Genomic DNA, 72,089 nt, shown 5'->3' with positions numbered 1-72,089 from the left:
AAATTAAATTTAGATTGCACTTTCTAATTTTTTAAATTCTATTTATCCATTTTAAAATAATATTGAATAAAAATCATATAAGTTAGATAATTGGAACAAAAAATATTACAATAAAAAGATAGAAAATAGGTACTAATTTAATTTTAAATTAATTACTCATTCTATTAATTAAATAAAAATTATTATATATATATATATAATTTATTCACACGTATAGAGAGTGAATCAATTTGATAATTGTAAGGACCGAGAAAATATTCTTAGAGTATAAATGATACAATTAAAATGACACCGAAATATTTTATTATTAAAGTGAAAAAACTATATAAATAAAAAATTAGTTATTCAGGTCTCATTTTAAAAGAACCACCATCTCTCTAGAAGTTTCCTTTTTCCTTTCCTCTCCCTTCTCTCTAAGATTTTGACCTCCTCGCTCATCTGTTTGACGATCGGAGTCCACCATTAGACTCCTGGCAGCGAGATCTACAAGACTGCCCGATTAGAATCTTGCATAGAGTAAGTTCATTTTTGTTCCTTTTTCCTTTCTTCTCCCTTCTCTTTATGATTCTGACCTGCTCGTTCACCAGTTTGATGATCAGATTCTGCCATTGGACTCCTGGCAGTGAACTCTACGAGATTGCCCGATCAGAATCTTAGATAGAGTAAGTTCATTCTTGGCTCATTTTCTTTGGAGTTAGTTTTGATTTGGTTAGGGTTTTCTTTTAGTTAAGTTTGCATGTGAGGTTTTTATCTTCAGAATTAGTCTATGTTAGATTAGGGTCATAGTGATATAGTTAGATTTGTGATCAGGACTTTGTGGTGCAGGTTGGGTTATCTTAAGCTTTTGGTGGGTTAGAGCTCTTAGTGAGCATCTGCTCAAGTCCAAGTAAGGGAAGCTAGTCTTATTCTTTTCAATAGAACCCTAGGTTAAAAGATCGTGATATGAGGATGACGTGGTCACCAATTCCAATATTTACTTATAGGATTGTCTCTTTTGAAATGTAAAATAATATATTGACTAGAATGGTTGATTTTGAATCTTTTATATTGATTTTAAGGTGAATAAATTGTTGAAAGTGTTTGTGATTAAGAATTGAAAGTGTTTGAATGATAATATAAATGAGTTGAACTGTTCTTTTTTGAATATTTTATTGAATTACTTAAGTGAGATGTTTGAATGTTTGATGAGAAGTGGTTGTTTGATTTTAGATGATGATTGATTTAAAGAGCATATATTTGGAATCAATTATGTGTTTAAGTAAAGTTTGAGATATATTTGGATTGTTTAGAAAGTTTAAATAATGATGTGATTGAGTAGTGCATTGATATGTTAAATGATGTATGTAATGAGGTTAAAGTGTGATCAAGACATAGTATTTTCAGGAAAGGAAATACTGTGTTGAGATTGTTATTAGGGTGTATTGATTTGTGAGTGTCCTGTGAATGAGACGATCCTGACTCTACTGATATAATGGAATAACATAGATGAAGTTATTCAGTTGGTGAGAGTCGAAGGAGGTCCATTTGGCTGAGTCTGAGGTTTGAAAGAATTGATCAGAGCAGATCAAATGGATTTATCCTGTCATATGAAGATGATGAAATGATGAGATATTGAGATAATTATGCTCATGGCTGTGTGGGTTTCACAACAGTAGTATGACAGGTGCAGGTCTCTGGATGCTAATGTCAATACACGAGTCTTCTGGAAGTAGAGTCAAGTGTCTGAGTATGTGAGTCAGTAGAAATCTGAAAGGAGTAATGTGGATGATGAACGTGATACACACTTGATGATTATGTGAAATGTTTGAGAAATTGTATGAAAATTTATGAATTTTGTGTATCAATTTGAAATTTAAATTATATAGAAAATTTTGTTATAGCTAGCTTACGCTGTTATTTGTTTGTGTTTGTTTCTTTATTTGTGATGATCGTGTTGTACACGGGAGCAGATGAGATTGTAGGTAATAAAAGGATATTTTTTTTTAGATACAATTATGAGATAGTCATATATATTCATATGTTAAGTAGATAGTGTTTGTTTTACTTTTATTTTATCATATATGGGTAAAATTAGGGATGTTACAACAATTAATTCTCATTTAACATTATATATCAAAATTTTCAATTTCCAATAAAATTGAATATATAATTCGTAAATAATAATAATTAAAAAACAAATTAAACTTAAAAGACGTAATTTGTAAATAACAAATTGTTTGTTTGTTAAATTCTTGAAACAAATCTGACAATTTTTCGTAACTTAATAAATTATTATTTTAATATTGTATAAGAAACTTTAGTTTTTAATAAAACCGAACATATAATTCCTAAATATGTAATGATAACCACTTTTCTGTACTTGGGTTTGTCGGTAGGAGGGTGCCATAAGAGAAGGGCGTTTTGGGATGGAGTGATTGTTAGAATGAAGAAAAGATTAAGTAGGTGGAAAGGCAGATTCTTGTCTTTGACAGGTAGGATTTGTTTAATAAAGTTAGTATTGTCTACCATTCTATTGTTTTACCTATCTTTATTTAAAATGCCGGTGGTGGTGGCAAACGAGCTCGTGAAAATCAAAAGGGATTTCTTATGGGGGTTGGGATCGGATGGAAGAAAGGTCGTTTGGGCCTCCTGGGAAAAGGTGTGTGCAGCTCGCGAGGACGGAGGTCTTGGGATTATTGACTTAAGGACTTTCAATTTGGTGTTACTTGGTAAATGGGTATGGCGGTTGGGGTCAGATAAGGGTGGTTTGTGGAAGGAGATTACTGTTTCCAAGTATGGGGGGTGGAGAAGTTTGAGAGAGGGAGGGAAAGATAGTAAAGACTCTCATTGGTGGAAAGACTTGAAGGAGGTCTAGAGCTTGGAGGGTTGGGGCCGAAATTTCGAAGAAGCCTTAATATGGAAGGTGGGAACTGGGAAGGAAGTTTTGTTTTGGGAAGATAATTGGGTAGGAGAAGGCCTTTGAAGACGGTTTTCCCGAGGTTGTATTCCCTGAGTGTGACAAAAGCTTCTGCGATGACTGTTTTTTGGGATTGATCAACGAAAATTGGGTCTGGAATTTTGTTTGGAGAAGGAATCTATTTGAATGGGAGAAGCAATTAGCATAACGACTTTTTCAGGAAGTCCAAGGTGTGAATTTCGACTTGGATAAGGAGGACAGGTGGGTCTGAAAGGAAGGAGAGGAGTTTGGGTACACAGTTAAATCGGCATACCTCCGTCTAAGGGAGGATGGAGTAGGGGAGAATGCGACGATGTTTAAAAAGTTTTGGAAGAGTAAAGTTGCACCTATTGCTTTGGTTACGACTTAGAGGGTGTTGGAAAACAAGTTAGCCACTAAGACTAACCTGGAAAGGCGCGAGATCATTGTTGCAAGCTCCACGTGTAGCCTTTGTGGGTTGAGGAGGAGACTAGCACCCATTTGTTCTTTTATTGGAGATTTGCTTGGTTATTGTGGAACCATTGTTGTGCATGGTTGGGCGTGCTGAGCGTGTTTCACAACGCTCCATTATTAAATTTTTCCCAGTTTAGGTTGAACAATGCGTCTGGTTCGGTGAATGAGGTTCGGGTGTTGTTTGGATCGCAATAGTCAACAAGGTTTGGAAGCTTAGAAAAAGGGTTATTTTTAACGGGGGAGTAGTGGATGTTCTGGAAGCTTTTGATTTGGTTCAATTAAAGGCTTGGTCATGGGTTACATCCAAGTCACAGTTTGCGAATTTTTCCTTTTCTGATTGGTGTGTAGATCCGTTGGTTTGTATGAGGATGATCTCATGACGTATTCATTCAAGCTGTTTGACAGTTTCCCCTAGAGGTCTTCCTCTAGGTTAGCTAGGAGAGTTCTGTCTTGGCAGACTTTGAACTAAGTCTTGTGATGAAGAATATGGGTGAGTTCTTCTATAAGGGTTGAATCACCCCTAAAATTATTCATATATTATTTATTGTTTATTGCCGATAAAAAAAAATCTTGTATTGTTAATTTAATGACAAATGGTTGGAAGTTTTACCTTTATCTTTTTATTGCCATTGTTCCCTAGTGTTTTTTCTTTTTCTAGTTCTTTAAACATGTCAAGAAAATTAAACTTAAGTATTTATGTTTTCCTTTTTCTCAGGAAATTATAGAACATCGAATAAATGGGAAAGATTATTATTATATAAACCAAAACAATTGAGAAAAAAAGGATTGATTAGATATTGTTGCAAAAGATATTACTAAGAAAAAAGATAAAAAAAAAACAGAGTTCTAGCAAAATTGAATTTAAGAGCTTTTTACTATCTAGAACCATTCTACTAAAATCATATGATTATTATTTTATTATTATATAATATTTTATTAAAAGATTAGTTGTTAAGTAGATATATATATATATGTAATGAAGTGTGGTGTTAAAGAGGTATTGTTTTTCTATTTTGAAATCATTCACGTAATCTCTAAATATCTTGTAACGGAAACTACATACGTCTGTATTTGAAAACAAAAATCTAAGAAACGTATACAAAAATACACCTAGCTTACAAATACTGATGACTTCCAACGCTTATAAATGCCTCATTCTGCATTGTTAATTAATTATACAGCAAATTAAAGATAACACACAACACAAACTTATATTATTTCAGGGAGGTTGTAAAATTGGAACAAGTATTTAAGTATTATACCAAACAATAATTCAAGTTGATAAAAAATATTTATTATAAATTAAGTTATTTTATTGTCATTAAAAAATACTTTAAATAAATAAATAAATAAATATAATTAATTTTGATTAATATATATATATATATATATATATTTAAATGATAAACAAAACACATAACACATGAATGCATGATTATAGTTGTGAAACTTATGATATTTTATGAAGATTTTAAAATAATGTGATATTTTACAGAAATTTTTAAATATATATTATTTTACTAAGGCCGTGAAAATTGGAACAAACACGAAACAATAATTTAAGTTGATAAAAAAATATTTTTTTATAACTTAAAACATTTTACTGTCATTAAGAAACAATAATTTAAGTTGATAAAAAATTATTTTTTTATAACTTAAAACATTTTACTGTCATTAAGAAAGTACTTTATGAAAAATAAATAAAAACAATAAATATAATTAATTTTGGTTAAAAAAGCACTTGAATGCTTAAATGATAAATAAGTAAAAAAACACATGAAGCACATGAATGTTTATAGTTGTGAAGCCTATGCTATTTTACGGAGGTTCTGAAACTTATATTAGCTTAGAGGTTGTGAAAATTGGAACAAGTATTGCACGAAACAATAATTAATTTTGGTTAAAAAAGTACGTGAATTCTTAAATGATAAATGATTCAAAAAATACATATGAATATTTATAGTTGTGAAACCTATGATATTTTATGGAGGTTTTAAAACCCATGATATTTTACGGAGGTTTTGAAACTTATACTATTTTACGAAGGTTTTAAAACCCATAGTATTTTATGAAGGTTGTGAAACCCATGTGTTTTCTGAGGAGGAAGTAAGGGACGCAGTGTGGTAGTGTGAGGGATCTAAGAGGCCGGGTCCAGATGGTTTTTATTTCAACTTCATAAAAAGCAATTTGGAGACTTTAAAGAAGGATATTATGGAAGCGGTGCATTCTTTTCATGAATCAGGGAGCTTTCCGAAGGGGTGCAATGCGTCTTTTATTACTTTTGTTCCGAAGGTAAAAGACCCTATTGTGATTGACCAGTTCAGACCCATTTCTCTTATGGGAGCCCTGTATAAGATCATTACTAAGGCGATGTTGTGTCGTATTAAGGTTGTTCTACTTCTGGTTATTGATGAAAATCAATCAGCTTTTCTGAAAGATAGGGGAATGTTGGAAAGTGTATTGATGACCAATGAGGTGATCGAGGAGGTACAAAGAAGTCAGAAAAGTGAAGTGTTTTTTAAGGTGGACTTTGAAAAGGCGTATGATTCGGTCAGGTGGAGTTTTCTGTTGGATATGTTGCATAGGATGAGGTTTCACATGAAATGGATTAAGTGGGTACAAGGCTGTTTGAAGTCGACAACAATGTCTGTCTTGGTTAACGGTAGTCCGATGGAGGAATTTAGGTCATCCAGGGGTCTGAGGTAAGGCGATCCTATGGCTCCTTTTCTTTTCCTTGTTGTTGTTGAAGGTCTAGCTGGTCTGGTACGTAGCGCTTTAAAGGAGAACCTATTAAGAGGAGTGAAAGTGGGGAGAGCTGAGATTGAATGTTGTATGTTACAGTTTGTTGATGACACCCTGTTTATGTGTGAAGACTCTTACTCCAACATCTTAACAATTAAGGCGATTCTCAGGGTTTTTGAGTTGGCTTCAGGTCTCAAAGTTAACTTCCATAAGTCAAAGCTGTCAGGTATTAAGGTTGGAAGGAATTTGTTAGGAACTTATGCAAGAGCTCTTAATTGTAGCGCAATGCAGATTCCTTTTAAATACCTGGGGTTACAAGTAGGCGGCAACCCAAGGAGGATGCAGTTTTGGGATCCAGTAGTGGATAAAGTTAAAGCTAGACTTAGTGCTTGGAAGGGGAAATGCTTGTCACTAGCAGGTAGAGTATGTTTGGTTAAATCGGTCTTAACTTCCATACCCCTGTTTTATTTGTCCTTCTTTAAAGCCTCGATATCAGTGTTTAATAAAATTTCTAGCATTCAGAGGATGTTCCTTTGGGCATGGGGTAATGATCACAAACATATATCTTGGATTCGGTGGGAAAATGTGTGTAAATCAAAGGAGGAAGGGGGTTTAAAGGTCAAGGATATTAAAATGTTTAACTGTGCCTTGCTAGCAAAATGGAAATGGAGGATGTTGAGTGAGGAAAAAGGGAAATGGAAAGAGATTCTAGCATCTAAGTATTGTACGAGTGGAGTAAGAAGTCAAGATTCTGGTAACTATCTTTCTTGGTGGTGGAGAGATCTATCTAGGGCATGTGATAAGGGAGAAGGCGATGGATGGTTCCATAAATCCTTTGGATGGAAGGTCGGAGTCAGTGACAAAGTCAAATTTTGGGAAGACGTTTGGTTGGAGAATAACAAGCTTATAACTCTGTTCCCTAGGCTGTTTTCCGTTTCTTTGGACCAAGGAAAGACGGTGGCTGAAGTAGGCACTTGGGAGGATTTAGGATGGAACTGCCGTTTAAGGTGGAGAAGGCCTAGATTCAATTGGGAAAGCTCTATGGAGGGAGAATTGCTCAATCTCATTACAGGGAAGAGTTTGTGTAAGGAAATCAAGGATGCTTTAGTATGGAATGGGGACCATAATGGTGTGTTCTCTATGAAATCTGCATATTTGACTTTGTGTAGTCAACTTAATAACTCCTCGCATGACATTTTCTCCCTTTGGTGGCAAGCTAAAGCGACACCCAAAAGCGTTATTTACTGCATGGAGGATTTTGCTTGGCAGACTTCCAACTTATGATAATCTTATTCGGAGGGGTTTGGTTGTAAACTCTTCTCTATGTGCGCTCTGTAAGGTAGCACAAGAAACAACCCAACATCTTTTTCTGGATTGTATTTATGCACAACGTGTTTGGTCCCTATGCTTAAGATGGATAGGCATCTTGTTTGTCCAACATAAGGACATTTTTGACCATTTTGAGAGTTTTTATCTGCCTCATTTTAATGCTAAACAGAATCAGGTATGGAAGGGAATTTGGGTCGCTATAGTCCGGTGTATATGGGATCAGAGAAATTTGGCTATCTTTAAGAAAGGGATAGCCGATGCTGAAGAAATTTTCCACCTAGCCCAACTCTCAGTGTGGCTGAAGCTGAAGTATGGGGCAATCCTCCTTTAGTTATGCTTTCTCGGATTGGATTCTCAATCCTGGCAAGTGCTTGCAAAGCTGCTGAAGTTGAGGGTGTTGTAATATATTCTCTTTTTCTGGTATGCTGAAGGAACATGTGCTGGATGGGAATTGGCTGGTGGGTGGAACTATGGAGTTTGGAAAAGTAAGAACGTAAAGCAGGCTTGTTGGTTACTGGAGCATCTATGCTGGTTCGGTGGCCAAGTCTGGGAGGCCTTGATGGTTCAGGAACATCTGGGATGCTGGTTTGGTGCAGGGAAAGGCTGGACAGGGTGAGAGTGCCTATTTTCAAAGGCATACACAAAAACAGGGTAAGGTACATGCTGGGAGAATATGTGTGTAATACAGGTTGAAGAGTAGCAGGTGTGATGTGAATCCAAGAACATGATAGGGATATGATATGAACATGTTATGGATTCAATAAGAGTTGGAATATGATTAGGTACATGCTGGGAGAATATGTGTGTAATACAGGTTGAAGAGTAGCAGGTGTGATGTGAACCCAAGAACATGATAGGGATATGATATGAACATGTTATGGATTCAATAAGAGTTGGAATATGATTAGGCACTTTTTAAGAATTGGATCAATCTTCTTAATCATTCAAGAACTCACCAAATCACAAGAACCAAGCCAAACTCACATAGAAACCCGTTTTTGGACATATGAACCGAATGTAACAAAGAAGAACACAAATGCACCGATTAAAACTTCAAGAAACACAATTAAAACCATAAGAACAGCAAACTAAGACAATTTACCAAACATGAACACAAACTAAACAAGTTCTACCGATTGAATCAACAAGAAACAACAAATAAATGTTTTAGAGTTTGGTTTTTGAATGAAAATGGAAGAAGAAGATGAAAAGGACAAAGAAAACTTATGTGGTTGGAGCTCTTGGAATTGTGCACACCACTTGAAGGATGGTTGGCTTCAAGATGAGTGTTGTTGTCGCCACTTGAGAGCCCAAGAATTCACTCAAGATAATTGAAGAGAAGAAGACACAAGTCTCTCTTAATCACTTACCAATTTGGTAGAGGTTCTTTACTAACTTCTTATTTCAAAAGACCCAAGCACCCCTTTTATAATAGAGAGGGCTGGTCACAAATGTACAAAAGAGAAGGAAGCTTGAAAGGTCACCTTCTAATTCCTTCTAAGACAATCTAGCGCCTAAAGAGAGAAGGAGTGTGAAAAGGCACTCTTCTAGTCTCTTTCTACCAAAACTAGCGCCTAAAGTGCTATACAAAAGAGGTGTCTTTTGGTTTCCCTCTTAGCACCTTCCTAAACACTACTCCTATATGTTTTACAATTTTATACAAAAGAAAATTACAAAGAGAGATATTTATTGGAGCCCATTTTTGAATGCTTGTAGTCTTCTTTTAGGCTTGGTCCTCTCTTTATTTAATTTCTTATTTATTTTTGAGAAGACTAGAAGTGGGTGGATGGCCTCTTCCTCCATTAGTGAAATCCTCTTCTACTTGATCTCCATCATACTCCCCGAGTTGGAGAGAATTCGTCCACGAATTCTGAATCCCTGCATATAACAAAGTCAGTTTACTATAAAAATTAACAGTTGAATAAGAGAAAGGCAAACATGACTTAGAATTTGTAAACGGTGGGAGTTCAAAAAAGGAGGTCCTATAGACAAACAAAGTTGGAAAAAATTGTTTGGGAATGATGATATTTTTTGGAAAAAGTCCTCTTAAATGGTGAAAACCATTAGGAGGTATGAAAAAATCATTCCTAACATTCTTTAACCAAGATGGTGGTGAAGTTAGAACCTTTGGTAATAAAAAAGATAAGGAAGGAAAACACCTTGGAGGTGAAAGGATAAGACCTATGTCAACTTGGCCCTTTCTGTCTTTTTCATTTTCACTTTTGGTAGGTGGTTGAGTTAGGTCTTGTTTTACCTTGTTTATCATTAAGGTTCGTTTTTGTGGACAGTGAAGAGCTATGTGCCCAAAACCTAAACATTTAAAACATTTTATTTTTGAAGTTTGATAGGTGACTTAGGAGATGTAGAAGAATTCTTTGTAGAAACTTGTTGGTTAGAAAAGGTAGCGTTTGAAAAATTTGAAGGAGAAGGTTTAGGCAAAAGTATGTTTTCATCCTTCTTTGAAGATTTGTAGAAACCATCATCATGAGTATGTTTGAAAGTTGTTTTTAAAAGGTATGATTCCACCTTGATGGCTAGGCGAACCACTTTCTTTAAAGAAGATTACTCATTTAATTCTACAAATTCTCTAATATCTCTTTTCAAACCACTTACAAACCATTTTATCTTTGACTCTTCATTAGCATGCATATTCATTTTAGTCAAAGTTGTTTCAAAAGATTTAAAGTATTCATCTACCGTCCTATGTCCTTGAGGAAGCCTTTGGAACTTCAACAAGTGTTCCTTCCTAGAAGGAGGAACAAACCTCGCGCGCATACACTTTTTCAAATCATTCCAAGAGACCACGAGAGGCCTCTTGTTATAACCAATGTCCCTAAGAGTTTGATGCCACCATTCTTTGGCATAGTCCAAAAAGTGTAAAGAAACTGTCCTAAGTTTTTGGTCATCTTGGACCTTATACACATGAAAAATATGGTCAACCTTAGCTTCCCAATCTAAATACACATTAGGATCACTATTACCACTAAAGCTAGGTATTTTTACAAAAGATAAATGAGACTTCTTCATGGTGATGTCCTTCTTCACGGTGATGTCTATCTCCATGAGAATGATGGTGATGTCTCCTCCTTCTATGTTCTTCTTCATGGTCGTGAGCATTGAAAGAACCTCTTGAAGAATGTCTATGAGAATGGTGGCTTCCATGGATGGAAGCAGATGACCTATCTTGCTTCAATCCAACTTTTTGTAATTTTTCCTCCAACTTTTTCATAGCTTCGTCCTTTAGAGCAAGGACACATTTTGCCTCTTTTAATTCATTAAGAATATAAGCTCTATGAGGAGAGTGTGGTTTGGAAGAGTCACCACTTGAATATGCAATCATTAGAAAAAGAAAACAGCAAACACAAGAACAAACAATTTCAAGAAAAACAAGGTTAGAAAAAGGAACAGTTATGGTACTGTAATGAAAATTAAAAGACACTGAAATTACTCCAAGAAAGAATACTTCCCTCAACCAATCTGTTGTTGAAGTTTTGGTACTCTCAAATGAAAAATGTCAAAGCAAAGTACTCTCTCTTAAGGCCAATACACCACAAAACTTAAAGAACAATAAAAGACAATCAAGAAAAGGTGTAAACAAGAAAAGGCTATAGCAAAAGGAATACAAGATATATGACAAACTCAAAGAATAGTGAAGAAAAGACAATAAAAAAAAGATACTCAATTAAAAGATGGCACTCAAAAGAAACCTAAAGAAAAGCACTAGAATAGATGAAGAAAACAAAAAAAAAACAGAACTACTGGAATTTTATGTAAACTGTGCGTGACTTTACAGATTTAACTGGAGCTGAAAATTTAAACCAATGAAAGTTGAAGATCTTATCTCAACAATGGCACTGGAATCACACAAAATATTGCGCCAATTAATTGTGATAAATTTTGCAAAATTACTGCCACTTTACCGTATTTTTTTGTGCCAGAATTACACACTGGACATATTTGATTTATCATTTTTTTGTACTTGGAATTTTGACTGACTTCTTTTTTCTACTATTTTATAACACTCTCAAAAACTCAAATCCAGAATTTCAGAATTTTCTAGTAATCACAGAAATTGTAATAAATCGAAACAGTCAGCACATTTTCAAGAAAACAGAGGAAACCTAATTGGAATGAAAAACAGAATTGAGAACTTCAAAAGACATAATAGAATTGATGTTTCAAGAACTTGTATAGATCTAAAATACAAGTAAGAACTCAAATATAAAAAGAAAAGGCACCAAAGGATCAAGAAAAAAACACATAAAACTGCACTCAATAAAAAATCAAGAAACCAAAATTATCAACAAAAGGACTACATAGAATTGATAACATTTTTGGAGAAACATGACTTTGACAAAACTTATAGAGACTCAAAAATCAAAATGACACAAACACAATGTATTAAGAACAAGAAAACAACAAGAAATACCAAAGAAACAGTAAAAACAGAATGCTAATGTAAATTTCTTGAATTAAAAGTGTCAAAAAACAACTCTAACACACAAGAACACACCTAAGACTCATGATACCACATGATGTGATACCACATGATGTGAACCAAAGAACATGATTGGGATATGATATGAACATGTTATGGATTCAATAAGAGTTGGAATATGATTAGGCACTTTTTAAGAATTGGATCAATCTTCTTAATCATTCAAGAACTCACCAAATCACAAGAACCAAGCCAAACTCACATAGAAACCCGTTTTTGGACATATGAACCGAATGTAACAAAGAAGAACACAAATGCACCGATTAAAACTTCAAGAAACACACTTAAAACCATAAGAACAGCAAACTAAGACAATCTACAGAACATGAACACAAACTAAACAAGTTCTACCGATTGAATCAACAAGAAACAACAAAGACATGTTTTAGAGTTTGTTTTTTGAATGGAAATGGAAGAAGAAGATGAAAAGGACAAGGAAACTTATGTGGTTGGAGCTCTTGGAATTGTGCACGCCACTTGAAAAATGGTTGGCTTCAAGATGAGTGTTGTTGCCGTCACTTGAGAGCCCAAGAATTCACTCAAGATAAGACTAGAAGAGAAGAAGACACAAGTCTCTCTCAATCACTCACCAATTTGGTAGAGGTTCTTTACTCTCAAAAATCAATCTTAACTTCTTATTTCAAAGACCCAAGCACCCCTTTTATAATAGAGAGGGCTAGTCACAAATTTACAAAAGAGAAGGAAGCTTGAAAGGTCACCTTCTAATTCCTTCTAGGACAATCTAGCGCCTAAAGAGAGAAGGAGTGTGAAAAGGCACTCTTCTAGTCTCTTTCTACCAAAACTAGGTCTAAAGTGTTATACAAAGGAGGTGTCTTTTGGTTTCCCTCTTAGCACCTTCCTAAACACTACTCCTATATGTTTTACAATTTTATACAAAAGAAAATTACAAAGAGAGATATTAATTGGAGCCCATTTTTGAATGCTTGTAGTCTTCTTTTAAGTTTGGTCCTCTCTTTATTTAATTTCTTCTTTATTTTTGAGAAAACTAGAAGGAAGAACTTTAAATGCTTGGGTGGAAGGCCTTCCTCCATTAGTGAAATCCTCTTCTACTTGATCTCCATCAAGGTATGTCCAAAGCCGTGAAGGAGCAATGAAGATACCGTGTTGTGTTATATCAGGTTATTTGGCTCTTCTAAGATTTTTCTGGTGAGCACTTGGTATGCACTTTATGCTAGACTAAGCATCTGTAAGTGGATGGGTAACGTGACCTGAAATAGGAGTTGTGTGCAAGGAGTTGGTTGAGGTGGCAATTACTGGTTTGACTTTGCAAACTTGCTACTTCGTGTTCTTGTTTAGGACCGTGCAAACAACAATTAGAATCCATAATTTAGCATGATTTTTTGTCTTAAGGGGGTGCTTTTAAGCTGCTGTGTTGATGCCTGGGTCCCTGTTTTGTGCTACGTCTAGAAACTTAGATATTGTTAGTTGTTCACAGGGGCTTCTATGCACCTGAACCTGATTTGTTCGTGGTATATGTTTATTAAGCATCTAAGCTAGATGCTTAATGGATTTGTAAAAGGGTTGGAACATCCTTAAAGTGTCCCACTAAATTTATTTTAAAAAAAATTTAATAAAACTTGTATTGTTAATTTAATGGCAAATGGTTGGAAGTTTTACCTTTATCTTTTTATTGCCATTGTTCCTAGTGTTTTTTCTTTTTCTAGTTCTTTAAACATGTCAAGAAAATTAAACTTAAGTATTTATGTTTTACTTTTTCTCAGGAAATTATAGAACATCGAATAAATGGGAAAGATTATGATTATATAAACCAAAACAATTGAGAAAAAAGGATTGATTAGATATTGTTGCAAAAGATATTATTAAGAAAAAAGATAAAAAAAAAACAGAGTTCTAGCAAAATTGAATTTAAGAGCTTTTTACTATCTAGAACCATTCTACTAAAATCATATGATTATTATTTTATTATTATATAATATTTTATTAAAAGATTAGTTGTTAAGTAGATATATATATATATGTAATGAAGTGTGGTGTTAAAGAGGTATTGTTTTTCTATTTTGAAATCATTCACGTAATCTCTAAATATCTTGTAACGGAAACTACATACGTCTGTATTTGAAAACAAAAATCTAAGAAACGTATACAAAAATACACCTAGCTTACAAATACTGATGACTTCCAACGCTTATAAATGCCTCATTCTGCATTGTTAATTAATTATACAGCAAATTAAAGATAACACACAACACAAACTTATATTATTTTAGGAAGGTTGTGAAAATTGGAAAAAGTATTTAAGTATTGTACCAAACAATAATTCAAGTTGATAAGAAAATATTTATTATAAATTAAGATATTTTATTGTCATTAAAAAAGTACTTTAAAAAGATAAATAAATAAATATAATTAATTTTGATTATATATATATAAATATATATATATATATATAAATATATATATATATATATATATATATTTATAAACAAAACACATAAGCACATGAATGATTATAGTTGGAACAAATTTAAAATATATTATGAAAATTTTAAAATAATGTGATATTTTACAGAGATTTTTAACTATATATTATTTTACTAAGGTCGTGAAAATTGGAACAAATACGAAACAATAATTTAAGTTGATAAAAAAATATTTTTTTATAACTTAAAGCATTTTACTGTCATTAAGAAAGTACTTTATAAAAGATAAATAAATACAGTAAATATAATTAATTTTGGTTAAAAAAGCTCTTGAATACTTAAATGATAAATAAGTAAAAAAACACATGAAGCACATGAATGTCTATAGTTGTGAAACTTATGCTATTTTACGGAGGTTCTGAAACTTGTATTAGCTTAGAGGTTGTGAAAATTGGAACAAGTATTTCAAGAAACAATAATTATTTTTGGTTAAAAAAGCACGTGAATGCTTAAATAATAAATGATTCAAAAAAATACATAAAGCACATGAATGTTTATAGTTGTGAAACCAATGATATTTTACGCAGGTTTTGAAACTTATACTATTTTACGAAGGTTTTAAAACTCATAGTATTTTACGAAGGTTTTAAAACCCATAGTATTTTAAAAAGGTTGTGAAACCCATTACTAAGATCTCACGGAAAGTACCATCCAGATTTGGAATTTACATGGAAGAGGACAATGAAGAAGAGAAGGAAGACATTCAGTGAAGGAAAGAAGTAGAAAACGACCGACCAACCAAAGAGAAAGGTAATAATTCTTTTAATCAAAACCTGTTCGAGAACAAAATTTCAATTAAATTTAGTCGATGAGTTTAAAAGTCATCTTTTCTATTAAACATGTGAAAAATTATAAATAAAATTTGATTATAATATCTTTATAAACAATTTTTCATTTTTAAGTTTAAAAGTCAGTGAAATAATTTATTTTGGGAAAAAAAAAATGGCTCGTTGACATTTATAATATCAAATCAGATCACTATCATAAGATGATCTTAGGCTGAATAGCTGAAAGTTCATGCATAGCATAGTCAAAGCTCAAAAACCATACAAAATGATAAAGTGGAGGTTTGCAAGAAGTAACACGTATCTTATTATGTGGTCAAATGGGTCGTACATATGTTTTCCATTCTCGAGATAAAATTTACTATCATTGTGATTTTAGTAAACTTTGCAATTATAGAAAAGTCTTGGTTCCAATATTTAGGGCTTTTGAAACAAACGAAACAACTTGTATATATTATTAAAGAAACTTGTATTGTTAATTTAGTGGCAAATGGTTGGAAGTTTTACCTTTATCTATTTATTGCCATTGTTCCCAAATTCTTTTTCTTTTTCTAGTTCTTCAAACATGTCAAGAAAATTAAACTTAATAAGTATTTATGTTTTACTTTCTGTTCAGGAAATTATAGAACATCGACTAAATGAAAAAGATTATGACACCAAAACAATTGACAAAAACAAAAAGGATTGAATAGATATTGTTGCAAAAGATATTACTAAGAAAAAAAGAATAAAAAACAGAGTTCTAGCAAAATTGAATTTAAGAGCTTTTAACTATCTAGAACCATTCTACTACATTCATATATGATTATTATTTTTTTATTATATAATATTTTATTAAAAAATTAGTTGTTAGTTAGATATATATTTAATGAACTGTGGTGTTAAGAGGTATCATTTTCCTACTTTCAAATCATTCACGTAATCTCTAAATATATCTTGGAACGGAAACTACATACGTACTGTATTTGAAAAAAAAAAAATCTAAGAAACGTATACAAATACACCTAGCTTACAAACATTATAAATACCTCGTTCTGCATTGCTAATTAATTATACAGCAAATTAAAGAAAACACACGACACAATGTTCACTTCTCTGCATGAAAACTCTTCATGCTGGTTTTTCCTCCCAATCGCTACCTTAATCATCTTCTTTTTACCTACTCTCATCAATCTTTTATCCAAATGTAATCACAATTTCAATTCTGCAAGGAGCAAAAAAATCTCACCACCATCTCCTCCAAAGCTTCCAATAATAGGAAATCTCCACCAACTTGGCGCCCTCACTCATCGCAATCTCCAATCCTTTGCTCAAACCTATGGCCCTTTAATGTTACTTCACTTTGGAAGGGTGCCAGTTCTTGTGGTTTCCACAGCTGAGGCAGCTCGTGAGGTTATGAAAACACACGACCTTGTTTTTTCAAACAGACCACATCGTAAGATGTTTGATATCTTCTTGTATGATTACAAAGATGTGGCATCTGCTCCATATGGCAACTACTGGAGACAGATAAGGAGTATTTCTGTCTTGCATCTTCTCAGTGCAAAAAAGGTTCAGTCCTTTGGTGTAGTGAGAGAAGAGGAAATCTCCACAATGATGGATAAGATTAAGCAGTGTTGTTCTTCTTCGATGCCTGTGAATTTAACTGATTTATTTACTACAGTCGCAAATGACATAGTGTGTAGAGCTGCTCTCGGAAGGAGATACAGTGGAGAAGGAGGGAGTAAGCTTCGGGAGCCAATGGATGAGATGATGGAGCTGTTGGGTGCTTCAGTTATAGGGGACTACATACCTTGGCTTGATTGGTTGGGAAGCGTTAATGGAATGTATGGTAGGGCAAAGAGAGTGGCTAAACAGCTTGATGAATTTTTTGATCAAGTTCTTGATGAGCATGTTAGTAGGAGAGGCCATGATGTGCATGGTGCTGATAATGAAGAGAAGAATGATTTGGTGGACATTTTGTTGAGGATCCAAGAGACAAACTCCTTGGGATTCCAGATTGATAAAAGAACCATAAAGGCTTTAATCCTGGTACGTAAGATTTATACAATGTGCTATCCTGCATAAGTTCTTAATATTCTCCAATGGACAATTACTCTACTTTCTAACTTCATAAAATCTTTACTTTTCTGAAACATCATTAAGCTCATTCTTAATGTGAAAGATGATGTGAGAAAAGACTAAAATTCTTAATGTCAAAGATGATAGGAGAAAAGACCAAAAGAAAAGAGATCTCACAAATTAAATAAGGGCTAAAGCAAGCTTTGGTGAAAGTTTTAAGATAAGTTGGCATATTTACATATTTTAAAAATCAAAGCAGAGGTTTACTCGTTTACTCATTAATTTTGTACCTCTAGCATTAGTACAATATTATAAATAATCTCTTTAATTGTAAAATATTTGTTAAATGATATTGGGTTTTGTTGAATATATCTATTTTATTATTAAAAAAGATCAAGTTTCTGCTTCTTAATAAACTTCAGTAATTTTAATTTTTATTAAATTTCGTTGTCTATTACTAAAAAATTCTTTTCAAAAGTTAAATTTTTCTTTTAACTGATTAATGTGATTGTTATTTTATTATGTTATTATTTTCTTTCCTAAAACCTAAACTCTAAAACAATAACAATAAAATAAAGGTTAGGGTAAATTATAAACAGGTTAGTTGTATGTCTTTTTTATCCTTCACGATATTCACGCACAACTCTAATCCTATCCTTATTCTATAGTCTCTCAACACTGTATTAGATTTTGTTATTTCTTTTCAACGTTCAAGACATATACACTATTTTCCCAATAAAAAGTTAAGTCACATTAGTTGCACAGAATCATAATACATGTTGAGTTTATTTTCGTTCATGGTAATTCAAGGTAGACAATGAAATTGACAATTGATGGGTATTTCTTTCAGGATATGTTTTCTGCAGGCACTGAGACTAGCTCCACAATCCTAGGATGGATAATGACAGAACTCCTAAGGCACCCAACTGTGATGCAGAAGCTAAAAGGTGAGATAAGGAATGTGGTTAGTGGCAGAAGTCGCATAACTGAGGAAGATTTAACTAGTATGCATTATATGAAGGCAGTGATTAAAGAAACTTTTCGATTATATCCCCCAGCTCCCTTGTTGCTTCCAAGGGAATCCATGGAAGATGCCAAAGTGATGGACTATGACATTTCAACTGGCACACAAGTAATAGTTAATGCTTGGGCAATTGCAAGAGATCCTTCTTACTGGGATAAACCTGAACAATTTGAGCCAGAGAGATTCTTAAATAGTTCAATAGATGTGAAAGGACATGATTTTGAAGTGATACCATTTGGAGCAGGGAGGAGGGGTTGTCCAGGAATAATGTTTGCCATGAATGTGATTGAGCTGGTCCTAGCAAACCTTGTTCTCCAATTTAATTGGGAAGTTCCAAGCGGAGAAGTGGGGCAACAGACATTGAACATGACTGAAACTAATGGCTTGACCAGTCATAGAAAATTTCCTCTCATAGCAATTGCATCCTATGATGCCTAAGAAGTTACTGTTAAAGATAAACATAATAACTTAGAAGAAAAAATAAGGGATTATATTCTCAGCCCATATACAATCTATTGTTATAGTAGATTTGGTTTATCATGTTCTTGTTATTTTGCTATTGTAACTATAAGTTGTCCTCAATTTATGTGTAATATTTGATAAGTGATCTTTATGATTCTATTTTCTAAAATTTGGTCAACTCTCTCTCTCTCTTTCTCTCTTTATGGGAAGGTTTTCTTTTATCTACCAATAATGACTTAAGTGCTTCCTTCATTTCAATAGCTAGCACACCATATATCTAAGACATGTTTCTCTTATTCACATTGGTGTTTCAAGTGACTCTATTACCTTAAATCTTCTTTCATAGGAATTGTGACAAAGGATGTAAAATGGGAAGGAACACCATTATTATAGACCAAAGACATAAAATTTGTCTCAGAATTTTTAGCAGTGTTTTTGCTATAGAATTTTCCTGGAAAGTGTATCTATTGTAAATGGTAAGTTAATCATGTCTTATATCTAAAATAGATAAATCAAGAAAGGAAGAGGAATAGTTAATACAAAGGATTGTGTTATTCGAAATGAGTTAGAAAAAGTATTTGGTGGAACCTCGGATAAAATGGAAATGATTATAATTATATAAACAAAAAAATTGAGAGAAAAAAAGGATTGAATAGATATTGTTGCATAAAAGATTATAAAGAAAAAAGAAAAAAAAAAGAGTTATAGTAAAATTGAATGTAAGAGCTTTTTACCACCAAGAACCATCAAGAATTTTCTAATAATTAAAATGTCTTGGAAACGAAGCTACATGCGTGCTGTATTTGAAAACAAAATCAAGAACAGTCATACGCACTTCCATAAGCACTTCATGTTTCTTCGGATTGAAAATAATGGGAACGCGTGTTAAGAAATAAGTGAACAAATAAGTAACTTTCTTTCAGTCTTAATTTTTTGACAAAATTGATACCTTACGAAAATTATCGAGCCCAACGTAAAGATTCTGCACGGGGTTCCACAATAAGTGGATAATGTGGATGCGAGGATGTATGAAATCGTCTACCATCTTTGTGCTAGTGAATGGGAGTCCAATAGAGGAGTTCAAGCCAACAAGAGGATTAAGGCAAGGTGACCCATTGGCACCTTTCCTCTTTATTGTGGTTGTAGAAGGGCTAGCTAGGCTAGTAAGGCAAGCAACTAAGGCCAGTCTGTTGTCAGGGGTTAAGATTGGTAGAGAGGAGGTAGAACTGTGTATCCTGCAATTTGCAGATGATACTCTTTTTCTATGTGAGGAGTCACATAGTAATGTGGTAACCTTGAAGGCAATTCTAAGGGGGTTCGAGATAGCTTCAAGCCTTAAGGTAAACTTTCATAAGTCTAAGATTGCTGGAGTAAACATTGGTGGAAATGTTGTGGCAAGTTATGCAAAGATGCTGAATTATGCTCAGATGAGAGTTCCCTTCAAGTATCTAGGCTTAGAAGTGGGAGGAAATCCAAGGACGGTTAAGTTCTGGGAGCCTGTTCTAACCAAACTGAAAGCTAGACTCAATGGTTGGAGAGGAAGATTCTTGTCTCTGGCAAGGAGAATATCTCTTGTCAAAACAGTTATCTCCTCGGTCCCGCTATACTACCTATCCATTTTTAAAGCACCAGAGTCAATATATAAGAACATTACCAGTATCCAACGGAGGTTCCTATGGGGGTGGGGGAAGGAGAAGAGACTGATACAATGGGTTAGCTGGGAAGATGTATGTAAGTCGAAAGAGGATGGTGGCTTGGGGATCAGAGATATTCGCAAATTCAACCTTGCCCTCTTGGCCAAATGGAGATGGAGGTTAGTGTCAAATGAGGAAGGTAGGTGGAAGGACTTGTTGGCTACAAAATATGGAATGGTCACAGAAGGATTGCGTACCCCAGTGAAAACACAGTCTTGGTGGTGGAGAGACCTCCAAAAAGTATGTAAAGAGGGAGGAGGTGAAGGATGGTTCCAGCAACATATTGCATGGAAACTTGGAGGCGGCGATAAAGTGAAATTCTGGGAGGATGTGTGGATAGGAAACAACAGCCTTCAGTCCCTCTACCCTAGGCTGTTCACTCTGTCCTTGAACCAGGGTCTAAAGGTGAATGAGGTAGGAGAATGGGTAGATGCAGAATGGCAGTGGAACTTGAGATGGAGGAGGGATAGATTTGAATGGGAATCCTTGTTGGAAACTAATCTCTTACACTACATATCCCAGGTAAGGCTTTCAAGGGAACAGAGAGATGTACTGACGTGGGGGGGCAAAGAAGCAGGGTCCTATACTGTTAGTTTAGCATATGAATTTCTAGCGAAGAGGGCCAGCAACCCCCATCAGGAAGTGTTCAAGCCCCTTTGGAAAATAAAAGCGTTTCCTAATATTATTATAACAGCTTGGAGGGTTCTCCTTGGTAGAGTGCCAACTAGAACGTGTCTGAGAAGGAGAGGGGTAATGCTTAACACAGTTTTGTGTGTTTTCTGCCAAACGAAGGAGGAATCTTGCCAACATATCTTCATTGAATGCCCTTTCGCCCAGAGGGTGTGGACGTTATGCTTTAAGTGGATAGGAATTACGTTTGTACAACACAATGAGCTATCAAAACACTTTGAAAGCTTCTTTTTGCCACATCTGAATAGCAAGCAAAATCTTTTGTAGAAAGGAGTATGGGCTACCATAGTGAGGTGTATTTGGGACCATAGAAACTTGATAGTTTTCAAACAAGGTGTTGTAGATGGGGAAGAGATTTTCATGATGGTCCAGCTCAAGTCTTGGCAATGGTTGAAGCACAAAAGTCACTCTTTTAATTACACTCTTGCTGACTGGATTCTCAATCCAATTATCTGTATTAGAAGTTCAAAGTGAGTGGTTGCTGGTAGGCGGTTTTAGAGGTTCAGTTATCAGAATCAGCTAGTGGAGTGTTGGACGATAGCTGAGCTCTTGAAGGCGAGCTCTCTGTCTGATATATTGGAATCCCTCCTGTTAAAAGGGGTGTTGTGGTGAGGATGTAAAGGTTTTTTCCAACATATTTCTCTTGTGAGAAGGTTGTGATGAAGCTGGAGTAGTTGGGCACGAACAGAACATGCCCCTGAGGCTTTGGAGGGATTGACTCTAGTTGTACAGTGGAGGGCCACTTTCAAATTTTCAACCCTGGTTTTGTGCAGGTAGTTGGTGTTGTTGAATCACTTTTCTAAGCACTTATCTTTTTGGTGCCACGGAGGAGTAGTTTTTGTAGGGTTGTTGTGTGCCTTGCCAAAGGCTACTGAGGGGAAGGTGTTTGATCTGAGTCATGGCTGTTGGAGGTCAACTACACTCATACCAGTTTCATTGGTCTCTAAGGACTGGATTCTAAATCCACTAATTAGTTGTAGAAGCTTCAAGTAATAGAATGTTGGCGGGTGATTAAATGTGAATTCAGAACTGGAAGGATACATTATCAATATGAGGGGGAGCTCTCTGCTGATGTACTTTTAAGGGGTGAAAGGCGTGGCTAGTAATATGGTGTTGCCACGCAGACCAACTAAAAGGATTTGAAGGTAATGGAAAAGGTGGGGTGCAGGTGGTTTTTCAATTGGGAATGTATTGTTTTGGCTGGAGTATGGACAGACTTTATATTGAAGAGGGGAGTTTTTTGGTAATGAATATTTGGAATCTGTAGTGGATTGTTTAGGAATTGAGCTCAACTATGTAGAGGCTGGAAGGTTTTTGTTTATGACTGTAATAGAGGAAGGTGAAGTGGTTTTGCGGAAGATTATCAGATACTGCCCTGTGTTTCTAAATGAAAAAGGGATTCTCTCTGAGGGACTCGCTTATGTATCTATCCTAAATTTTGTCACTGGCAAAGGACTGGCACGTTTGACTTGAAGTCATTTTGGAATTGAGAAAAGAATAGTTTAAGGTGTTGGCAACGTTGGAGTGAGCTTCTGTTTATGTTAAGGTGTCTGATATAAAGTTGGCTAGGGGCTTATATATTCTATGGTAAGGTCTGATTCGTGCTACCAATGATTGTGCTAATTGGCAAGTTTTCTGCATAACTTGGAAGGTTATATATCTTTAATATGGTTGCTGCCACAGTCATTTTAATTTGTTAGGTGATGCTGGTGTGCCCCTCGATGCAATCCTTAGTGGCTGCAGCTACATGATGTACTCCTCCTTTTTTCAAGTCTACATTGCAGGAAGGGGTGCTGGTTTTTTTGTGATTTTTTTTAAGTTCTGGTGTAGAATCTGTACCCAAATTGTTGTTATAGTGCAGATTATACCACATAATGGTTGTTTCTTGTTCTAGACCACAAGGGGGAGTACCTTGTGGGTTTGTATATGGGTTGGGATACCCCTTAAGTATCTCTGTTATTTAATTTATTCATTGCTGATAAAAAAAATACTCAAAAAAATTTAAATAATTTAAAATAATATGATAATAAATAATTAACTAGTAAAACTCTCTTCCATGTATCTAAGAAGGTTCATTAATGTTTAACATTATTGCTTCATACATATCTTTAACGCTGAAATCATCTCACGTATACATATTTTGAACAAATACACCTAGCATATAAATATAGATGACTTTTACCGCTCACAAATATCTGATTAAAATTTATTATTATAGGCTTTCAACAAGATAATAATAACTACTACTTCAATACTTATTGTTCTGGAAAATTCTGAAGAATAAAATTGTGATTGAAGTAAATTTGGTGAATAAAGGGGAAGTAACACGTGTTGTATGTGTGGGAAGAAGAGGAAACAACTTCCCACCTTTTTTGCATCTGTAGGGTAGCTTGGCTGGTTTGATCAAAGTGTTATGAGTGGGTTGGCTTCGCATCAGTGGTTCACCAGGACCCTAAAATCCATTTTTCACAGTTTCGGATGGTTATGGAAAGTGAAACCCGTTGAAGATGAAGCTTTGATGATTTCAAATCCAAGAAGGATGCTTAAAGCTGGGTTGTTGCTTGTGGGGCTTTTGTTCAGTGTATTTAGAATTTGTTAAATCACTCTTAGTCCAATCCAAAGTTGAAACAATCAAGATCTTTTAAAGAAAATTGTTTCAAAGTAAGTGAAAAACAACCTGTTGTTTCTACGTTTCAATCGGTTGTTTTACACTTGGTGTTTTGAAATGGATTTTTGAAAAGCTAAAATTGGCTGAATTTACGAGTCAAAGCCATATCAATCTATTGAATCGAGGTTTCAATCGATTGTTTTTTTGAAAAACATAACAGATTATGTTTTAACTGTCAAAACTATTTTGGCTTGATATGCATCTGTTTTGGGCTTTGTCTAACTGAATCAAACAACTATTTTTATGGGCTTATAACTGGGTTTTGAATCTCAATTAACAACACATAAATCAAATTACAGAAAATAGCTTGAGAATTTTTTTCAAAGAGATTGCAAGATTGATATATGCTTTGCCTTGGTCAAAGGAGTGAAATAGGAGTTGTGTTTTTCTTCTTGTATCAAGTGTAATCTTTCCTATTCATTCTTGTATTTCTGTTTACTTTTGAATACTGTAAAGTGTGTTGTATTTCAAGTCAGAGGGTGTTCTAACTGTGTGTGGTGGTGGTACATCAAAGAGGGTGTGCAGTCTTGAAGGTATCAAGATAGGCTCTTTGATGTGTTTGTTTTTGTAATTTGTTGTTGATTACATAGTGAATTATCCAAAGGTTGTTCTGGGACTGGATGTAGCTCAGGTTATGAGCGAACCATTATAAAAACATTGTGTGTAAATCTCTCTCTCCCTCTCTATTTTTAAATCTATTTTAAATATGTTCTTGTTGAAGTGCTGGTAAGAATAATCGATTGATTCGCAGAAATAACCGATTGTTTTTCTGGAACCAGTTTAAATATATTTTGTTTCTTGGCTGATCTGATTGTTTTATCTGTAATTATGTATTTAATTTCATTCTTATCCATAAATGCTTCAAAAAAATTCACTCCCCCCACCCCGCTCTCTTGTTTAGCCCTACATTTCTAACAAAACCATCAACCAAGTTTGGTCCTGTGTGTGGATAGCAGTTTTGGAAGATTTTTGGAAATAAAGGAATAAGAAGATCTTTAAAAATGGACGTATTGACCATCTTGAAATTTTCACCATGTCTCAACTGAAGGTCTGGTCATGGGTAACTGCGAAGGTACGTTTAACATGTTTTTCCTACTCTAACTGGTGTCTTGAACCTCTAGTATGTATGAGATTTATTAAAAATTATAAAAGGTAGAGGTTTGCCAGCTGAGAGGGGGGTTGAGAGGACTACGAACCTTTAGGTATAGGAGGTGTTGTCGTCCGTTATGTTTTTAGGGTGAGAAGGTAGATGTTACGCTTGAGAGCTTAGTGTTTAAAAGCTTAGTGCAGGTGTTTGGTTCCATGTATACGGGTTGATGTATCCCTGAAATACCTCCATTATATATATTGTTTTTGCTGATAAAAAAAAACTTCTCGTTCTTCCTCCTTCGTTCTCTAATATACTTCAGTGATCTCTTCTTCACAATCTCTCGATTTCTTTTGACAAGTGGGTCTTGGTTCTCTCGAACAGGTGGATGTTGGTTCTCTCAAGCAGATTCGTCTCGGTTCTCTCGAACAGGTTGGTCTCAGTTCTCTCAGACATGTGGGTGTATTTGCAAGGTGTTTCGATGATAAAGTAGGAATCAATTTGATTAAGTGATAATCTCTCTAAAAATACTTTACTTAACTATTAATCAAGTCACCTATTTATACTACTTTTTATTGGACTTTATCAACCTTATTGGACTTTTACTTTTTGTACTTTATATTTATTGAGTTTATTCTTAATATTTTGGACTTAATCTTTGGACTTTGATATAGTATTAAGGCTGGTCATTATTTTACATTTTCCTATTTTATAATAAAGTCTTTTGATCCTTATTAATCACATGATATTTGGTAGAGTGAGAGTTTCTTATAGTTGCGGCCTCTCAACCTCTCAACCTCTCGATCATATTATTAACTAGACAATACACTAACCCCCAGACATAAGGAGTTTTGTATCAACGAAATGCCGAAAAGACTCTTGGTTTAATTAAAATCGTTATATATATATATGTGTGTGTGTGTGTGTGTGTGTTTCATTGCTTTAGTCCCCCAAATTAAGAGATCCTTCATCGCTTGATCAACTTAGACCAATATCCCTTGTAGGAGCTCTATATAAGATTATCACTAAGGTGTTATCGTGTCGCATGAAAAATGCTCTACCTCTGGTCATAGAGGATTGTCAGTCCGCCTTTCTGAGTGGCTGAGGTGTGTTAGATAGTGTTCTTATGGCTAATGAAGTGGTTGAGGAGGTAAGGAGATATCAGAGGTTTGGGCTTTGTTTGAAGGTGGACTTCGAAAAGACATATGATTCGGTTAGGTGGAACTTCTTGCGTGATATGCTTCATAGGTTGGGTTTCCATAGCAAATGGATTTCGTGGGTTAGAGGATACCTGGTTTCTTCGTCTGTGTCGATTTTGGTAAATGGTAGTCCACGGAGGAATTCAAACCTTTTAGGGGGCTGAGACAGGGTGATCCCTTGGCCCCATTCCTGTTTCTTATGGTGACCGAAGGCTTGGCCGGGCTTGTGAGATAAGCTTTAAAACAGAATGTGCTCAAAGGAGTGAAGGTGGGAAGAAATGTGTTGATTGTTGTATGTTACAATTTGCTGATGACACTTTATTCTTGTGTGACGAGTCTTTCTCCAATATCCTCACTATCAAGGCGATACTTAGGTGCCACGAACTCGTTTCTGGTTTGAAAGTCAACTTCCATAAATCTAAGTTGGCAGGTATTTGTGTTGACAGGTATTCCCTTAATACCTATGCAAAATCTTTAAATTGCAATACCATGCGGTTACCTTTTAAATACTTGGGGATAGAAGTTGGAGGTAATCCTAGGAAGAAACAGTTTTGGGAGCTTGTTGTCAACAAAATAAATGCTAGACTCATCTCTTGGAAAGGGAGATTTTTATCTATGGCAGGAAGAATATGCCTACTTAAATCGGTCTTTACCGCCATACCTATTTTCTATTTGTCTTTCTTTAAAGCTCCAGCTTCAGTGTGCAGTAGTATAATTAGTATACATAGGAAATTCCTTTGGGCCTGGGGCAGAGATAACAAGGCTATCCCTTGGGTAAGTTGGAAGAAAGTTTGTAAGCCCCTTCAAGAAGGTGGGTTGAGGATTGAAGATATAAGAAAGCTCAATTGCGCTCTCTTGACGAAATGGAAATGACGGTTAATGAGTGATTAAAAAGGGAAATGGAAATACATCCTTATATCTAAATATGGCTCGAAAAGAGGTAGAAGTTTGGCTCAGTCGAAATATCAATCATGGTGGTGGAGGGATTTAACTGAAGTCTGTGAGGAGGGAGAGGAAGAATGATGGTTCAAAAACGTTGTTGTTTGGAAAGTAGGTAATGGGGATAAAGTTGGATTTTGGGAGGACGTGTGGGAACACAACATTAAACTTAAATTTTTGTTTCCTAGACTTTATTTTTTTTCAATGGATCAAGATATAAAGGTGGGTGAGGTAAATTCTTGGGAGGATTTTGGGTGGCAATGGTGTATATAATAAATTTCCGTAAATTTACTTGCCTTCGCAACCTCTAGTATTTTTTCTGAATTTTAAGAAGTTTTTTACTATTCTTAAATGAATATTATTATTTATTGATTGAATTTCTCTTGTGTTGGATTTTATTTGGTTAAAATATTTAAGAGGTGTTTATGGAAAACTAGAAGAAATGTTATGTTGCTCATATAGTGTCTATGAATTTTCTTAAATGTTACAATATCATTCAATAGCTTTCCATTAATATAATTGATATACACGGCGAACTTTTTAAGATTTCAAAATTGATGAAAAGTAAAACCATAGAAGTATATGAAAATGTTTACAAGTTTTTAAATATGTTTTTATTATTGTTATTTAGGTAAATTTCTTTTACTATAAAATTATCTTTTATGTTGTATATACATTAGAAAACTTATTATGATCTTTTTCTGAATATTATTTTATTTTATAACAGATTTAAAAATAAATAAATAAAATTAAAAATTAATGTTTTGGTTATTTACCTATACAACTTACTCATTCATCACTACCTTTTTAATTTTAAAGCTTTTAAGATTATGTCACATTTTGTTATAAAAAATAGCTATATTACAATGACGTTTTTGTTAAGAAAGAGTATAGAAGTAAGTGAAAGAGTGAAAAATAATGATGAAGGTTCAAATTTATATCAAGTTTATTTATTCTAATAATTCTTATCTTAAGTGAGAATACATATACTATTAATTCACTTTATTTTGGCATACCAAAATTAATGGGTTGGCACGTTGCACTAATGGGTCATAAGATTTTGCACTAAGGATGAATTATGTTGTTTCATTATTAAATATATTTTGATCAACAAAAGATAATAATGAATCTCATAAATTTTGGAAACTCATTTGATAGAAAGTTTATTAAATTAAAATGTTGAAATTCAAGATTTAAAGATAGCAATTAACAAAAAATATAGAATGTTAATGTGTTTTGAACATTTTCTCTTACCATGGCCATTCCGTTGAAGAGTATTCATTTAGTTGTTTCTAAATTATTGGATAGGAGACTTATACTAAGAATATGGAACGTGGGTAATCTATGTTTTTATTACAACTAATTAAGTATTTGTAAAAAATTTGCGGATTTGTCTACTTTGTGTTTGGTACAATATGATTTATTTGAAATTTATCTTGATTGAAAATAAGATTGTTTATTCAATATACTACATGTTGTACAAGTTTGCAATTTGTAAGGGATCAACTTTGGTTAATTCATCTGAAGGAAAAATCATGGACTGGTGTTCACCTAACATGGTGTCGAGCTAGATGTTCAATCCAATAAAACCATGAAGGTGATGGTGCCGAGCTAGATGTTTGGTCCAATAAAACCATGAAGGTAATGGTGTCGAGCTAGATGCTCGGTCGAGTAAAATCATGATGGGCATGGTGCTGAGCTAGGCGCTCGGTCGAGTAAAATCATGATGGACATGGTGCCAAGCGAGGCGCTCGATCGAATAAAACCATAATGGGCATGGTGCCGAGCAAGGCGCTCGATCGAGTAAAACCATGAAATGACATGGTGCCAAGCTCGGCGCTTGATCGAATAAAACCATGATGGGCATGGTGTTGAGCGAGGCGCTCAGTCGAGTAAAACCATGAAAGGACATGGTGCCAAGCTCGGCGCTTGGTCGAATAAAACCGTGATGGGCATGGTGCCGAGTGAGGTGCTCGGTCGAGTAAAACCATGAAAGGACATGGTGCCAAGCTAGACGCTTGATCCAAATAAAATCCATGTTGATCATGGTGTCAAGCTAGACACTTGATTCAAGTAAAATTCATTTTGATCATGGAGCTGAGCCTGATAAGGTACAAAAAAAATTATTATATTTTTTGCAGGTGAAAGAAATGGCGATCTATCAGATGAAGAAAATGGAAACAAAGATCCTTCTAGTTTAGGAAGGGGATGTCGATCTCACTCGTTCCAGTTTGTAAGTTTTAAATTATATCTAGGAAGATTCTCCCTGCACCCAATCAATTTTGACTGGTACCCAATCGTTCTTTTGAAAAGACTAAAATGTCCTTAATGAAATGAAAATTAGGTTAAGGATGTGCACCCAATCCAGGCACCCAACACACACAGCAGCCACCCACTGTCGTTTTCATTCTTCTTTGCGCGCATTCTCACTTAGGCAGTGACGCTTCATCTTCACTGAGGAGCGACGTCCATTGTTGTGGTGACTAAGGCAACATCATCTGTGAGGGAATTGGAAGGCGACAAAGAACGAGAAAAACGAAGTCACCGGAGAAGACGACACGCATAAGTTTAGTTTTCTCTTTGCCTAGGCGTTCCAGATATTTTAAGTCGGATTGCTTAATCACCTACGAATATTGTTATCCAGATGTCATTTTGTTGGTTCCAGATGTGTGGTATCCGAAAGTGTGATTTTCTACTGCGGATGCCTATGTCCGGAAGCAAGGTTGTTTGCACTGTACTGCTTAATTCTGGATAAATTTATCCATAACCCATTTTCCACTTATGGACATTTGTGTCTAGAATTAATCTTTGTCTTACGGATATGTGTGTTTAGAATATTAAACTGGAAATATTAATTTTTACGCATTTTTATATCTGGAATGAACAACAATGCCTTCCGGACTCGTGCATCCGGAGGTCAATATCCAGGTTATCGCCGTTTTTCTTAATAAAAAAGACGAGGGCAAAATGGGATTTTAAAAATTTCGTCGGGTGTCAGTCAAAATTGATTGGGTGCAAGAAGTAATTGTCTTATATCTATTGCAGGTAAAAGAAGTTTCTAGCCCAATCATGTGGTGAAATGGATTTGATACCGATCTATGTAAATAATGCCTATGAACTTATTAGCCTCATTGGCCTACGCTTGAGGCTGGGGGGCATGTTAAGTCATGGGCCTGACCCGATGGAATATAACAAATGGCTCATCTTTCGACCTTCAAACTCACCATTGCCTCATTGGCCTACGCCTGAGGCTGGGGGGCATCTTAGGTCATGGGATTGGCCCGATAGTTGGTCATTTATGGTCGTTTCCCGACCTATGTATCTAACGTTATGAAGGAGCACAAATAAAGGGATTTCAATCAATTAGCCTTAATCACTCAATTATGACATAATCATGACTAAAGGTGGAGAGGTTACAATTCAATCTATATATACCAAATTACACTATACAGAAAGGATCATCTCATATATCTAATCTAATAAACAACACATGGAGTACTCTCAACTCTATTTTATATTATACTCATTATATTTTATGCTCTTACTGACTTGAGCATTGGAGTGTCATCGCAGGAAGAGCCACATTCGTTCCCAGAAGGTTGAATCACTAGAGCTTGAAGGAAGACCACTAGAGCTTGTATGATGGATTTGTAAAAAATTAAATAAAAGCAAATAAATGATTTGGATGAGTCAATTACTAAAATTAGGATTGGGGTTCATCATTCTCACTCGTTTGTATTCTTAATAAAAAAAACATATAACATTTCATCTTGATTGACATTAATGCACATATAAAATCATTCATATTGATTCATCGCATACAAAATTATTAAGATAGTTTCCTAAATATCGATTCCTCGCATATTTATAAAAACTCCTTATCATTACGAACAAATGTTATAAAGCAATTAACATTTCAAATCTATTCCTAACATTCAAATATGTTAAGCATTATCATTTAGGTCAGATGCTTAGAAGTACTTTCCAGACAAATCTAAGGATCAGAATCATGAATCAAGATTCAAACTTTAATAATAAAATGATAATATCAATCATTAATCAAAAACATAAAATTATAAATGAATATCACCTTAATACATGAGTTTGAACAGATTACTCTCAATCCCAAAGGGAAGAATTAGCCACTCATGTTGGTCATTACAAACATTGAAAGCAAGAAAAGAAGATCCAAGATGTTTCCCCTTGACGGATGCCTCCTCTAGGGTTTTGTATCTCTCCACATCCTCCCAATGATATATATAGTTATGTCCCACGCCTTCTATTTAACTTAATTGGGTTTGGGCTAAGTGAACATCTCGCTTAAGTGAGATATTACTTACTTAAGCACGTTTTACGAGAAAAAATCCAACTTCACGGGAGTGAACTCGCTTAAGCGATCATTGGTCAAGTTTGAGCGAGTTTTCAATGTTCTAACTTTGTCTTTTCATCTTGTCTTTAACTTGTTCATTCTTCTTTAACCTTTTTATCTCTATTTTCCCCTAAAACCATAAAATTAACACAATTTGGAAATAAATCATTCACATTCATCTTATAATCAGAATTATGTAAAAAAATTCATATTCCTAAATTAGAAGTTGAATTATAACTATTTTATCAATTAAAATTTATAAGTGTCTATCTTTTTGTATGAAATATAGTTGAATTATGGCACTTATCAGTTCCAAACTAATAAAAGGCCCATAAAGACTTTAATCCTAGTAAATAAGATTAATACAATGTGTTATCTTGCATAAGTTCTTAATATTTTCCAATTGATCACTACTATAGTTTCTAACTTCATAAAATATTTACTTTTCAAAAACATCATTTAGTTCAATCCCTAATGTCAAAGTTGATGTGAGAAAAGACTAAAAGTAAAGAGATTTCACCAATGAAATAAGGCTAGACGTTTACATATCTCAAAAATCAGAGTAGAGGTTTACTCATTAATTTTGTATATTTAGCATTCATACAATATTAGAAATAACCTCTTTAGTTGATATACTACTTTACTTGTTGATTGGTATTTGATTTTGTTGAATAATGTTTCTTTCATTATTAAAAAAATACTTAATTATTTCAAGTTCTTAATATTTTTTTGTTGTATTTTCAAATTGAGTCCCTATTCAATTTTCTTCGTCTATTAGTACTAAAAAAAGTTATATTTTTCAATTGAGTCTCTTCTATTTAATTTTTCTGTTAAATGAGTGGCGTGGTTGTTATCTTGGCCCGTTACTTTACTTCGTTGTCTCCACATGTTATTTTGTGATAATATTAAAGAATATAGTTTTGTGATTAACATAATATACATATTTTATTGTTGGGTGAGGATAAATGAAAAGGAAAGCAAAAGAAAAATCTAAATACAATGTTGGGAGACTGCATAACAAGTGTGTGGTTGAACAACAAAACAATAATGATAGAATAAGGGGTAAGACCAAATGTAAAGAAATTGGTTGTAAGTTTTTTTATCCTTCAGGACCTTCACATGCATCTCCAATGTTATCCTTGTTAACACCATATTTAGATTTTCATTTTAATTTTCTCTTTTTTTTTCGTTTACCTCCATACCATACATTCTCATTTTCAATTTCTTTTCAATCTCATCCAAAAAAAGTTGTTCGTTATTGTTTTAAACAAAAGCAATAAAAGCCACCTGACACAAATAGATTTCATTATTGGATGTCCTTCACTTGCAACTCCAACTCAATGTTTGTTATGTTGTTTAACATCACGCTTGTTCTAAATTCTCTTAAAATTGTATTCAAGTTTTCATTTTGTTTTTGTTTACCCTCAACCAACAATAAAAATCACTTATTTTGTTAATCACAAAGCTACATCAATTAATATTAACACAAAATAACATATAGAGACAACTAAATAAGGTTATGGGATAAGATAATAGTTACATCACTCAATTAACAAAAAAAAAAATAGCAGAAACTCAATTGAAAAATATAAAAACAATTTAGTATCCAAGAGACCAAGAAATTTAATAGAAATTCAATTGAAAATACTTAAATTTATCAACGACTTTAAACTTCATTAAATTTTTAAACTTTTTTACATGAATTTCACTTCAGGTACGTCTATATTGCAAAGAGTTAAAGAGTAAGCTTTCCAGTATTATTTTAGGCGCTCCGCAAGACTACATGCAAAAATATCGCAGGCTGGTAGCTCTATTCTGTTTAGGCAAGGTATGTCCTCTGCGTCTTTGTCTGATGGAGATATTGACAACTGTAACCAACGGTTGTTTGTATCTGACCTGGTGGTGGAACCGTCAAAACTCTAGGAGATCAGTAATCGGATAGGGATCAGGTGTCGTGGGGATCAACAGGAGGTTGTAAAGGAATATTCGTGTATGGAAACAAGAGACTTGGAGTTTATGAGAATTGTCGAGGAGGGTAAGAAGGATGGGTCTTTATGATTATAGTAAACTTAAACATTAGAGGTTTGGGGGGAGGCACAAAGGCACGGTATATGAGACATATTATAGGAAGGGAGGGAACAAATTTTGTTTGTGTGCAAGAAACTAAGTCCAAAGAACTCTCAGATACAAGATGCTTTTCTCTATGGGGTGATAATATGGTGGGGTGGATGCATAACAAAGGAGACGAAGGAAGTGGAAGCTTGTTGTCTATGTGGAATAAAGAAGCCTTTGAATACGAAAATCATTTGATGGGAACAGGCTTTATTATCATCTTTGGCCATTACATAAAATCATCCTCTAGGTGTGTGGTGGTAAACGTCTACTCTCCATGCACGCTGAATGGTAAAAAGAGTTTGTGGGAGGACCTTACTAAAGTAAAAATGGCTCGCCATGAACCAGCTTGGTGCTTTTGTGGGGATTTCAACGCGGTAAGAAGCAAAAGTGAAAGGAAAGGCGTTAGAGGTAGGGGAGAGCAGACAAGTGAGTTAATTGGCTTTAATAGTTTCATTGACTCCATCTTTCTACTAGAGTTACCTCTAGTAGGTAAGAAGTTTACATGGTTTAAACCTGATGTAACGGCAAAGAGTAAAATTGATAGAGTGCTTGTAAAAAGAGTGGTTGCAGCTTTGGCCCATGAGTAAGCAATATGTATTAAGAAGGGAAGTGTCAGACCACTGTGCTATGGTGGTTAAGTCTATAGAGAAAGACTGGGGTCCCAAACCCTTCAGAACCATTGATGCTTGGTTCCTGGAGAAGGGTTTCAGTAGGATGGTGCAAGACAAATGGCGGTCCTACTCGGTGCAGGGGTATGGCTTGACGAAGATTAAAGAAAAGCTGAAACTCCTCAAATCAAATCTGAAGTCCTGGAACATGGATGTTTTTGGCAACCTTGACACTACCAAGAGGAGGATATTACAGGATCTGGAGGCTCTAGATGGTCAAGATTGCTTGGGGGGTTTAGTGGAAAACGATAGATTGAAAAGATTGGAGTTGGTTAGTCTCCTGAAAGAGAATGATAAGAAAATTGAATCTCTCAATTGCTAGAAGGCGAGAGCTAACTGGTTCAAGAATGGTGATTCTTGTACTAGGTTCTTTCATTCCTCCTTGAGGTGGAGAAAGCTCAGAAACGAAGTGAAGGGCGTCCAGGTGGGGGACCATTGGTGTGAGGAACCAAGCACTGTCCGTTCAGAAGCAAAGAAGCTTTTCGAAGCTAGATTCAAAGCAACGAAAGATTTAGGGGTAAGACTGGATGAAGTTGAATTCAAGTCGTTATCTCCGACTGATAACGAGGGTCTCCTAGCATCTTTCTCTAAGAAAGAGATTACGGATGCAGTGTGGCAGTGTGAAGGTACAAAAAGTCCGGGCCCAAATGGTTATAACTTTAACTTCATCAAAAAGAATTGGGAGTTGCTAAAAGAAGATTTTGTGGCAGCGCTGTCCCTGTTTCATGAGACGGGAAGTATTCCGAAGGGCAGTAACGCCTCTTTCATAGCTTTGGTTCCTAAAGTTAGGGACCTATCCAAGCTCGAGCAATATAGACCCATCTCATTAGTTGGAGCTATGTACAAGATTATTTCGAAGGTTTTAGCTAGTAGAATGAAGAAGGTGTTGCCCTCTTTGATAGATGAATGTCAATCAACCTTTGTGAAAGGAAGAGGGATCTTAGACAGTGTTCTTATGGCCAATGAAGTTGTTGAGGATTTAAGGAGAAGTGGGAGAAGAGGGTTGTGCCTAAAGGTGGACTTCGAAAAAGCATATGACTCGGTTAGATGGGCGTTCTTATATGATATGCTATCCAGGATGGGGTTTCACAACCTCTGGATCGCATGGATTAAAGGATGTCTGGAATCCGCCACTGTGTCTGTGTTAGTCAATGGGAGCCCTACGGAGGAATTCAAGCCGACTAGAGGGTTAAGGCAAGGAGACCCATTTGCACCCTTCCTTTTCCTAGTTGTAGCTGAAGGCCTTGCTGGGATAGTTAGAAGTGCTAGCAAAACCACTTTGTTGATGGGCCTCAAGTTTGGAAGGAAGGAGATTGAGGTGTGCATCCTCCAGTTTGCGGATGACACTATTTTTCTATGTGAAGACTCCTTCAACAATGTGGTAACCTTGAAGGCCATCCTAAGGGGGTTTGAATTAGCCTCAGGGTTAAAGATCAATTTCCATAAGTCAAAGCTTGCAGGCATCAATGTTCAAAGTAGTGATGTAGCATGTTATACAAAGACGTTGAACTGCAAACAAATGGGAGTACCGTTTAAATATTTGGGCCTTGAAGTGGGAGGTAACCCCAGGAAGAAGCAGTTCTAGGATCCGGTCCTTAACAAGTTAAAAGCGAAGCTCAGTGTGTGGAAAGGGAGATTTTTATCCATGGCAGGGAGAATTTGTCTTATCAACTCTGTCATATCTGCTATACCTCTGTATTATCTCTCCCTTTTCAAAGCCCCTGACTCAGTCTATAAGAGGATTACCTCTATCCAAAGGAGATTCTTGTGGGGTCGGGGGAAAGCAAGCCAATTTGCTGGGTTAGTTGGGAAGATGTGTGCAAACCTAAAGAGGAGGGAGGATTGGGTTTAAGAGAAATACGAAAGTTAAATCATGCTCTCCTAGCTAAATGGAGATGGCACTATATCTCTCAAGAGGAGGGAAGGTGGAAGGAGTTATTGGACTCAAAGTATGGGTTAGAACCTGGAGGCGTCCATACACTAGTCAAACTCCAATCTTGGTGGTGGAAAGATCTCTATAAAGTGTGCAAAGAGGGAGGAGGAAAAGGATGGTTTCAAGAAGAACTAAGCTGGAAACTAGGGTGTGGAGACAAAGTAAAGTTCTGGGAGGAGGTGTGGGTTGGAAGCTCTGATCTCAAATCCTTGTTTCCTAGACTGTTCTCCTTATCCTTAAACAAGGGGCAAATAGTGGGTGAAGTTGGCGTGTGGATTAATTCGGACTGGAGATGGAGGCTGACATGGAGGTGTGCCAGATTTTAGTGGGAATCATCACTGGAAGCATACCTCTTTACACTACTATCAGGGGCACTAATGAGAAGGAATGACGTGGATGTGCAAGTGTGGGGGAACGAAGAACCAGGCCATTTTTCTGTGAATTCTGCTTATGAGTGCCTTGCTAAGCAATCTCGTGGAACCCAATCCGATGTGTTTAATCTCCTTTGGAAGACTAAGGCATTCCTAAAGGTGATCGTGACAACTTGGAGAGTGTTGCTGGATAGAATCCCAACAAGGGTGAGTTTGAGTAGGAGAGGGGTGATGATGGAATCTGCGATATGTGCAATGTGTCATCTTAAGGAGGAGTCTTGTCAACATATCTTCTTGGAGTGTAAATACGCACAATGGGTATGGTCCTTGTGCTTCAAATGGATAGGTATCTCTTCTGTTAATGATTTCAATCTGCACTTTATGAGTTTTTATCTGAGCAATGCTAGAAGAAGCAAAACTTGGTATGGAAAGGTGTTTGGGCATCTGTTATTAGGTGTATCTAGGACCAAAGGAACCTGATTGTATTCAAAAAAGGGCTAGTAGATGCGGATGAGGTGTTTCAGAAGGCTCAACTCAAATCCTGGCTTTGGATGAAGCACAAGGTGCATTCCTTTACTTATTCTTTTGTAGACTGGATTTTTAATCCAATGCTTTGCATTAGAAGTTATAATTAGGACTCTCAGATGCCAAGAGTTTTAAGACTACGACCTATACTGGATTTATAGTTGGTTGGAGGTGTTGGTGGGTTTGTCACGGCCTGCAGCTGGTGCAAGATGGAAAGGACATATGTGCTTGTTTGCAAGGGAGTCAAAAGGAATGTTAAGGACATGATGGAGGATTCTGTTTTGATGTGTCTTATAACATACCAATAGAGGCAGGGTGTATGCTGGTTCAGGGTTCTTTTTGCAGGAAACAAAAACTGTTTTTTATGTGGTGTTTTGGTTGTTGTGGAAATCCCTAAGTGTGTTTGTTGATCAATTAGTGGTCTCACATGTGGATGGTAGCAGTAGAGGTTGTGGTTGGGATTCAGACATGTTGGGGGATGTAAGTCGAAGTTGTAAACTCCAACCAATCTAAGTGCGAGATGGACCCTGGCAAGTAGGAAGTTGGTTTCTGATAAAAGTGAGCTTAAAAGGAGCAAGCAGGGGGAAGCCGAAGTCCAAAAAGGAGCGAATTGAAGATGTTGCATTGAAGTTATTAATTCTGTGACAAGTGTTATAATTGTGCCACTACAAGCTGGGTAGAAGGAATGTCAATGAGGTGGTGGAGATAACCAATATTTTGGTGTATTTTGATGGTTTTGTAGCTGCAGTTTGCAGTGCTTATAGCATTCCAATACGAGCACGGTGCTAGCTGAAATAGGATGTCTAGCTTATGCAGCAAACATTATCTATCTATTACTTCTGGGGTGTTTGTTCATCTCTTTATTCTTGGAGATTCTTAATGTGGTTTGGTTTATGTAAAAGAGTTGGGATACCTCTTTTGTATCCCTCTTAATTCAATTTCATTCTTTACTAATAAAAAAAAAACTTTATTCACCAATTTAATTGGAAAGTGCCAAGTGGAGCAGTGGAGGATCAGACATTGGACATGATTAAAAGTATTGGGTTCACTATTCATAGAAAAATTCCTCTTATAACAATTGCATAAGAATTTAATGTTATAGATAAACATAATAACTTAAGAAAATATATAAGGGAGTATATCCTCAGCCTTTATTGGTTATAGTAGGTTTGGTTTATCTAGTTTTTTGCAACTAAATTTTAGTTTACTTGTTCGAATAGGTTGAAATTTTAATACCATTTTTTAATTATTTTTTCAATTAAAATATAATTATTTTTTTAAAATTTGAGAAATTTATCAAATTAATAATTTAATTAATTATTTTGATTTTTGTTAAAATAAAATTATTAAAAAAATCAATAAATTAAAATTGTGTTGTAACCTAAAAAAATCACTGATCAAAATCATGTTAAGGTTGACACAACTTTGTACTTAATACTAAAGTTAAGTTATCTTGACACGACTTTATTATGGTCAAAATCGCATCACAGTGTCATGACTTCTTCACACTAAAATTATGTCATATTAGATGATTTCTCAATCACGTAATTTTTTCCAAACTAACCACATTTCGATAATAAACAAAAAATTAAAAAAAAAATACCCCTAAATATTAAAAAAGTCAAAAAAAAGAGTACAATATAAAGATGAAATGAGGATACATTATTTGATTAATCTTATTAAATTTTAATTATACAATTAGCCTAACTTTTTTGCATTAAATAATTTGTTGCAATGTTTAAATAAATTGTACGAGAACTTTTGTACAAACTAATTTCTATATAAATTAATTTTAAATTACAAAAATTAATTTTCTTTTATTTCTCTCATAAGTCCAAATTACTATATATCTTATTTTGATATATGCATAATAACCAGGGTTATCTCAGTGTCGACATGAGAGGGTTTCATGTAAATGTGGTGAGTAATGTTCATTCACCCAATGTTTCATGACTAACTAAATGTATAGATATTTCCCATTAAGATTTGGATATCAAAACTTTGCCAACTATATTTCAAATAATTATATAATTTTATATATTTATCAACGTGGTTTAGTATTAACTGCCAACAAGATAATTAGTTACTATTGAACATTTCAATAATCTCGTAATTATATTATATTAATCAAATATATATGTAATTGTATATAATTGTATTAATTTACAATTATAAATTGGGGCATAATCAATCGTATTTTTACATGTATTTAATCACATGTTTACATGTATGCAAGATCCACAAATTCAATACGACCGATACTCGTTATCTGAATCTAATATAAATTCATAAATTGGGGCATAAATCTCCCACATTAAGCTTAGATAATACACTCTAAATTATGATCCAAAATCCTAATCCGGCACAATAACAAAGAACTCATAATAATCATATAAATAGTTATATATTTACGTGAAGAAGGTACGACATCATCACGCATTAGTTACACCGAATATCGAATACTAAGATCTCACCGGAATGTTGGGGTGTCTTTTCCAAGTACCATCTGGACTTGGAATTTACAAAGAAGAGGACAGTGAATAAGAGAAAAAAGACATTCAGTGAAAGGAAGAAGTAGAAGACGAACGATCAAGCAAAGAGAAAGATAATAATTCTCTCAGTCCTGACCGGTTGGAGAACAAAAGTTCATATGAGTTTAGTCTTTGATATGGAGTTTAAAATGCATCTTTTCTATTAAACATGGTGAAAAAATATAAATAGAATTTGAATATAATTTATAAACAATTTTTCAATTTTAAGTTTAAAAGTCATTGAAATAATTTATTTTGGGAAGAAAAAATGGGTCGTTGACATTTATTATATCAAATAAGATCAGTATCATAAGATGATCTTAGGGTGAAGAGCTGAAAGTTCATGCATAGCATATTCATATTCAAAGCTAAAAAACAATACAAAATGATAAAGTGGAGGTTTGCGAGAAATAACACGTGGTCAAATGGGTCGTACATAGTAAACTTAGCAATTATAGAAAAGCCTTGGCTCCAATATTTAGGGTTTTCGAAACAAACGAAATAACTTGTATATATATTATTAAAAAAACTTGTATTGTTAATTTAATGGCAAATGGTTGGAACTTTTACCTTTATATTTTTATTGCCATTGTTCCCTAGTGCTTTTTCTTTTTCTAGTTCTTCAAACATGTCAAGAAAATTAAACTTAATAAGTATTTATGTTTTACTTTTTTGTTCAGGAAATTATAGAACATCGAATAAATGGAAAATATTATGATTATATAAACCAAAACAATTGAGAAAATTAGATATTGTTGTAAAAGATATTACTAAGAAAAAAGATTAAAAAAAAAAAAAACAGAGTTCTAGCAAAATTGAATTTAAGAGCTTTTTACTATCTAGAACCATTCTACTAAAATCATATGATTATTATTTTATTATTATATAATATTTTATTAAAAAAATAGTTGTTATATATATATATATATATATATATATATATATATATGTAATGAAGTGTGGTATTAAAGAGGTATTGTTTTTCTATTTTGAAATCATTCACGTAATCTCTAAATATCTTGGAACAGAAACTACATACGTCTGTATTTGAAAACAAAAATCTAAGAAACGTATACAAAAATACACCTAGCTTACAAATACTGATGACTTCCAATGCTTATAAATGCCTCATTCTGCATTACTAATTAATTATACAGCAAATTAAAGATACACACAATACAATACAATGTTGACTTGTACTATCTGAGAGGTTGTGAAAATTGGAACATGTACGAAAGAATAATTCAAGTTGATAAGAAAATATTTATTATAAATTATGATATTTTATTGTCATTAAAAAGTACTTTATAAAAGATAAATAAATAAATAAAATTAATTTTGGTTACACGTATATGTTTAAATGATAAACAAAACACATAAGCACATGAATTATTATAGTTTTGAAAGTTATGATATTTTATGAAGTTTTAAAATAATGTGATATTTTACAAAGATTTTTAAATATATATTATTTTATAAAGGTCGTAAAAATTGGAACAAGAATTGCACGAAATAATAATATAAGTGGATAAAAAATATTTTTTTATAACTTAAAACATTTTAATGTCATTAAGAAAGTACTTTAAAACATAAATAAATACAATAAATGTAATTAATTTTGGTTAAAAAAACACTTGAATGTTTAAATGATAAATAAGTAAAAAAAATACAGGAAGTACATGAATATTTATAGTTGTGAAACCTATGCTATTTTAAGGAAGTTCTGAAACTCATATTAGTTTAGAGGTTGTGAGAATTGGAACAAGTATTGCACGAAAAAATTATTAATTTTGGTTAAAAAGCACGTAAATGCTTAAATGATAAATGATTCAAAAAATACATAAAGCACATGAATGTTTATAGTTGTGAAACCTATGATATTTTATAGAGGTTTTAAAACTCATGATATTTTACGGAGGTTCTGAAACTTTTACTATTTTACGAAGGTTTTAAAACCCATAGTATTTTATAAAGGTTGTGAAACCCATAATATTTTAAAGAGGCTATGAAACCCATGGTATTTACGGAGGTTCTCAAACCCATGGTATTTTATGGAGGTTCTTAAACCAATTGTATTTAACTAAGGTTAATACTGATTTTTTTAGGGGTTTTAAAACACCCCAGGTAACACGTTCCCCATAGATGATTTAGCGTAGGAACTGCAACCTAGGATAAATGACTTAACGAAGGTTTTAACCTTTGGTAATGTAAAATTAAACCTCTGTTAAAACAATTTTTTATTGTAGTGTAGATACCAATTTAGAAACTATTTATCAATAATAAAAACAAATTTAGATATCAATAATTTTTTTAATCTCTAAAATAATATCTAATTTAATCAATATAGCAACTAATTATATTTTGTCTCAAAAATTGATTTTATTTAATCATTTTCTTTTAGTGTATTTAATTTGTAACAAAAGTTGTACCGATTGGATCCGAATGATAGATGGAGGTCTCAACATCCGACTAGAGCCGACCGACACGATCAGATTCATTAAGACAAACAGAAGATGAACAAGATCAAACAGCGATTAAGCATTAGGTAATACACTCTTAATTATAATTCAAAACCCTAATCCGACCCAATAACAAAAGACCCATGATAATCATATAAATAGTCATAGATTTCGATAAAAAGGTACGTCATCATCACGCATTAATTACACCGAACACCGAATACTAAGATCTCACTGAAATATTGGAGTGCCTTTTGTACGTACCATCCGGACTTGAAATTTACAAGGAAGGGGACAATGAAGAAGAGAAGGAAGACATTCAGTGAAGGGAAGAAGTAGAAAGCGACCGACCAACCAAAGAGAAAGGTAATAATTCTCTTAGTCCTAACCCGTTCGAGAACAAAAGTTAATTTAAATTTAGTATTTGATGATGAGTTTAAAAGGCATCTTTCTATTAGACATGTGAAAAATTATAAATAGAATTTGATTATAATCTTTATAAACAATTTTTCAGTTTTAAGTTTAAAAGTCAGTGAAATAATTTATTTTGGAGAAAAAAATTGGCTCGTTGACATTTATAATATCAAATCAGATCACTATCATAAGATGATTAGGCTGAATAGCTGAAAGTTCATGCATAGCATAGTCAAAGCTTAAAAACAATACAAAATGATTTTTTTTTTTTTTATCAGCAAAACAATACAAAATGATAAAGTGGAGGTTTGCAAGAAGTAACACGTATCTTATTATGTGGTCAAATGAATCGTAGATAAAATTTACAATCATTGTGATTTTAGTAAACTTTGCAATTATAGAAAAGTCTTGGTTCCAATATTTAGGGCTTTTGAACAAACGAAACAACTTGTATATATTATTAAAGAAACTTGTATTGTTAATTTAGTGGCAAATGGTTGGAAGTTTTACCTTTATCTATTTATTGCCATTGTTCTCTAATTCTTTTTCTTTTTCTAGTTCTTCAAACATGTCAAGAAAATTAAACTTAATAAGTATTTATGTTTTACTTTCTGGTCAGGAAATTATAGAACATCGAATAAATGGAAAAGATTATGATTATATAAACTAAAACAATTGAGAAAAAAAAAAGGATTGAATAGATATTGTTGCAAAAGATATTACTAAAAAAAAAGAATAAAAAACAGAGTTCTAGCAAAATTGAATTTAAGAGCTTTTAACTATCTAGAACCATTCTACTACATTCATATATGATTATTATTTTTTTATTATATAATATTTTATTAAAAAATTAGTTGTTAGGTAGATATATATTTAATGAACTGTGGTGTTAAGAGGTATCATTTTCCTACTTTCAAATCATTCACGTAATCTCTAAATATATCTTGGAACGGAAACTACATACGTACTGTATTTGAAAAAAAAAAATCTAAGAAACGTATACAAATACACCTAGCTTACAAACATTATAAATACCTCAGTTCTGCATTGCTAATTAATTATACAGCAAATTAAAGAAAACACACGACACAATGTTCACTTCTCTGCATGAAAACTCTTCATGCTGGTTTTTCCTCCCAATCGCTACCTTAATCATCTTCTTTTTACCTACTCTCATCAATCTTTTATCCAAATGTAATCACAATTTCAATTCTGCAAGGAGCAAAAAAATCTCACCACCATCTCCTCCAAAGCTTCCAATAATAGGAAATCTCCACCAACTTGGCGCCCTCACTCATCGCAATCTCCAATCCTTTGCTCAAACCTATGGCCCTTTAATGTTACTTCACTTTGGAAGGGTGCCAGTTCTTGTGGTTTCCACAGCTGAGGCAGCTCGTGAGGTTATGAAAACACACGACCTTGTTTTTTCCAACAGACCACATCGTAAGATGTTCGATATCTTGTTGTATGATTCCAAAGATGTGGCAACTGCTCCATATGGCAACTACTGGAGGCAGATAAGGAGTATTTCTGTCTTGCATCTTCTCAGTGCAAAAAAGGTTCAATCCTTTGGTGTAGTGAGAGAAGAGGAAATCTCCGCAATGATGGATAAGATTAAGCAGTGTTGTTCTTCTTCGATGCCTGTGAATTTAACTGATTTATTTACTACAGTCGCAAATGACATAGTGTGTAGAGCTGCTCTCGGAAGGAGATACAGTGGAGAAGGAGGGAGTAAGCTTCGGGAGCCAATGGATGAGATGATGGAGCTGTTGAGTGCTTCAGTTATAGGGGACTACATACCTTGGCTTGATTGGTTGGGAACAGTTAATGGAATGTATGGTAGGGCAAAGAGAGTGGCTAAACAGCTTGATGAATTTTTTGATCAAGTTCTTGATGAGCATGTAAGTAGGAGAGGACATGATGTGCATGGTGCTGATAATGAAGAGCAGAATGATTTGGTGGACATTTTGCTGAGGATCCAAGAGACAAACTCCTTGGGATTCCACATTGATAAAAGAACCATAAAGGCTTTAATGCTGGTACGTAAGATTAATACAATGAGCTATCCTGCATAAGTTAACGTATTTACTTATTTTAAAAACCAAAGCCGAGGTTTACTCGTTTACTCATTAATTTTGTACCTCTAACATTAGTACAATATTATAAATAATCTCTTTAATTGCTATAATATTTGTTAAATGATATTGGGTTTTGTTGAATATATCTATTTTATTATTGAAAAAGATCAAGTTTCTGCTTCTTAATAAACTTCAGTAATTTTAATTTTTGTTAAATTTCGTTGTCTATTACTCAAAAAATATTTTCAAAAGTTAAAATTTTCTTTTACCTGAGTGATGTGATTGTTATTTTATTATGTTACTTTCTTTCTTAAAATTTAAACCCTAGAAAAATAACAATAAAATAAAGGTTAGGGTCAATTATAGAAAGTTGTATGTCTTTTTTATCCTTCACGATATTCACGCACAACTCTAATCCTATCCTTATTCTATAGTTTCTCAACACTGTATTAGATTTTGTTATTTTTTTTCAACGTTCAAGACATATACACTACTTTTCCAATATAAAGTTAAGTCACATATTAGTTGCACAAAATCTTAATGCATGTTGAGTTTATTTTCGTTCATGGAAATTCAAGGTAGACAATGAAATTGACAAGTGATGGGTATTTCTTTCAGGATATGTTTTCTGCAGGCACTGAGACTAGCTCCACAATCCTAGGATGGATAATGACAGAACTCCTAAGGCACCCAACTGTGATGCAGAAGCTAAAAGGTGAGATAAGGAATGTGGTTAGTGGCAGAAGTCGCATAACTGAGGAAGATTTAACTAGTATGCATTATATGAAGGCAGTGATTAAAGAAACTTTTCGATTATATCCCCCAGCTCCCTTGTTGCTTCCAAGGGAATCCATGGAAGATGCCAAAGTGATGGACTATGACATTGCAACTGGCACACAAGTAATAGTTAATGCTTGGGCAATTGCAAGAGATCCTTCTTACTGGGATAAACCTGAACAATTTGAGCCAGAGAGATTCTTAAATAGTTCAATAGATGTGAAAGGACATGATTTTGAAGTGATACCATTTGGAGCAGGGAGGAGGGGTTGTCCAGGAATAATGTTTGCCATGAATGTGATTGAGCTGGTCCTAGCAAACCTTGTTCTCCAATTTAATTGGGAAGTTCCAAGCGGAGAAGTGGGGCAACAGACATTGAACATGACTGAAACTAATGGCTTGACCAGTCATAGAAAATTTCCTCTCATAGCAATTGCATCCTATCATGCCTAAGAAGTTACTGTAAAAGATTAACATAATAACTTAGAAGAAAAAATAAGGGATTATATTCTCAGCCCATATACAATCTATTGTTATAGTAGATTTGGTTTATCATGTTATTGTTATTTTGCTATTGTAACTATAAGTTGTCCTCAATTTCTATGTGTAATATTTGATCAAGTGATCTTTATGATTCTATTTTCTAAAATTTGGTCAACTCTGTCTCTCTTTCTCTCTTTATGGGAAGGTTTTCTTTTATCTACCAATAATGACTTAAGTGCTTCCTTCATTTCAATAATTTTACTACCCTCTCCTCTTTAGGTTTAGGTTTATATAGCACACCATATATCTAAGACATGTTTCTCTTATTCACATTGGTGTTCCAAGTGAGTCTATTGCCTTAAACTTCTTTAATAGGAATTGTGACAAAGGATGTAAAATGGGAAAGGAACACCATTATTACAGACCAAAGACATAAAATTTGTCTCAGAAATTTTAGCAGTGTTTTTGCTATAGAATTTTCCTGGAAAGTGTATCTATTGTAAATGGTAAGTTAATCATGTCTTATATCTAAAATAGATAAATCAAGAAAGGGAGAGGAATAGTTAATACAAAGGATTGTGTTATTCGAAATGAGTTAGAAAAAGTATTTGGTGGAACCTCGGATAAAATGGAAATGATTATAATTATATAAACAAAAAAAATTGAGAGAAAAAAAGGATTGAATAGATATTGTTGCATAAAAGATTATAAAGAAAAAAAAAGAAAAAAGCAGAGTTATAGCAAAATTGAATTTAAGAGCTTTTTACAACATAGAACCATCAAGATTTTTCTAATAATTAAAATGTCTTGGAAACGAAGCTACATGCGTGCTTTATTTGAAAACAAAATCAAGAACAGTCATACGCACTTCCATAAGCACTTCGTGTTTCTTCGAATTGAAAATAATGGGAACACGTGTTAAGAAATAAGTGAACAAATAAGTGACTTTCTTTCAGTCTTATTTTTTTTGACAAAATTGATACCTTACGAAAATTATCGAGCCCAACGTAAAGATTCTGCACTATTACTCAACAAAATTTAAATAATTTTCAATAATATGATAATAAATAATTGACTAGTAAAACTCTCTTCCATGTATCTAAGAAGCTTCATTAATGTTTAATATTATTGCTTTTTATATCTATTGGTTCTAGGGTGTTTGTTCATCTCTTTAGAGATTTTTAATGTGATTTGGTTTATGTAAAAGGATTTGGATATCCCTTTTGTATCTCTCTTAATTTAATTTCATTCTTTGCTGATAAAAAAAAAATCTTTAACACTGAAATCATCTCACGTATACATATTTTGAACAAATACACCTAGCATATAAATATAGATGACTTTTACCGCTCACAAATATCTCATTAAAATTTATTATTATAGTCAACAAGATAATAATAACTACTACTTCAATACTTCTCGTTCTGGAAAATTCTGGAGGATAAAATTGCGATTGAAGTAAATTTGGTGAATAAGGGGGAAGTAACACGTGTTGTATGTGTGGGGAGGAAGAGGAAACAACTTCCCACCTTTTTTGCACTTGTAGGGTAACTTGGCTGATTTGGTCAAAGTGTTATGAGTGGGTTGGCTTGGCATTAGTGGTTCACCAGGACCCTAAAATCCATTTTCACAGTTTCGGATGGTTAAGGAAAGTGAAACTTGTTGAAGATGAAGCTTTGATGATTCCAAATCCAAGAAGGATGCTTAAAGTTGGGTTGTTGCTTATAGGGCTTTTGTTAAATCACTCTTAGTCCAATCCAAAGCTGAAACAATCAAGATCTTTTAAAGAAAACTGTTTCAAAGTAAGTGAAAAACAACTTGTTGTTTCTATGTTTCAATCGGTTGTTTTACACTTGGTGTTTTGGATTTTTGAAAATCTAAAATTGGCTGACTTTACAAGTCAAAACCATATCAATCGATTGAATCGAGGTTTCAATCGATTGTTTTTTTAAAAACATAACAGATTCTGTTTTAACTATCAAAACTATTTTGGCTTGATTGCATCTGTTTTGGGCTTTGTCTAACTGAATCAAACGACTATTTTTGTGGGCTTATAACTGGGTTTTGAATATCAATTAATAACACATAAATCAAATTACAGAAAATAGCTTGAGAATTTTTTCCAAAGAGATTGCAAGATGGTTATATGTTTTGCCTTGGTCAAAAGAGTGAAATAGGAGTTGTGTTTTTTCTTCTTGTATCAAGTGTAATCTTTCCTATTCATTCTTGTATTTCTGTTTACTTTTGAATACTGTAAAGTGTTTTGTATTTCAAGTCAGAGGGTGTTCTGACTGTGTGTGGCGGTGGTACATCAAAGAGGGAGTGTAGTCTTGAAGGTATTAAGATAGGCTTTTTGATGTGTTTGTTTTTGTAATCTATTATTAATTACATGGTGGATTATTCAGAGGTTGTTCTGGGACTGGATGTAGCTCAGGTTATGAGTGAACCAGTATAAAAACATTGTGTGTAAATCTCTCTCTCCCTCTCTGTTTTTAAATCTATTTTAAATATGTTCTTGTTGAAGTGCTAGTAAGAATAATCGATTGATTCGCAAAAACAACCGATTATTTTTTTGGTATCAATTTAAATACATTTTTGTTTCTTGGCATATCTGATTGCTTTATCTGTAATTCTGCATTTACTTTCATTCTTGGTCCTGTGTATGGATAGCAGTTGTAGAAGATTTGTGGAAACAAAGGAATAAGAAGATCTTTAAAAATGGACGTATTGATCATCTTGAAATTTTCACCATGTCTCAATTGAAGGTCTGGTCGTGGGTAACTACGAAGGTACGTTCAACATGTTTTTCCTACTCTAACTGGTGTCTTGAACCTCTAATATGTATGAGATCTATTAAAAATTATAAAAGGTAGAGGTTTGCCAACTGAGAGGGGTTCTGGGAGGACTACGACCCTTTAGGTATAGGAGGTGTTGTCGTACGTTATGTTTTTAGGGTGAGAAGGTAGATGTTACGCTTGAGAGCTTAGTGTTCAAAAGCTTAGTAGATGTGCAGGTGTTTGGTTCCATGTATACAGGTTGATGTATCCCTGAAATACCTCCATTATATATATTGTTTTTGCTTATGAAATAAAAACTTTTCATTCCTCCTCCTTCATTCTCTAATATACTTTAGTGATCTCTTCTTCACAATCTCTTGATTTCTTCTGACAAGTGGGTCTTGGTTCTCTCGAACAGGTGGATGTTGGTTCTCTCAAGCATATTAGTCTTGTTTCTCTCGAACAGGTTGCTTTCAGTTCTCTCAGACATGTAGGTGTACTTGCAAGGTGTTTCGATGATAAAGTCATAATTAATTTGATTAAGTGATAATCTCTCTAAAAACACTTTACTTAACTATTAATCAAGTCACCTATTTATGCTACTTTTTATTGGACTTTATCAACCTTATTGGGCTTTTACTTTTTGTACTTTATATTTATTGAGTTTGTTCTTAATATTTTGGACTTAATCTTTGGACCTTGATATAGTATTAAGGCTAGTCATTATTTTACATTTTCCTATTTTATAATTAAAGTCTTTTGATCCTTATTAATCACATGATATTTGGTAGAGCGAGAGTTTCTTGTAGTTGTGGCCTTTCAGCCTCTCAACCTCTCGATCATATTATTAATTGGACAGTACACTAACCCCCAGACATAAGGAGTTTTGTATCGACGAAATGCCGAAAAGACTCTTTGTTTAATTAAGATTGTTATATATATATATATGTGTGTGTGTGTGTGTGTGTGCGTGTGCGTGTGTGTGTGCGTGTGCGTGTGCGCGTGTGCGTGCGTGCGTGGGCGTGTGGGTGTGTGTGTTTCATTGCTTTAGTCCCCCAAATTAATAGATCCTTCATCGCTTGATCAGCTTAGACCAATATCCCTTGTAGGAGCTCTATATAAGATTATCACTAAGGTGTTATCATGTCGCATGATGAATGTTCTACCTGTGGTCAGAGATGATTGTCAGTTTGCCTTTCTGAGCGGTAGAGGTATGTTAGATAGTGTTCTTATGGCTAATGAAGTGGTTGAAGAGGTAAGGAGATATCGGAGGTCTGGGCTTTGTTTGAAGGTGGACTTCGAAAAGACATATGATTTAGTTAGGTAGAACTTCTTGCGTGATATGCTTCATAGGTTGGCCTTCCATAGCAAATGGATTTCGTGGGTTAGAGGATACCTGGTTTCGTCGCCTGTGTCAATTTTGATAAATGGTAGCCCCACGGAGGAATTCAAACCTTCTAGGGGGCTGAGACAGGGTGATCCCTTGGCCATGTTCCTATTTCTTGTGGTGGCTGAAGGCTTGGTCGGGCTTGTGAGACAAGCTTTAAAACAAAATATGCTAAAAGGAATGAAGGTGGGAAGAAATGGTGTTGATTGTTGTACGTTACAATTTGCTGATCACACTTTATTCTTGTGTGACGAGTCCTTCTCCAATATCCTCACTATCAAGGCGATACTTAGGTGCCACGAACTTATATGAGGTTTGAAAGTCAACTTCCATAATTCTAAATTGACAGGTATTTGTGTTGACAGGAATTCCCTTAATACCTACGCAAAATCTTTAAATTGCAATACCATGCGGTTACCTTTTAAATACCTGGGGATAGAAGTTGGAGGTAATCCTAGGAAGAAACAGTTTTGGGAGCTTGTTGTCAACAAAATAAATGCTAGACTCAGCTCTTAGAAGGAGAGATTTTTATCTATGGCAGGAAGAATATTCCTACTTAAATCGATCTTTACCACCATACCTCTTTTCTATTTGTATTTGTTTAAAGCTCCAGTTTCAGTGTGCAGTAGTATAATTAGTATACAAAGGAAATTCATTTGGGCCTGGGGCAAAGATAACAGGACTATCCCTTGGGTAAGTTGGGAGAAAGTTTGTAAGCCCCTTGAAGAAGGTGGGTTGGGGATTAAAGATATAAGAAAGTTCAATTGCACTCTCTTGGCGAAATGGAAATGGCGGTTAATGAGTGATTAAAAAGGGAAATGGAAAGACATCCTTATATCTAAATATTGCTCGGAAAGAGGTAAAAGTCTTTCTCGGTCGAAATATCAATCATGGTGGTAAAGGGATTTAACTGAAGTCTGTGGAGAGGGAGAGGAAGAAAGGTGGTTCAAAAAGGTTGTTGTTTGGAAAGTAGGTCATAGGGATAAAGTTAGATTTTGGGAGGAAGTGTGGGCACACAACATTAACCTTAAATTTTTGTTTCCTAGACTTTATTCTTTGTCAATGGATCAAGGTATGAAGGTGGGTGAGGTATATTCTTGGGAGGCTTTTAGATGGCAATGGTGTATATAATACATTTTCATAAGTCACTAGTGCAGAAATGTAAAACAACGACCCTTTATTTAGTGCGGCTTTGCGCTTAAACGCATTTGTAAAAAACGCGGTGGTATTTTTGAAATTAAATTGTTTTACAAATGCGGTTGTAGGGTAAGACCGCATTTGTAAATCATTTGAATTGATTTACAAATGCGGTCTTACCCTACAACCGCATTTGTAAAACAATTTTACCCTAAAAATTTGAAGCGCGCCACTAGTTTCACTTTCACTTTCACTTTCACTTTCACTTTCCTCTTCTCCGCTCTTCGTTTCAACGTTTTGCGCTCAGTTCAGTTTCTTCTCTCTGCGTTTTGTAAGTTTCAGTTTCACTCATTCGTTTTCGTTTTCGTTTTCGCATCATTCATTATTCACTTTGTTGCCATTGTCATTTTCGTTTCCTTACTTCGTTTGTGGCACTTAGGTTACTGTTCCATTAGTGTTCGCTGCTGTTTTCCTGCTCCGCCACCGCCACAGCTTCCGCCGCCGCCTTCGCCTTTGTCTTCCACTTCGATCACCATCAAGCTTCTTCACGACGGAAAGGTTGGTTTTGTATTTAATATTTATTTAATATTTTGAATTTATATTTAATATTTTGAATTTATATTTAATATTTTGAATTTATATTTAATATTTTGAATTTTTATTTAATATTTTGAATTATTATTTTTTTGTATTATAATATATATTTAATTAATAACTAATACAACTTGGAATTTATAACTAATAACTAATAATTTATATATTTCTGTGTATTTTGAATTTTTGTTTATTATAATTTATATATAATTTAATAAATTAGTTACGGAAACAATTAATTTATATATTATTATATATAAATTTGTATTATATAATTTGTATTTTCTTAAATTTATATTATATATATATATATTTAGTTAGTTGTTAATTACATTTTAATAAAAGTTTTATGTTATGTTAGTTATTGTTACTTTTAGAATAGAATTATCGTGTTTGGATTGAGTCCGGGGATGTTCGACCCTCGACAAATGTGTGAGATAGAATAGAATACTAATTATTAGAAAATCCTAACTATTCCAGAATATATAATGGATCGAGGTTGGATTAATGTTATTCGTATAAGTGATGAGTACGAAAGGGGAGTAGAGGAATTTATACAATTTGCGCAGCATAACGCGATTATTAGTGGTCATGATGGAGCAAAGATCAGGTGTCCGTGCGTTAACTGTTTGAATGGAAGGATACTGGATGTGAATATCATGAGGGAATTTATATATTTCCGTGCGTTAACTGTTTGAATGGAATTTATAACTAATAACTAATAATTTATATATTTCTGTGTATTTTGAATTTTTGTTTATTATAATTTATATATAATTTAATAAATTAGTTACGGAAACAATTAATTTATATATTATTATATATAAATTTGTATTATATAATTTGTATTTTCTTAAATTTATATTATATATATATATATTTAGTTAGTTGTTAATTACATTTTAATAAAAGTTTTATGTTATGTTAGTTATTGTTACTTTTAGAATAGAATTATCGTGTTTGGATTGAGTCCGGGGATGTTCGACCCTCGACAAATGTGTGAGATAGAATAGAATACTAATTATTAGAAAATCCTAACTATTCCAGAATATATAATGGATCGAGGTTGGATTAATGTTATTCGTATAAGTGATGAGTACGAAAGGGGAGTAGAGGAATTTATACAATTTGCGCAGCATAACGCGATTATTAGTGGTCATGATGGAGCAAAGATCAGGTGTCCGTGCGTTAACTGTTTGAATGGAAGGATACTGGATGTGAATATCATGAGGGAACACCTGCTATGTGATGGGTTTCTTCGATCTTATACAACTTGGACATGGCATGGTGAATTATTAAATTTACCACGTGTTTCCGTAACTGAAGAATATGTGGGTTCTACCATGGATGAAGCAGTACACGATGATGGAGATGATGATCGATTGGAGGACATGATTCGTGATGTGGGAGCTGAGTGTTTTGCAAAAGCGCATAGATATGAAAGTATGTCAAAAGATGCAGAGACTCCTTTGTATCCTGGATCAACTAACTTCACACGGTTGTCGGCGGTGTTAAGATTGATGAATTTGAAGGCAATAAACGGATGGACTGATAAAAGCTTCACGGAATTGCTCTAGCTGTTGAAGGATATGCTTCCAGAGGGAAATAGTCTACCTAATCGTAATTACGAGGCCAAAAAGATTCTTTGTCCAATGGGTGTGGAGTACAAAAAGATACATGCATGTCCTAATTCACTATTTACAAATGCGGTCTTGGTAAATGACCGCATTTGTAAATGTGATTTATGAATGCGGTTTTTACCAAAACCGCATTCATAAATCCTAAACCCCTAACCCTTATCCCTCATTCAGAATAATATACAAATGCGGTTATTTTAAGTAACCGCATTTGTAAATGTGATTTATGAATGCGGTCCTATGACCGCATTTGTAAATGCCAAATTTACGAATGCGTGCTGATCAAATGCGGTTCTATGACCGCATTTGTAAATTTAAAATAGCCGCATTTGTTTTACATTTCTGCACTAGTGAGTTTACTTGCCTTCGCAACCTCTAATATTTTTTTCTGAATTTTAAGAATTTTTTTAATATTCTGAAATGAATATTATTATAGGCAACCTCTAATATTTTTTTCTGAATTTTAAGAATTTTTTTAATATTCTGAAATGAATATTATTATTTATTGGTTGAATTTTTCTTGTGTTGGATTTTATTTTGTTAAAATATTTAAGAGGTGTTTATGAAAAACTAGAAGAAATATTATGTTGCTCATATGGTGTCTATCAATTTTCCTAAATGTTACAATATCATTCAATAGTTTTCCATTAATATAATCTATATACACGGCGAACTTTTTAAGATTTCAAAATTGATGAAAAGTAAAACCGTAGAAGTATATGAAGATGTTTACAAGTTTTTAAATATGTTTTTATTATTGTTATTAAGGTAAATTTCTTTTACTATAAAATTATCTTTTATGTTGTATATACATTAGAAAACTTATTATGATCTTTTTCTGAATATTATTTTATTTTATAACAGATTTAAAAATAAATAAATAAAATTAAAAATAAATGTTTTGGTTATTTACCTATACAACTTACTCATTCATCACTACCTTTTTATTTTTAAAGCTTTTAAGATTATGTCACATTTTGTTATAAAAAAATCGCTATATTACAATAACGTTTTTGTTAAGAAAGAGTATAGAAGTAAGTGAAAGAGTGAAAAATAATGATGAAGGTTCAAATTTATATCAAGTTTATTTATTCTAATAATTCTTATCTTAAGTGAGAATGCATATAATATTAATTCACTTTATTTTGGCATACCAAAATTAATGGGTAGGCACATTGCACTAATGGGTCATAAGATTTTGCATTGATGATGGATTATGTTGTTTCATTATTAAATATATTTTGACCAACAAAAGATAATAATGAATCTCATAAATTTTGGAAATTCATTTTATAGAAATTTTATTAAATTAAAATGTTGAAATTCAAGAATTAAAGATAGCAGTTAACAAAAAATATAGAATGTTTAAGTGTTTTGAACATTTTCTCTTACCGTGACCATTCTATTGGAGAGTATTCATCTAGTTGTTTCTAAATTATTGGATAGGAGACTTATACTAAGCATATGGGTAATCTATGTTTTTATTACAACTAATTAAGTATTTGTAAAATTTCTACGGATTTGTCTACTTTGTGTTTGGTACAATTTGATTTATTTGAAATTTATCTTGATTGAAAATAAGATTGCTTATTTAATATACTACATGTTATACAAGTTTGGAATTTGTAGGTGATCAACTTTGGTTTATTCATCTGAAGAAAAGATCATGGACTAGTGTTCACCCTCCATGGTGCCAAGCTAGATGTTCGATCCAATAAAACCATGAAGGTCATGGTGCTGAGCTAGATGCTCGGTCCAATAAAACCATGAAGGTCATGGTGCCGAGCTTGATGCTCGATCGAGTAAAACCATGATGGGCATGGTGTTGAGCTAGGCGCTCGGTCAAATAAAATCATGATGGACATGGTGCCTAGCGAGGCGCTCGATCGAATAAAACCATGATGGGCATGGTGCCGAGTGAGGCACTCAGTCGAGTAAAACCATGAAAGGACATGGTGCCAAGCTCGGCGCTTGGTCGAATAAAACCATGATGCATGGTGCTGAGCGAGTCAGTCGAGTAAAACCATGAAAGGACATGGTGCCAAGCTCGACGCTTGGTCGAATAAAACCATGATGGGCATGGTGCCGAGCGAGGCGCTCTGTCGAGTAAAACCATGAAAGGACATAGTGCCAAGCTAGACGCTTTGATAGAAGACGCCCCAGCACCAACCCATTGAAAGGCCACTAAAATGCTACATTTAGGCAACCACTAGAGTCATAGTCAAAGAGGGGTCAAGAGGACACATTTTTACATGTCATAGACTCTAGTGTGTGATAATTCTTCTTACTTTTCTAGTCAAAGTAGCATAGTTTAAATCTTTTTGTAAATATGATGAAACATGCAAAGTGGTACTTAAAAGGCTAAACCTAAGTTTAATTAGAAATATCCATTTCTAAGTAAACTTAGGACCGGCCCAATTATCTAGACCTAATGGGCGTAAGTTCTAGACCAACCACACAAGGAAGGATTCTAGAACCTACCTCCATTTAGGCACCACATTTCCCATGTGCTCCCATGTGCTCACATTTGCATGTAATTTGGCTAGCATTTCCTCTTCATTTACATTTGCATTTCAGGTCCTCCAAAGCTATTTAAGGAGGAGCCTACCTCATGTAAATCCAAGATTAATTTGAGTATTGTTATGTTGCCAAACTTGAGCCATACATACTCCCTTTGCCTACAATCTCTCTAGATTTAGGTCATTGATCTTCAACCCTTTCACCTACCAAAGAGGGTTGACCGAACCTCCCTCACATCCCTACTCTTCCTGCACCTACAAGGCCACCACACCTCCTAGGAGGGCCTTGATCCACCTTCAATCCGTCCAAGCTTCCGCCACCACCCAAAAATCACAAAAGAGAAGAGCTCAATGCCATCACGCTTGGTCCAAATAAAATTTATGTTGATCATGGTGTCAAGCTAGACGCTTGATTCAAATAAAATTCATGTTGATCATGGTGTTGAGCCTGATAAGGTACAAAAAAAATTATTATATTTTTTTCATGTGAAAGAAATGGCGATCTATCAGATGAAGAAAATGGCAACAACGATCCTTCCAGTTTAGGAAGGGGATGCCGATCTCACTCGTTCTAGTTTGTAAGTTTTAAATTATATCTATTGCAGGTAAAAGAAGTGTCTAGCCTAATCATGTGGTGAAATGGATTTGATACCGATCTATGTAAATAAAGGCTATGAGCTTATTAACCTCATTGGCCTACACTTGAGGCTGAGGGACATGTTAAGTCATGGGCCTGACCCGATGGAATATAACAAATGGCTCATCTTTCGACCTTCAAACTCACAATTGCCTCATTGGCCTACGCCTGAGGCTGGGGGGCATGTTAGGTCATGGGATTGGCTCGATAGTTGGTCATTTATGGTTGTTTCCTGACCTATGTATCTAACGTTATGAGGGACCACAAATCAAGGGATTTCAATCAATTAGCCTTAATCACTCAATTAAGACATAATCATGACTAAAGGTGAAGAGGTTACAATTCAATCTATATATATTAGATTACACTATACAGAAAGGATCATCTCATATCTAATTTAATAAACAACACAGGGAGTACTCTCAACTCCTATTTTATATTATACTCATTATATTTTATGATTTTACTGACTTGAGCGTCGAAGTGTCATCGCAGGTAGAGCCCCACTCGTTCCAGAAGGTTGAATAACTAGAGTTTGAAGGGAGACCACTAGGAGCTCACTCGAATTCCGACCGACCTCAAGTTGGTTAGAACACTAGTGATAATAAAAAATAATAATAAAATTTTGAAATAATAAAATTTAAAACAAATCAGAAAATAAAATAAAATAAAAATTAAAACACAATAAACATTTAAAATATTCATAATATTTATGAATTTGTACTCTAAAATTAAAACTATCCCCCGAAAACCACGCCAAAAACTTGATCACTATTTTACGACAAGTGTATTGAGTTAGAAGTAGTAAACAATTCTAAAATCTCAAGTATAATATTCACTAAATATAAAATAATGTGCAAAAGTTTGTTGGAAAGGTTGTTTGTATGATGAATTTGTAAGAAATTTAATAAAAGCAAATAAATGATTTGGATGAGTCAATTGCTAAAATTAGGATTGGGGTTCATCATTCTCACTCATGTGTATTCTTAATAAAAAAAAAACATATAACATTTCATCTTGATTGACATTAATGCATATATAAAAATCATTCATATTGATTCCTCGCATACAAAATTATTAAGATAGTTTCCTAAATATCGATTCCTCGCATATTTATAAAAACTCTTTATCATTACGAACAAATGTTATAAAGCAATTAACATTTCAAATCTATTCCTATCATTCAAATATGTTAAGCATTATCATTTAGGTCAGATGCTTAGAAGTACTTTCCAGAAAAATCTAAGGATCATAATCATGAATCAAGATTCAAACTTTAATAATAAAATGACAATATCAATCATTAATCAAAAACATAATATTATAAATAAATATCACTTCAATACATGAGTTTGAACAGGTTACTCTCAATCCCAAAGGGAAGAATTAGTCAATTATGTTGGTCATTACAAGCATTGAAAGCAAGAAAAGAAGATCTGAGATATTTCCCCTTAACGGGTGCCTCCTCTAGGGTTTTGTATCTCTCCACATCCTCCCAATGATATATAGGGTTATGTCTCACACCTTCTATTTAACCTAATTGGGTTTGGGCTAAGTGAACATCTCGCTTAAGTGAGATATTACTTAAGCAGGTTTTACGAGAAAAAACTCAACTTCAGGGGAGTGAACTCGCTTAAGCGATCATTGGTCAAGTTTGAGCGAGTATGAGTGAGTTTTCAATGTTCCAACTTTATCTTTTCATCTTGTCTTTAACTTGTTCATTCTTCTTTAGCCTTTTTATCTCTATTTTCCCCTAAAATCGTGAAATTAACACAATTTGAGAATAAATCGTTCACATTCATCTTATAATCAAAATTATGTAAAATAATTCATATTCCTAAATTAGAGGTTGAATTATAACTATTTTATCAATTAAAATTTATAAGTATCTATCTTTTTTGTATGAAATAATGCTGAATTATGGCACTTATCAGTTCCAAACTAATAAAAGAATCATAAATACTTTAATCCTAGTACGTAAGATTAATACAATGTGTTATCTTTCATAAGTTCTTAATATTTTACAATTGATCACTACTATAGTTTCTAACTTCATAAAATATTTACTTTTCAGAAACATCATTTAGTTCAATCCCTAATGTCGAAGTTGATGTGAGAAAAGACTAAAAGTAAAGAGATTCCACCAATCAAATAAGGCTAAACGTTTACATATCTCAAAAATCAAAGTAGAGGTTTACTCATTAATTTTGTATATTTAGCATTCATACAATATTAGAAATAACCTCTTTAGTTGATATGCTACTTTACTTGCTTATTGGTATTTGATTTTGTTGAATAATGTTTCTTTCATTATTAAGAAAATACTTAATTATTTCAAGTCCTTAATAATTTTTTGTATTTTCAAATTGAGTCCCTATTCAATTTTCTTCGTCTATTAGTACTCAAAAAATTTATATTTTTCAATTGAGTCTCTTCTATTTAATTTTTCTGTTAAATGGGTGGTGTGGTTGTTATCTTGACCCGTTACTTTACTTAGTTGTCTCCACATGTTATTTTGTAGTAATATTAAACAATGTAGTTTTGTGATTAACATAACATACATATTTTATTGTTGGACGAGGATAAACGAAAACGAAAGCAAAAGAAAAATCTAAATACAATGTTGGGAGACTACATAACAAGTGTGTGACCGAACAACAAAACAATAATGATAAAATAAGGGTTATAAGAAAATTGGTTGTAAGTTTTTTATCCTTCTATACCTTCACACGCATCTCCAATGTTATCCTTGCTAACACCATATTTAGGTTTTATTTTTTTATTATTTTTTTTTTGTTTACCTCCATCCGTAGAGTCTCGTTTTCAATTTCTTTTCAATCACATCCAAAAAAGTTGTTCGTTATTGTTTTAAAGAAAAGCACTAAAACCCACCTGTTATTGAATGTCACACAAATAGGCTTCATTATTGGATGTCTTCACTTGCAACTCCAACCCAATGCTTGCTCTTTTGTTTAACATTACGCTTGTTCTACTATCTCTTCAAATTGTATTCAAGTTTTCATTTTACTTTCCTTATCACTTACAAAACTACATCAATTAATATTAACACAAAATAAGACAACTAAACAAGGTTATGAGACAAGATAATAGTTACATCACTCAATTAAAAAAAATTAAATAACAGGAACTTAATTGAAAAAAAAAAAATAGTATCCAATTGATCAACAAATTTAATAAAAATTCAATTAAAAATACTTAAATTTATCAATATCAAAGACCTGAAACTTCATTAAATTTTTAAATTTTTTACAGAGAATTTCACTTCGGGTACCTCAATATTACAAAGAGTTAAAGAGTAAGCTTTCCAGTACCTTCATGTACAGTCTATGGTTATAGTAGGTTTGGTTTATCTAGTTTTTTGCAACTAGATTTTAGTTTACTTTTTTTTATTAGGGTTGAGATTTTAATACCATTTTTTAATTATTTTTTCAATTAAAAGATAATATTTTTTTTTAAATTTGATAAATTTATCAAATTAATAATTTAATTAATTATTTTGATTTTTCTTAAAACAAATTTATTTTAAAAAATAGTAAGTTGAAGTTGTGTTGTAACCTAAGAAAATCGCTGATGTTCAAAATTGTGTTAAGGTTTGCACGACTTTGTACTTAATACCAAAGTTATGTTATCTTGACACGACTTTATTTTTAATATGGTCAAAAAATCATATTAAAGTGTCCTAACTTCTTCACAATAAAATTATGTCATATTAGATGATTTTTCAATCACGTAATTTTTTCCAAACCAACCACATTTCGATAATAAATGAAAAACGAAAAAAATTACTCCAGAATATTAAAAAAATAAAAAAGAAGAGTACAATATAAAGATGAAATGAGGGTACATTATTTGATTAATCTTATTAAATTTTAATTATACAATTAGTCTAATTATTTTTGCATTAAATAATTTGTTGCTATGAGGTTCAGACACTTCTCTTAAATGGACATATCCGTGTCGGACACACGTATCGGTGTTGACACTCGTCGGACACTTATCGGTGAAGTGTTCAATTCAAAAAATATTTGTTGAATTTTTTAAAATTCTAGCACGGTTTTAACACAATTTTAAAAGGTATAAATACAATAATTTTCTTAAAATTCAAATTTATTGTATAAATTTTTATTATGATTATAAAAATAAAGAACAAATTCTTTTGAACCAGTCATGAAAAATATCTTCCTGCTCCCAAAAAAATTTGAAACATATTTTTACACATAAATATTTATTTTCAATTTATATAATTCAAAATTCAAAATTATATAATATATAGATTCGTGTTCTCATGTCTTACATTTTAGAGATTATACGTATCTCTGTGTCTGTGTCCGTATCCATGTCGTGTCAGTGTCCATGATACATAGGTTGCAATGTTAAAATAAGTTTAAATAAATTGTACGAGAACTTTTGTACAAATTAATTTCTATATTAATTAATTTTAAATTACAAAAATTAATTTTCTTTTATTTCTCTCATAAGTCCAAATTACTATATATCTCATTTTGATATATGCATAATAATCAGGGTTATCTCAGTGTCGACATGAGAGGGTTTCATGTAAATGTGGTGAGTAATGTTCATTCACCCAATGTTTCATGACTAACTAAATTTATAGATGTTTCTCATTAAGATCTGCATATCAAAACTTTGACAATTATATTTCGAGTAATTAAAAATAATTATATAATTTTATATATTTATCAACGCTGGTTTAATATTAACTGCCTACAAGATAATTAGTCACTATTGAACATTTCAATAATCTCGTAATTATATTATATTAATCAAATATATATATATATATATGTAATTGTATATAATTGTATTAATTTACAATTATATAATCAATCGTATTTTTACATGTATTTAACCACATGTTTACATGTATGCAAGATACACAGATTCAATATGACCAATACTCTAATCCGAATATGATATAAATTCATAAATCGGGGCATAAATCTTCCCACCCAAGTCGCAACAGAAACACAAATAAGAAATGCAAATAGTTCCAATGGGATTTACCCTCACCTTTCACAATCCAACCTCAATTACTATAAAAATCAGGAGCAAATTCCTGAAAAACACAAACAAATATGGCAGAGTACAAAGTGTAAACGTAGCATGATAAACATGGTCAAGAAAGAAACTATTTACATACAATGATACAAAAATACAGTGGAATCATCTAGCTTTTTCTCCACCCACAAAATAAACTAATGAAAACACAGTGCGTTTTATTTTTATTTCTTCATAACTTTCTGAGAACCATTAGCTGTATGCGTTAAAGACTTCTTTCCCTCAATCTCCATCTCTTTTACACCATCACTCAGTGAAGAAGATGCAGATTTCTCCGACTTACAACGTTTAGAATTATTATCCTCGTCACCTCCATCCTCAAGATGAGATCCCTTCTGTCGCAACTCTCTGACTTTAAGAAATTCATCATAGTGGGCCTTTCTGTGTTCTTTGAAACTTAAGCTCCTATCTGTTTCAGAATCTGACAGTATTCCCAATCCAGGAAAAGCCAAGTTAGGTACTAAAAGAATAATACACAACAGCAAATCAACTCACTAAATTACTTGGAGAAAAAAAGGAAAAAAGAGTTTTATGTTTATCGAAGTGGAATAACTTCCTTTCATATGAGAAAGGAATGACAAGATTCCAATACTCTTTTACCTTTTTTTTACTATAAAATAAATCCTAACTCATTACCACACGATTTACTGAAATTTAAAAGAATATAAAGATTCCAAGTCTAACATTTTGCCCAGGCCCACATATCAGAAGTAGTTATCAAGTTTGGGCAGAACATGAACTATTAGCTATTAGTCACCATCGATGAACAAAAATAAGCCTTTCGGATTCAATAGTGTGAATGAGAGGCTCAAGAAATAAGTAATACTGTCATGTTCAAGAGAGAAAGGAGAAGCACACCCATTAAAGAAAAAACATGACACGATCAATGGGTAAAACAACGAATGAAAGTCAAAGAATAGTACAATACCATCGTCATCTTGGTCCATTTCTTCAAACTCATCCTCGGATGATGTCCAACCACCAGATTGCCCACTGCCTCTTCTGCTACTGGAGGCATCATTAAGAGCAGCAACATCATTAAGAGCAGTCCATATTGCTTCAGCATGCATTGTACGATTTTCATCATCAAAACTTCCTCGTACAGGGGATAAAGAACCTAAAAAAAGTACGTTCTTTCAGAAGAAAAGTTGCTGCACATGCATTTGCTTTTAAACTAAAGCACAAGAGCAAGTCTGAGAATAAAATTTCAAATGAGTTGTATCAACAAAGTTAGATTACTATATATTTTACATTTACAACCCAGACCTTGCTGAGGTCCAGATAAATGTTTGAATTTAGCTATTAAATGAAACCTTTTTAAAATACTGAATATCCAGTACAAGAAGAATAAAACAAAGTTCATAGTTAGCAATCATAAATACCTCTTATAATAAAATCAACAAATTATTTGTATAAAAGGTCTAACAAGCAGACATAATAAATAGAAACATGAAGTTTAAGTGATCTTTACATACTGTCATCATCAATCATAGGTTGATATGGAGTCTTGGGCTCAGTAATTTTTTGCCTCACAGGTTTGTTTGCCTCAATTTCTCCAATATTAGCCTCATCCCACCGTACACGTCCTCTACAACAAGATACCAAAAGCAAGATTCATAACAATAAGAGTAGGTAAGATGATGACATTGAAAGTAGGACTTTATACAGATAAGAAGATCATTGGAATACTTATAAGTACATATTGTCAGTAGATTATGGGTGGAAGTACAAATACTCCATCAAACATTTTCATCTTTCAATCAATTAGCATGCATTCACTCAACAGGCATGCAATATTCAATTAAAATTTCAAGTCTGATTAGGAAAATTTCTAAGACAATAAAAAAGAAATTGAACACACAAATGCTAGTCCCTTTCTTTTCTTTAATTTGATGCCAGTTGGATGCAAACATGTTTGTCTACCATCCCTTCAAATTTTCCTTTGAATATGCTTTCTCAGTAAGTAAAACAAAAACAGACTCTGAGAGTGTCATTGGGAAATTTTCTGTGGACTGAAAGAGAGTTATTTGGTAAATCAGAGCTCTATTGTCGGAAGAAAACAGGGAAGCCTTATAACCTTTGGTAAGATAATGGTTTTAGTAAGACACTCAAATTTTACACCGTACTTTTGGCACTAGTTTCTATTTGTTAGATATAATCATAAGCCTCCCCCTAATATTGTTGCTTAAACAGTAACACTTACAAGAATATGAAACTAAACATAAAGGATCTGTGGCTGGTACAGAACGCCAGTTAGCATAATCTCTCATGTTTCCAAGGTTTATAATACCATTATTACTTTTCTGTAATTGGTTATTCTGTTGATGTGTATAAATAACACTGGACCAGGGGAAAAGTTCAACCTCTGTCTACTGATTCAATTCAGAAATACATAAAGAACCTGAAGGTAAAAGGAAGTGTAGCAGAAGTTTGCAATGTTTACAATAGTATGGTAACAAATCCAAGATCACTTAAGAGAGTTCATAGGTTGTTTTTATTTTTCATCTACATTCCTGCTAGTGCATTTTCATGCAAAATCGTCTAAGTGACACTGAAAAATATTGGACTTTTGAAGCAAAGATTGTCTTGTTGTCTCCTATTCACATTTCCATCCTGCTCTGTGAATGTCAACAATGGGTACCTTCTCCTGGCCTTTTGCAGTATTTCCTTAACCATCAAATCATCCTTAATAGAATGAATAAGGATGACAGACTCTCAGCATACTGATGTTTTCCAATTGAGCATCTACCACAACAATATAATTCAACACTGGTTATTATGATCCACCTAAAGCCATTTTGGTTGCCACATTATGCCAACTATCTAGTGAAATTAGAAATTATTTTATAATTCCCAGGATAGTAACCTTCCAGAAAAACTGAAGCTCTCCCCTGTAATAAATTCCTAAATTACAAGCTACCACTTTCTCTTGGTTTCCCTTCTATTTCAATAACAACGTCCCCTCTAACTTACCTAAATATAGTTAATATTCTGTAAAACATAGAATAATGCCCATTGATTCCCTGCAGTGCAATCTTTTCCTCTTCAACATTATTTATTGAAGGTACTACAACAATCATACCAAGCATCAAAATGGCATGATTAATTAATCATCTGAACTGAAATCTTGAAAATAATTTGCTTAACTTAGGACAGCACAGGAACCACTATTAACAACCCAATCACGAACTTGAAATACCCAAAGTGGCTTCTAAACAACTCTAAAACCTGGGGAGCAATCCTTTTTAATTCTGAATCTCCCGGCCAGCATATCACTCCAGTCCAGGCTTCACAATCAACAAAACATTACTTGTATGCACACCATAGATTTTCTATTTGTGCAAAATCCAGACCAAGATTTTGAAATGTTATACAACCTCATTCTAACTTAATAGGCTGTGTCTGTTTTGGGAAGTCACGGCATGCATTACTAAGAAGATAACAAACAAGAAAGGAAAATATTTTGCTTTGGGCTAAACCTCCATTAGGTTGAATTCTAACAAAATGAAACACACACAGTCTATAAGTAATATTGAACCAAAAAGTGTTTCTCTCCTCCAACTTCACAAATATATGTCCCATGGAAATTAAGGCACCTCCCTAGCATTGTAAGCCCTAAGAAAAGGACAAGTGCCCACAAAATATGTTACAGCTTAACATAGCCTACCATCTTATTTTTTTACTTATGATGTGTTCCTCAAATATATCAAGGCTTCTTTTCGTATCAACCAAAAAATAAAGTAGAAAACGCAAAAATACTGAGTATTTGACTATATTTTAACAATATCACATTTAGAAAAGAAATAGAACTATCTGTATTCGTATTATTAGTATCTGTAAAGAGAAGGAACATGAGAAAGGAATAACTTACCCAAGCCAGAGACACTCTCTCAGCCCACTTGCAAAAAAAAACACCCACCTTCCTCCCATTCCTTTATAAATAAACTTGGCTATATATCTCTATGTAACTAACTCCTCATTCCCTCTACTATTATTAGCTCTTAACAACCGTGACACATTATCAATTAAGCCTATTATCCTCATAAAACCATTACTCCACCACCAAGAAGAGATTCTTCATTTTATCTCTCTATAATATATAATATGCAATAACTAGTATTAAGAATTTTCTTGTCACAAACTATATAAGCAAATTAACATATAGATTTTTGCTTGCATTACCTCATTTTGGTAGACATGGCTTAGCTCTTCAACCACTGTATGCAAAGAATCCTCAAGTGGCTTGATCAACTGGAAAAATTATTGATTTTTGAGATCACAAATAATTAAAGGAATAAAATAAGAGGATAAATACCAAAGCATGTAAAATCTACGTAGAAAAATGTCAAATTTATTTACAATTCCAAAACCCTGATTCTAACTCTGGAGAATTTCACATCCACAAATTAATGCGAAAAACTTCTAGGTAAACAGTTCTGAAATAATTCGAATAAAAGTAGACAAAAACGAATCCCTACCAAAAAAAACCTTGGAAAACTCTGTTTGAAAAATTATGCATTGAAATTAATGAAGTTGTGAGCTACTAACGGAGTCCAAAGAAAAACGGAAAGGGAAAGAAAATGAAGAAAAGAAAAACGGAAAGGAAAGAACATGAAGAAGGAAACAAACAGCGAGTGGGAGAGAATGGTACCTTGGAGAAGAGAGGAGAAGAATGTAAGTGTCAAGCGGTTGAAAAAATAGATTATCCCTTTTTTTATTTTTCGGATTTCTAGTTTTCAATTTTTATAAAATACCCAATTCTGATACGTTATTTATTTAATTTATAATAAAAATGTTGAATTGTATGTAATAATAGATTTATTTACGTAAAATATGAATATTATTTGATAATAAGTTTTGACATATGTTTTAAAACACGTTATCATTTTTATTCATAATTAAATAATATAATAAAACTAAATTAAAAACACTTTATTTTTAAAATTTATAGGAAATAAAATTACATATTAAAAAATTTATAGGATAAAAAATGAATTTAAGTCAAATTTACAATATACTCATAATTGTGTTACTTCTTAATTCATGGGAATTGAATATAAAAAATCATAAGAAAACATTAAATATGATTTTAAATTCCCCTTTGAATTCTTTAAAGACAACTATTTGTATTTATCTAAAACAATTTTCAATTTTTATTTGTAGGATTGTTTTCCAAAACGAAATTACTAAAAAAAACATCTTTTCTTTTTTTTTCCTTCCATACAAAAAAAAAATGTCTAAGGAACAAAACTGTTTTAAGCTTTTAATCATTAAAAATACTGTTTAAGCCTTTGAGAACTTTTTCTTGTAGTGATTTATCTTTGAATTGAAGTTAAAGCTAAATACTAATTATTTCAATAAATAATGCATAAATTAGATTTACATGGAAAATTAAACATAATGACTAATATATTAATAAATAAAAAATAAATCAATAATTAAGATTTAGAGTTAACGTAAGAATCAAGAAAAGTGGCGTAAGAACTAAGAAAGCTATAGAGCAAGATCGGTGTTTTAATTTTAATAATATCAACACTTTTAGTATATTATATTCTAATTGTGTTTTTGTTAAGGATAAAAGAAAAGTATGTATATATAGTCATAAAAAATAAATAAAACTAATATGTGAATATAATGCACTAATATTTTTGTATAAAATATTTTATTTTACATTGAAAAATACAATTCTTAGTATACCCAACACAAATAATATATATATATATAACATATAGTATTTATTATAAGAAAAAATCTCCAAAAATCCCCAATTGAACTGTGTAAACTAAAACATTATTAACAAGATGTGAGAGCTCTCAAACATATATCTAATTAATAGTGTGTAACATATCACACTATGTTTTACAAAGAAAGTCATACATATTAAGCATGTTTTATTAAAAACTAACATTTAATACATTAAAAGCATCTTTTCAGTTTAATATATTAGGATGATACACATATCTTATTAAAATATATGGATACATGCTCATTTTCAAATATAAATTTTGTTTAACATATTATCAAATCACCTATAAAGTGAGAATAACTCATACTTATACGTGTTAAAGAAAAAAAACATGTGTTGTCGAACGGAGTTAGAATCAAAAGAACGATTCAAGCTACTTCTTAGTTGGTCGGTTAATCTACACCTTACTCCTTCCTCTCAGCTGAACTTCCACATTCTTTTCTTGCTCCTCCTCCTTATTAGCTCGAGACTCGGATGGTACCTGTAAAAGGTACTCCGACACTCAAGTAAGGATTCGGTATTCGGCACTCGGTGTTATTAGTACTAGATGATGACGTACCTGATTCTTGGAATTTGTGCCTATTTATATGATTACCATGAGCCCTTTGTTATTGGGATGGATTAGGGATTTGGGTCACGCTTAGGAGTGCATTACATAGCACTTGATCGTTGATTAGTCTCATTAATCCTGTTTACACGTAATGGTTTTGGTCATGTCAGTCGATTTAGACTAGGTGTCGAGTTACGATCTTGGTCGTACAGGTCGTATCAGTACACTTGCCCTTCAAGCTCGAGGATGGTTAACCCGAAGAGTATTTATGCAAGATCGTTGTGACACTTGGGCTTCTCGAGGTGAGACGTGACGTTGGCGGCATCGAACGCATGACGTGACCTGTAATGATGACTTAGGTTCTTTGGCTCCATTCGTAGTGGATCGTTGGATTGAAGGAGATCCAACGGTTGAGATGAGAGTGGTGCTTCGTCTCCCTTCCCTTTCAAAGGCTATAAATAGTGATTCCCTACAATTCTGAGTTATTGCTTTACCTACTCCAACATCTGAAATTTGATCGTCCTGGCGCGTTGCTTTCCCTACACTCCGAAAGTTTAGTCATGTCTTCTCCCTCGTCGTCTTCCTCTTCTTTTGGATCCTCCACAATCGAGCCCTTGTCGGTCGAGGCAATTCAAACGTTGCCCACTGTGGAGGATTCTGTAAGGGCTGATGACTCAGAAGGTGTTGTCGACCAGTCAGATTCAATTTCTCATTAAAATATTATCTGTGTCCATTACTAATTAATACTAATTGACTTTGGTTTTTATATAATTATGTAGTGTATTTTTTACTTGAAATTAACATGATTACATCATCAATAATAATAAAATTAAATATTAATTTATGTTTATAGATTCAACTTTTATGTTGTTGTAGGGTTTAATTTTTTATTTTCTTCATTCCTACAAAAAATAAATTTTAAACTAAACATTTTTAATTTATTACTTTTTATTTTTATTTTGTAAAAACTCATTTCTTTCTTCAATGATTATATTTTTAACTATTTTAAACATTAAAAATATATTTTTTCACAACCAATACATTTATTTTTTTAATGCATCCAAAATAAAATTCCGGTTAGATCCTTTTGAAAAGTCATCCCATAGTTCGGGATTTGACTGGGTTGATTCCAAGGTGACAAAGTTCATCTTTGTCTATAGGGACTCGTCTTCCATTGACTCCTTCATGGATAGACATCATCTCTTAAGGGAAAAATTTTCAAAATTTTCATCGAGCCCGACGGTAGGGAGCTCTTTTTTTACGAGCTCGAACGCTCCAACTTTCCCTTATATTGGACCAAGACCCCTACTCACTTCAGGCAATGGCCTCGTCCAGCCGCCAGTGCCGAGGAGCGTGAGGTTTATGATTTGTTTGATAGCCTCCGGAGAAGGCTTCCTTCCCGAAAGATCTTTTTGTATATAAGTCGTCCCAGAGGTGAAATGATTTTTAGGGTATGCTTGTTTTATTTATCGCTTTAATCCTCGGTCGGTATGCGTTGTTAACTAATAAATTTTCTTTGTTGCAGATATTATGGCAAGAGAGTCTCCTCAGGCGGTTGACATCTTGACTGCCTTTTGCAATAAGTCGGTTGGCAGGGCCAAAGGAAGTCTAGAGACGGTTGCTGTTGGCAACCCTTCCACTCTTGGGGTCGGACCCTCCACTGCCCCTAAAGAGAAGAAGAGGGAGAAGAGGGACATTGCCACCACCACTCGGTCACTGAGCGAAACTTCGCGACGACTCCCTCATCCTTCTCCTAACCGGCTCGAGAGCCCTTCACAGGCCAGAGCTCCCACACCCAAAACCACTGTTGTCGATCACCCCATGGCGCTCTTTGGTGGAGATTCAAAATTCTCCAAAGTGTTTGTATCGAGTTGTCACCGAATGATGAGAACCTCCTTACCTCAGTGTCCGAGAATGAACTACTCTCAGCCTCGATCGAGTTACAGTGTCGAGGGTTGTGTTAGCTCGGTTAGTTGTTGATACCCGCAACCGAAAGGTTGAGGAGATATCTCGGCTAGAGCATGAGCTATCTGAGGCCACCACTTCTCTAAAGTCGTCGCTGGAAGCAGTGTCAAGTTATGAGTCAAGGGTGGTTAGTGCCTCCACGTCCTCGGTACCCTTTTTTCTGATAGCCACTCCAGATGGTACCCCCCCAGCAACAATCTCTCAAATCCGGAAGGGGCCTTCCCAGTTGGACGAGAATTTTTCGTCCATCTTCCTAACTTCGCTTTGCATCCTCCAGACAAGATCTCCCTTTCTGAAAACTACTCAATCGGACTTTTGCATTGTACTGGTTGGCCGCTCGGAGCTTGCATGCGATCTCCCGGATTCTACTTCTATCTCGGAGCTCGCTTATAAGGTCGAGTCTGACCAACAGACTCTCATCGTTGAGGGACAACTTGAAGATTTTCCTTCTAAGAGATGGCTCCCCTATCTCAACTAGAATCATGTCCTCGGTGCTGTAGGTTAGGCTATAGGGTGTCTCTTGTGTGGTAGTTTGGGGCGTGCAGCGATACGCTCATAAAACTTCAATCAGCTCCTCGGTCCACCGTCCTTTCGCTATGCCGAGTTACTTCTTTAGCTTGTTAAGGATGATATGGCAAGAACTTCGTAGAAAGACTACAACCCTCGATCAATGAACTGCGGACCGTTATCAGTTAGGATCGTGTGGGGGATTCCAAATCAGCATACAATGCTTTTCCACACGAAGTTTTGGACATTCTTAGCTAAAATGGAGGCGAGGGGCTCAACTTCAATCCACTTAGTGAAGTAATCTACTCCGACCAAGAGGAATTTTGTTTGTCCTTTGTCTGGGATGAAGGGACTGATGATGTTTATTCCCCAAATAGCAAACGACCATGGACACACCATGTTGTGGAATGTCTCGGGCTTGAGGTGAGATAGGGGGTCGTACTGTTGACACTTGGTGCATTTCTTTCACATATTCTGCACAGATTCGCTTTTGACGGTTGGCCAGAAATACCCGGCTCTGAGTACCTTTGCGACCATCATTCTTTCGCCCAAGTAGTTCCCACATGCCCCCTCATGGATCTCTCTAAGGATACACTTTGTCTGCTCCTTAGTGATGCATTTTAATAATGGCCTGGAGTACCCTCTTCTGTAAAGGTCCTGACCGATCATAGTGTACTTGACACACTACTGCCTCATCATTTTCTCTTCCTCCGACTTGCATATGCCGAGCTCCAGGTATTTAATGATTAGGGTCATCCATGTGTCGTCATTGGTGATTGCCAAGCATTCAACCTCTCCCACGCTGGGATTTTTCAGGAAAATTTGTACCTCGGACCTGTGATGGCTCTTCTTCTTAGTTGTAATGAGCCGAGACAATGCGTCGACCCTCATGTTGTCCTCCCGACAAATGTGTTCCACCGTTACCCTTTTGAACCGAACGATAAGGTTGGAGAACGTGTGGTACTATTTTTGCAACAACAGTTCCTTCACCTCAAACTTCCCTTTTATTTGGTTGACCACTAAATGGGAGTTGCTTTTGCATGCCACTTCGCAAGCTCCTATGTCGTACGCCAAGTGTAAACCAGCTAGGACAACCTCGTACTCGGCTTGGTTGTTGGTGGCTTTAAACTCGATTTTGAGTGCTTGCTCGAGAATGAGGTCGCTCGGACCCTCGAGGATGACACCAGCTCTACACGCCATTTTGTTGGACGATCCATCAGCATACACGATCCGTCCGAAAGGTTTTATTGGGGAGTTAGCTCGATTGAGAAGTCAGCTAACCATTGGGACTTGATTGCACCCCTGGGCTCATAGCGGATATCAAATTCCGAGAGCTCACTGACCAACCTATCATGCGCCCTGCAAGATCTGGCTTAGATAAAATTTTAAAAATAGGATAGACGGTCCTTACCGTGATGGTATGATTTTGGAAGTACGGGCGTCTGGCTGTTAGGACGAGGGCAAACACAACATTCTCTATCATTTGGTATCTCGTCTCAACCGTGTGTAGCGTCCAACTGATGAAGTATATTGGGTGCTCCTTCTTTTCAACCTCTTGTACGAGAACCACGCTGGCTGCCTCCTCCAAGACCGACAGATAAACTATTATCGATTTGTCGGGTCTCGGCTTTTCAATGACCGTCGGTGAGGACAAGAACATTTTCAGCTGTTGGAATATTTCTTCACACTTGTCATCCCAACTGAACTTCGCTGCTTTACGAAGCAATTGCACCATCGGTTGTATTCGGTCGGCCAAACGAGGGACAAACCTTTAGAGGACAG

General features: G+C 33.9%; 4 protein-coding genes across 5 annotated transcripts; 3 read left to right on the top strand and 1 right to left on the bottom strand.

Moving 5' to 3' along the window:
- Positions 1 to 16,230: 16,230 nt before the first annotated feature.
- On the top strand, positions 16,231 to 18,920 carry LOC137837658 (cytochrome P450 736A117). Its single transcript, XM_068646752.2, has 2 exons — positions 16,231 to 17,235; positions 18,116 to 18,920. Exons 1-2 carry the CDS (start codon positions 16,288 to 16,290, stop codon positions 18,725 to 18,727), a joined length of 1,560 nt encoding a protein of 519 aa, XP_068502853.2. The 5' UTR covers positions 16,231 to 16,287; the 3' UTR covers positions 18,728 to 18,920.
- A 14,693-nt stretch (positions 18,921 to 33,613) lies between these two features.
- LOC150028104 (uncharacterized) lies at positions 33,614 to 34,099 on the top strand. The gene has a single exon (XM_090301046.1). It carries the CDS (start codon positions 33,614 to 33,616, stop codon positions 34,097 to 34,099), a length of 486 nt encoding a protein of 161 aa, XP_090157172.1.
- A 9,376-nt stretch (positions 34,100 to 43,475) lies between these two features.
- Positions 43,476 to 45,926, top strand: LOC137837656 (cytochrome P450 736A117). Its single transcript, XM_068646748.2, has 2 exons — positions 43,476 to 44,452; positions 45,110 to 45,926. The coding sequence occupies exons 1-2, from the start codon at positions 43,505 to 43,507 to the stop codon at positions 45,719 to 45,721; spliced, it is 1,560 nt and encodes a 519-aa protein (XP_068502849.2). The 5' UTR covers positions 43,476 to 43,504; the 3' UTR covers positions 45,722 to 45,926.
- Positions 45,927 to 61,492: 15,566 nt separating this feature from the next.
- Positions 61,493 to 66,278, bottom strand: LOC137837657 (protein phosphatase inhibitor 2). 2 transcript variants are annotated; one of them, XM_068646749.2, is made up of 5 exons: positions 66,191 to 66,278; positions 65,722 to 65,790; positions 63,015 to 63,127; positions 62,468 to 62,656; positions 61,493 to 61,960 (listed from the first exon to the last, which is right to left on the bottom strand). In XM_068646749.2, exons 2-5 carry the CDS (start codon positions 65,736 to 65,738, stop codon positions 61,704 to 61,706), a joined length of 576 nt encoding a protein of 191 aa, XP_068502850.1. In that variant the 5' UTR covers positions 65,739 to 65,790; positions 66,191 to 66,278; the 3' UTR covers positions 61,493 to 61,703. The 2 variants fall into 2 exon arrangements, with proteins under 2 accessions (XP_068502850.1, XP_068502852.1); XM_068646751.1 differs by having other exon boundaries at positions 66,018 to 66,193.
- Between the last annotated feature and the right edge of the window lie 5,811 nt (positions 66,279 to 72,089).

The sequence above is a fragment of the Phaseolus vulgaris genome, chromosome 4, assembly GCF_051622355.1.
Source record: "Phaseolus vulgaris cultivar YP4 chromosome 4, ASM5162235v1, whole genome shotgun sequence".
Classification (NCBI taxonomy): Eukaryota; Viridiplantae; Streptophyta; class Magnoliopsida; order Fabales; family Fabaceae; genus Phaseolus; species Phaseolus vulgaris.
The sequence above is the reverse complement of the archived record's forward strand: the minus strand, read 5'-3'. Positions and strand labels throughout refer to the sequence as shown.

What these genes read in the sequence shown, in the direction of transcription:
- LOC137837658 (XM_068646752.2), top strand. Translation starts at nt 16,288, where the DNA reads ATGTTCACTTCTCTGCATGAAAACTCTTCATGCTGGTTTTTCCTCCCA. An exon ending in CCATAAAGGCTTTAATCCTG is followed by an intron (nt 17,236 to 18,115) that starts GTACGTAAGATT and finishes TATTTCTTTCAG; the next exon opens with GATATGTTTTCTGCAGGCAC.
- LOC150028104 (XM_090301046.1), top strand. Translation starts at nt 33,614, where the DNA reads ATGGTGGGGTGGATGCATAACAAAGGAGACGAAGGAAGTGGAAGCTTG.
- LOC137837656 (XM_068646748.2), top strand. Translation starts at nt 43,505, where the DNA reads ATGTTCACTTCTCTGCATGAAAACTCTTCATGCTGGTTTTTCCTCCCA. An exon ending in CCATAAAGGCTTTAATGCTG is followed by an intron (nt 44,453 to 45,109) that starts GTACGTAAGATT and finishes TATTTCTTTCAG; the next exon opens with GATATGTTTTCTGCAGGCAC.
- LOC137837657 (XM_068646749.2), bottom strand. An exon ending in ACCTATGATTGATGATGACA is followed by an intron (nt 62,657 to 63,014) that starts GTATGTAAAGAT and finishes TACTTTTTTTAG; the next exon opens with GTTCTTTATCCCCTGTACGA. An exon ending in AATGGACCAAGATGACGATG is followed by an intron (nt 61,961 to 62,467) that starts GTATTGTACTAT and finishes GAATACTGTCAG; the next exon opens with ATTCTGAAACAGATAGGAGC.